The sequence below is a fragment of the Anomaloglossus baeobatrachus genome, chromosome 7, assembly GCF_048569485.1.
Source record: "Anomaloglossus baeobatrachus isolate aAnoBae1 chromosome 7, aAnoBae1.hap1, whole genome shotgun sequence".
Taxonomy (NCBI): Eukaryota; Metazoa; Chordata; class Amphibia; order Anura; family Aromobatidae; genus Anomaloglossus; species Anomaloglossus baeobatrachus.
The window spans coordinates 35886730-35954575 of record NC_134359.1 but is presented as its reverse complement, the minus strand read 5'-3'; the positions used below and the strand labels follow the sequence as shown (position 1 = coordinate 35954575).

The 67846-nt window shown below is 51.5% G+C and overlaps 1 protein-coding gene across 1 annotated transcript; it reads left to right on the top strand.

The window, feature by feature from the left end:
• The first annotated feature begins 7461 nt into the window (after window positions 1-7461).
• Window positions 7462-42448, top strand: ARL5A (ARF like GTPase 5A). The gene is made up of 6 exons (XM_075317209.1): window positions 7462-7690; window positions 13472-13532; window positions 17111-17258; window positions 37834-37917; window positions 40504-40655; window positions 41680-42448. Exons 3-6 carry the CDS (start codon window positions 17115-17117, stop codon window positions 41726-41728), a joined length of 429 nt encoding a protein of 142 aa, XP_075173324.1. The 5' UTR covers window positions 7462-7690; window positions 13472-13532; window positions 17111-17114; the 3' UTR covers window positions 41729-42448.
• Window positions 42449-67846: the final 25398 nt, after the last annotated feature.

Genomic DNA, 67846 nt, shown 5'->3' with positions numbered 1-67846 from the left:
CACACACACGGCCCCACACACACACGGCCCCACACACACACGGCCCCACACACACACGGCCCCACACACACACGGCCCCACACACACACACACACACACACACGGCCCCACACACACACACACACGGCCCCACACACACACGGCCCCACACACACACACACACACGGCCCCACACACACACGGCCCCACACACACACACACACACGGCCCCACACACACACACACACGGCCCCACACACACACACACACGGCCCCACACACACACACACACGGCCCAACACACACACACACACACGGCCCAACACACACACACACACGGCCCCACACACACACACACGGCCCCACACACACACACACGGCCCCACACACACACACACACGGCCCCACACACACACACACACGGCCCCACACACACACACACGGCCCCACACACACACACACGGCCCCACACACACACACACAGGGCCCCCCTTTGCCCCCACCAAACGTGCAGCGTCACCCCCTGCCCAGTGCGCCCCCTAGAGAGAGGCTGCACGTCGGGGGGGGGGCTCGCAGGGAGAGAGAGGCTGCACGTCGGGGGGGGGGGGCTCGCAGGGAGAGAGAGACTGCACGTCGGGGGGGGGGCTCGCAGGGAGAGAGAGGCTGCACGTCGGGGGGGGTGGCTCGCAGGGAGAGAGAGGCTGCACGTCGGGGGGGTGGCTCGCAGGGAGAGAGAGGCTGCACGTCGGGGGGGTGGCTCGCAGGGAGAGAGAGGCTGCACGTCGGGGGGGTGGCTCGCAGGGAGAGAGAGGCTGCACGTCGGGGGGGTGGCTCGCAGGGAGAGAGAGGCTGCACGTCGGGGGGGTGGCTCGCAGGGAGAGAGAGGCTGCACGTCGGGGGGGTGGCTCGCAGGGAGAGAGAGGCTGCACGTCGGGGGGGGGCTCGCAGGGAGAGAGGCCCCGCGAGAGCCCCCACAACACGCACCACTGCCCCGCGAGAGCCCCCACAACACGCACCACTGCCCCGCGAGAGCCCCCACAACACGCACCACTGCCCCGCGAGAGCCCCCACAACACGCACCACTGCCCCGCGAGAGCCCCCACAACACGCACCACTGCCCCGCGAGAGCCCCCACAACACGCACCACTGCCCCGCGAGAGCCCCCACAACACGCACCACTGCCCCGCGAGAGCGCACAACAACAAGCACCACTGCCCCGCGAGAGCCCACAACAACACGCACCACTGCCCAGCGAGAACCCCCAAAACGTGCAGCGTCGCCCTCCGCGAGCCCCCCCCCTTAAACATGCAGCGTCACCCCCTGGCCACAGCGATTCCCCCAAACATGCAGCGTCACCCCCTAGCCACTGCGAGCCCCCCAAACATGCAGCGTCACCCCCTGGCCACCGCGAGCCCACCAAACGTGCAGCGTCACCCCCTGGCCACTGCGAGCCCACCAAACGTGCAGCGTCACCCCCTGGCCACTGCGAGCCCCCCAAACATGCAGCGTCACCCCCTGGCCACTGCGAGCCCCCCAAACATGCAGCGTCACCCCCTGGCCACTGCGAGCCCCCCAAGCGTGCAGCGTCGCCCCCTGCCCAGTGCCAGCCCCCCCAAACGTGCAGCGTCGCACCCTGCCCAGTGCCAGCCCCCCCCAAACGTGAAGCGTCGCCCCCTGCCCAGTGCCATTAACCCCCCCCCCCCCAAACGTGAAGCGTCGCCCCCTGGCCACTGCAAGCCCCCCAAACATGCAGCGTCACCCCCTGGCCACTGCGAGCCCCCCCCAAACGTGCAGCGTCGCACCGCGGCCAGTGCGAGCCCCCCCAAACGTGCAGCGTCGCCCCCCGGCCAGTGCGTGCCCCCCCAAACGTGCAGCGTCGCCCCCCGGCCAGTGCGAGCCCCCCCAAACGTGCAGCATCATCCCCCTGCCCAGTGCGATCCCCCCCAAAACGTGCAGCGTCGCCCCCTGCCCAGTGCGATCCCCCCCAAACGTGCAGCATCGCCCCCTGCCCAGTACGAGCCCCCCCCAAACGTGCAGCGTCACCCCCTGCCCAGTGCGAGCCCCCAAACATTCAGCGTCGTCCCGTGCTCAGTGCGAACCCCCCCAAAACCTGCAGCTTCGTCCCCTGCGATCCCCCCCAAACGTGCAGCATCGCCCCCGGCCAGTGCGAGCCCCCCCAAACGTGCAGCGTCACCAACCCGGCCAGTGCCATCCCCCCAAACGTGCAGCGGCGCCCCCCGGCCAGTGCGAGCCCCCCCAAACGTGCAGCGTCGCACCGCGGCCAGTGCGAGCCCCCCCCAAACGTGCAGCGTCGCCCCCCGGCCAGTGCGAGCCCCCCGAAACGTGCAGCATCACCAACCCGGCCAGTGCCATCCCCCCAAACGTGCAGCATCATCCCCCCGGCCAGTGCGAGCCTCCCCAAATGTACAGCGTCATCCCCCCGGCCAGTGCGAGCCCCCCCAAACGTACAGCATCATCCCCCCGGCCAGTGCGAGCCCCCCCAAACGTGCAGCGTCGCCCCCCGGCCAGTGCGAGCCACCCCAAACGTGCAGCGTCGCCCCCCCCTGGCTAGTGCGAGCACCCCCAAACGTACAGCGTCATCCCCCCGGGCAATGCGAGCCACCCCAAACTTGCAGCGTATCCCCCCGGCCAGTGCGAGCCCCCCCAAACATGCAGCCTCACCCCCTGGCCAGTGCGAGCCCCCCAAACATGCAGCCTCCCCCCCTGGCCAGTGCGAGCCCCCCAAACATGCAGCCTCACCCCCCGGCCAGTGCGAGCCCCCCCCAAACGTGCAGCATCATCCCCCCGGCCAGTGCGAGCCTCCCCAAATGTACAGTGTCTTCCCCCCGGCTAGTGCGAGCCCCCCCAAACGTACAGCGTCATCCCCCCGGCCAGTGCGAGCCCCCCCAAACGTGCAGCGTCGCCCCCCGGCCAGTGCGAGCCACCCCAAACGTGCAGCGTCGCCCCCCGGCCAGTGCGAGCCACCCCAAACGTGCAGCGTCGCCCCCCGGCCAGTGCCATCCCCCCCCAAACGTGCAGCGTCGCCCCCCGGCTAGTGCGAACCCCTCCAAACGTACAGCGTCATCCACCCGGCCAGTGCGAGCCCCCCCAAACATACAGCATCATCCCCCCGGCCAGTGTGAGCCCCCCCCAAACGTGCAGCGTCGCCCCCCGGCCAGTGCGAGCCCCCCCAAACGTACAGCATCATCCCCCCGGCCAGTGCGAGCTCCCCAAACGTGCAGCGTCGCACCGTGGCCAGTGCGAGTCCCCCCAAACGTGCAGCGTCACCCCCCGGCCAGTGCGAGCCCCACCAAACGTGCAGCGTCACCAACCCGGCCAGTGCCATCCCCCCAAACGTGCAGCATCGCCCCCCGGCCAGTGCGAGCCCCCCCAAACGTACAGAGTCATCCACCCGGCCAGTGCGAGCCCCCCCAAACGTACAGCATCATCCCCCCGGCCAGTGTGAGCCCCCCCAAACGTGCAGCGTCGCCCCCCGGCCAGTGCGAGCCCCCCCAAACGTACAGCATCATCCCCCCGGCCAGTGCGAGCCCCCCCAAACGTGCAGCATCGCCCCCCGGCCAGTGCGAGCCCCCCCCAAACGTGCAGCGTCGCCCCCCGGCCAGTGCGAGCCCCCACAAACGTGCAGCATCACCAACCCGGCCGGTGCCATCCCCCAAACGTGCAGCGTCGCCCCCCGGCCAGTGCGAGCCCCCCCAAACGTGCAGCGTCGCCCCCCGGCCAGTGCGAGCCCCCCTAAACGTACAGCATCATCCCCCCGGCCAGTGTGAGCCCCCCCAAACGTGCAGCGTCGCACCGCGGCCAGTGCGAGCCCCCCAAACGTGCAGCGTCGCACCGCGGCCAGTGCGAGCCCCCCAAACGTGCAGCGTCGCACCGCGGCCAGTGCGAGCCCCCCCAAACGTGCAGCGTCACCAACCCGGCCAGTGCCATCCCCCCAAACGTGCAGCGTCGCCCCCCCGGCCAGTGCGATCCCCCCCAAACGTGCAGCGTCGCACCGCGGCCAGTGCGATCCCCCCCAAACGTGCAGCGTCGCACCGCGGCCAGTGCGAGCCCCCCCAAACGTGCAGCATCGCCCCCCGGCCAGTGCGAGCCCCCCCAAACGTGCAGCGTCGCCCCCCGGCCAGTGCGAGCCCCCCCAAACATGCAGCCTCACCCCCTGGCCAGTGCGAGCCCCCCAAACATGCAGCCTCCCCCCCTGGCCAGTGCGAGCCCCCCAAACATGCAGCCTCACCCCCCGGCCAGTGCGAGCCCCCCCCAAACGTGCAGCATCATCCCCCCGGCCAGTGCGAGCCTCCCCAAATGTACAGTGTCTTCCCCCCGGCTAGTGCGAGCCCCCCCAAACGTACAGCGTCATCCCCCCGGCCAGTGCGAGCCACCCCAAACGTGCAGCGTCGCCCCCCGGCCAGTGCCATCCCCCCCAAACGTGCAGCGTCGCCCCCCGGCCAGTGCCATCCCCCCCAAACGTGCAGCGTCGCCCCCCGGCTAGTGCGAACCCCTCCAAACGTACAGCGTCATCCACCCGGCCAGTGCGAGCCCCCCCAAACGTACAGCATCATCCCCCCGGCCAGTGTGAGCCCCCCCCAAACGTGCAGCGTCGCCCCCCGGCCAGTGCGAGCCCCCCCAAACGTACAGCATCATCCCCCCGGCCAGTGCGAGCTCCCCAAACGTGCAGCGTCGCCCCCAGGCTAGTGCGAACCCCTCCAAACGTACAGCGTCATCCACCCGGCCAGTGCGAGCCCCCCCAAACGTACAGCATCATCCCCCCGGCCAGTGTGAGCCCCCCTTAAACGTGCAGCGTCGCCCCCCGGCCAGTGTGAGCCCCCCCCAAAACGTGCAGCATCATCCCCCCGGCCAGTGCGAGCTCCCCAAACGTGCAGCGTCGCACCGCGGCCAGTGCGAGTCCCCCCAAACGTGCAGCGTCACCCCCCGGCCAGTGCGAGCCCCACCAAACGTGCAGCGTCACCAACCCGGCCAGTGCCATCCCCCCAAACGTGCAGCGTCGCCCCCCGGCCAGTGCGAGCCCCCCCAAACGTGCAGCGTCGCCCCCCGGCCAGTGCGAGCCCCCCCAAACGTGCAGCGTCGCCCCCCGGCCAGTGCGAGCCCCCCGGCCAGTGCGAGCCCCCCCAAATGTGCAGCGTCACCAACCCGGCCAGTGCCATCCCCCCAAACGTGCAGCGTCGCCCCCCGGCCAGTGCGAGCCCCCCCCAAACGTACAGCGTCGCCCACCGGCCAGTGCGAGCCACCCCAAACGTGCAGCGTTGCCCCCCCGGCCAGTGCCATCCCCCCCAAACGTGCAGCGTCGCACCCCGGCCAGTGCGAGCCCCCCCAAACGTGCAGCGTCGCACCGCGGCCAGTGCGAGCCCCCCCCAAACGTGCAGCGTCGCACCGCGGCCAGTGCGAGCCCCCCCAAACGTGCAGCATCGCCCCCGGCCAGTGCGAGCCCCCCCAAACGTGCAGCATCGCCCCCCGGCCAGAGCGAGCCCCCCCAAACGTGCAGCGTCACCAACCCGGCCAGTGCCATCCCCCCAAACGTGCAGCGTCGCCCCCCGGCCAGTGCGAGCCCCCCCAAACGTGCAGCGTCGCACCGCGGCCAGTACGAGCCCCCCCAAACGTGCAGCATCGCCCTCCGGCCAGTGCGAGCCCCCCCCAAACGTGCAGCGTCGCCCCCCGGCCAGTGCGAGCCCCCCCAAACGTGCAGCATCACCAACCCGGCCAGTGCCATCCCCCCAAACGTGCAGCGTCGCCCCCCGGCCAGTGCGAGCCCCCCCAAACGTGCAGCGTCGCCCCCCGGCCAGTGCGAGCCCCCCTAAACGTACAGCATCATCCCCCCGGCCAGTGTGAGCCCCCCCAAACGTTGCAGCGTCGCACCGCGGCCAGTGCGAGCCCCCCAAACGTGCAGCGTCGCACCGCGGCCAGTGCGAGCCCCCCAAACGTGCAGCGTCGCACCGCGGCCAGTGCGAGCCCCCCCAAACGTGCAGCGTCACCAACCCGGCCAGTGCCATCCCCCCCCAAACGTGCAGCGTCGCCCCCCGGCTAGTGCGAACCCCTCCAAACGTACAGCGTCATCCACCCGGCCAGTGCGAGCCCCCCCAAACGTACAGCATCATCCCCCCGGCCAGTGTGAGCCCCCCCCAAACGTGCAGCGTCGCCCCCCGGCCAGTGCGAGCCCCCCCAAACGTACAGCATCATCCCCCCGGCCAGTGCGAGCTCCCCAAACGTGCAGCGTCGCCCCCAGGCTAGTGCGAACCCCTCCAAACGTACAGCGTCATCCACCCGGCCAGTGCGAGCCCCCCCAAACGTACAGCATCATCCCCCCGGCCAGTGTGAGCCCCCCTTAAACGTGCAGCGTCGCCCCCCGGCCAGTGTGAGCCCCCCCCAAACGTGCAGCATCATCCCCCCGGCCAGTGCGAGCTCCCCAAACGTGCAGCGTCGCACCGCGGCCAGTGCGAGTCCCCCCAAACGTGCAGCGTCACCCCCCGGCCAGTGCGAGCCCCACCAAACGTGCAGCGTCACCAACCCGGCCAGTGCCATCCCCCCAAACGTGCAGCGTCGCCCCCCGGCCAGTGCGAGCCCCCCCAAACGTGCAGCGTCGCCCCCCGGCCAGTGCGAGCCCCCCCAAACGTGCAGCGTCGCCCCCCGGCCAGTGCGAGCCCCCCGGCCAGTGCGAGCCCCCCCAAATGTGCAGCGTCACCAACCCGGCCAGTGCCATCCCCCCAAACGTGCAGCGTCGCCCCCCGGCCAGTGCGAGCCCCCCCCAAACGTACAGCGTCGCCCACCGGCCAGTGCGAGCCACCCCAAACGTGCAGCGTTGCCCCCCCGGCCAGTGCCATCCCCCCCAAACGTGCAGCGTCGCACCCCGGCCAGTGCGAGCCCCCCCAAACGTGCAGCGTCGCACCGCGGCCAGTGCGAGCCCCCCCCCCAAACGTGCAGCGTCGCACCGCGGCCAGTGCGAGCCCCCCCCAAACGTGCAGCATCGCCCCCGGCCAGTGCGAGCCCCCCCCAAACGTGCAGCATCGCCCCCGGCCAGAGCGAGCCCCCCCAAACGTGCAGCGTCACCAACCCGGCCAGTGCCATCCCCCCAAACGTGCAGCGTCGCCCCCCGGCCAGTGCGAGCCCCCCCAAACGTGCAGCGTCGCCCCCCGGCCAGTGCAAGCCCCCCCAAACGTACAGTATCATCCCCTGCTCCGTGTAACCCCCCATAAGACACTTACCTTATTGAAGCCTGAGACATACACGAGCTGCAGCCCCCAACACAGACAGGAGACACTGCTCTGTGCCCCCAACATCCAGGCTGAGACCCCAGAGCTATAACTAATGAGGAAACGCTGACTCTTCTCCACCTCAGGGTCAGGATCCGTCCGCTCTGCACAGAGGAGCACGAGCACTGCCGCTTCCCGCCCACAGATCTGCACGGCACTGAGGAGGCCCCGCCCTTTCCGGTGACATCATGATTTCATGAAATCACTCCTCCCCCTCAAAAAATCAACTCCGATCTAGCCTCTACCATTCGGGGTGTTGGTGATTGCTGCTCCTGTAGATATGGCGGCTGCGGGAAGCGTCTAGTGACGGAGACATGTCCGGGGGAGAGCGGCCCGTGCTGTAGAGCGGCCTCTAGTCGCCTGGTGCTGCCGACAGGAAGCGTCCTAGGATGGAATCCTCTTCACCAAGATATGGAGGCTGTTCAGCCACCAGGGTAAGAGCAGCAAGTACAGCGGTGAAGAACTACAACTCCCATCATGCCCCGTAAACGGAAATCGAGTCTCATGTTTGACCCCTTCCCTCCCTCTAAAATATATATTTTTTCTTTTTTCCAAGACTAATAATGATGATTATTATTAATATTCCATGGATTTGCAGCCTTATTTCCTTTCTGTCCTGCGAAGATATCAATAGCTCAATGTTATAGAAAATTAAAAAAAAAAAAAATCAACATATAGTGAAATTTTGGAAAAAAGAACCCCAACCTTCCGCCATTGTTAGTTTTTACTACACAATAAAAAATAAACAATCTTTTATTTTGACCCTTCGCGTCAGGATAATTATACCAATACCCAATTATTTAAAGGGGTTGTCCAGCTTTGGGACTGTTTCATTACTTAAATGCATTTATTTTTGACTTATAATCATTTTTGCATTTGGGTTTCATTCAGAAATTTGCACGGTTTGGCTTTCCATAGCCGCTGTGTTGTACGGTTCGTTGTTGGCTGCAGAATGAGTTAACTGAGAATCTATCAGTGAGCTCGTTCTAAGGCGGGCTTTGCACGTTGCGACATCGCAAGCCGATGCTGCGATGTCGCACGCGATAGTCCCCCGCCCCCGTTGCAGGTACGATATCTTGTGATAGCTGGCGTAGCGAAAATTATCGCTACGGCAGCTTCACATGCACTCACCCGCCCTGCGACCGTCGCTCTGGCCGGTGACCCGCCTTCTTCCTAAGGGGGCGGGTCGTGCGGCGTCATAGCGACGTCACACAGCAGGTGGCCAATAGTGGCGGAGGGGCGGAGATCAGCAGGATGTAAACATCCCGCCCACCTCCTTCCTTCCATAGAGCCGCCGGCGGCAGGTAAGGTGATGTTCCTCGTTCCTGCGGCTTTACACACAGCGCTGTGTGCTGCCGCAGGAACGAGGAACAACATCGTACCTGTTGCGGCAGCACAATTATGGAAAAGTCGGAGCCTGCAGCGATGATACGATAACGATGCTTTTGCGCTCGTTCATCGTATCATCTAGAATTTACATACAACGATGTCGAAAGTGACGCCAGATGTGCGTCACTTTCGATTTGACCCCACCGACATCGCACGTGCGATGTTGCAACGTGCAAAACCGCCCTTACTAGAAGGATTGTAACTCATAATGTCCTGGTGTGGTACTGCAGAAATAAACAAGAAGCAGAGGTACAGTTTACTGCTCACCTCAGGCACTTGTGTTGCAGGTTACGTACGTCAGGATTCCACAAAGAAGTTCTGCTGCGCTTCTGCTGTCAGATCCTCAGGATGTATGCATTGAGCATGCATTGTGTGCTGGAAGGAAGCGTGCCAGAGGGGAGTGTGCTGGGAGGAAGAATTCATGGCATGCCAAGAGTGCGCTGGGAGGAAGCGTACCAGAGGGAACATTTCTTACAGGTTGCGTGCCTTGAGGAAGCGTGCCTTGAGGAAGCGTGCCTTGAGGAAGCGTGCCTTGAGGAAGCGTGCCTTGAGGAAGCGTGGCTGGTGTGCCTTGAGGAAGCGTGGCTGGCGTGCCTTGAGGAAGCGTGACTGGCATGCCTTGAGGAAGCGTGGCTGGCGTGCCTCGCGGAAGCGTGCCTCGAGGAAGCGTGCCTTGAGGAAGCGTGCCTTGAGGAGGCGTACCTTGAGGAGGCGTGCCTCGAGGAAGCGTGCCTTGAGGAGGCGTGCCTTGAGGAGGCGTGCCTTGAGGAGGCGTGCCTCGAGGAGGCGTGCCTCGAGGAGGCGTGCCTCGAGGAGGCGTGCCTCGAGGAGGCGTGCCTCGAGGAGGCGTGCCTCGAGGAAGCGTGCCTTGAGGAGGCGTGCCTCGAGGAAGCGTGCCTTGAGGAAGCATGGCTGGCGTGCCTCGAGGAGGCGTGCCTCGAGGAGGCGTGCCTCGAGGAAGCGTGCCTCGAGGAAGCGTGCCTTGAGGGAGTGTGGCTGGCGCGCCTTGAGGGAGTGTGGCTGGCGCGCCTTGGGGGAGTGTGGCTGGCGCGCCTTGGGGGAGTGTGGCTGTCGCGCCTGGGGGGAGTGTGGCTGTCGCGCCTGGGGGGAGTGTGGCTGTCGCGCCTGGGGGGAGTGTGGCTGTCGCGCCTGGGGGGAGTGTGGCTGTCGCGCCTGGGGGGAGTGTGGCTGTCGCGCCTGGGGGGAGTGTGGCTGTCGCGCCTGGGGGGAGTGTGGCTGTCGCGCCTCGAGGAAGCGCGCCTTGAGGAGGCGTGGCTGGCGCGCCTTGAGGAGGCGTGGCTGGCGCGCCTTGAGGAGGCGTGGCTGGCGCGCCTTGAGGAGGCGTGGCTGGCGCGCCTTGAGGAGGCGTGGCTGGCGCGCCTTGAGGAGGCGTGGCTGGCGCGCCTTGAGGAGGCGTACATGACGTGCCTGGGAGGAAGCATGCCAGATGGGATTGCGCCAGGAGGAAGCATACCAGATGGGATTGCGCCGAGAGGAAGCATGCCAGATGGGATTGTGCCGGGAGGAAGCGTGCATGGCGTGTGCCAGGAGGAAGCATGCCAGATGGGATTGTGCCGGGAGGAAGCGTGCATGGCGTGTGCCAGGAGGAAGCATGCCAGATGGGATTGCGCCGGGAGGAAGCATGCCAGATGGGATTGCGCCGGGAGGAAGCGTGCATGGCGTGTGCCAGGAGGAAGCATGCCAGATGGGATTGTGCCGGGAGGAACCGTGCATGGTGTGTGCCAGGAGGAAGCATGCCAGATGGGATTGCGCCGGGAGGAAGCATGCCAGATGGGATTGTGCCGGGAGGAAGCGTGCATGGCGTGTGCTAGGAGGGTGCTTATTAGGTGGAAGCATTGAAGCTCATAATGGATCCTTGTGGCTCTAGTGAACGCTGAACTGAATGACATGTGGAAACTCCATTCACCAGAGGAGCAAGCTCCAAGATAAGAGCCTGATGAAGACCTCAAGCCGAGGAAGATACGCGGGGCTCATGTGTCCATTTTTTAATTTTTTATCTCTCATTTTATTAAGATGCCATTTAGTGCAGCGAGTGATCACTTTCTGAGCCTCTTCCTCCTATTTTCTCAGCTGGTTTACGATCACATCAAAGTTAAATGTGCCGGAAAAGGAAAATACAAAAGTTGAACGGTGCAACGCTTTGTTTTTGTTTAAAAAAAAAAAAAAAAAAAAAAGTTGCAGAAATTTTTTTTTTGGCACCAAATACATGCATTTAAGTAAAGAAAAAACCTTGTTCCGGAGGTTGATCACCCCTTTAGGTTCTCACAATGAGTTTCTGGTGCATTTTTTTACACTGTGTATTTTCGCTGTGCAAAAAAAGGCAGCGTCTTCCAGTTCCAGCGGAGGACGGGATTTATACAAATCTGATGTCCTCTGGGACTTTTCTAAAGCAGCATAAAGTAAGCTGCGGAGCGTTTTTTGGAATCTGCAACACTGCGTTACGCTTTTCCGGGTACAAGTGAATTGACCGAGGTCGCGCATGTCTAATCTGAATTTTTAAGGAATTGTAAAGCGCTGCGGAATATGTTGGCGCTATAGAAATAAAGATTATTATTATTATCCATATCGCGTATTTGCGGTCACATGACTGCTCAGACCGCGGGCATCGAACAATCCTGGAGGTTTTATGGAGTCTGATAAATTGCAATTCTGGTGTTTTCTTTGTTTTTTTTTTAAAGCCTTATTTTATTTCATTGGTTGAGTTTTTGAGCGTGCATTACAGGAAGTTGATACATTGAAGTTGTTTTAATGCTACTATGGCAACCCCAGAGCAAGCAGAAAACTTGGCTGCTACAGTTCAGGAGTAAAGTTGAATATTAGGGGAGAGCAATTAATTTCTATTTATTATCTGTCCGGCTTTAACACACAAACCTTTGTGGACAGATCTGCATGGATAGCAGTATGTGCCTTCACCTTTGACATCAAAGGGCTGGGAAACAGAAATGATTAACCCACGATCACCTGGGATTTCCATTAACCGTACGCCTCCGTAATCCTTCCATTAGCATATATACACCCAGTTCTTTTCAGTTTGCATAGTTGAATTAATTCATGGACTCGTCGGCCTGGTTTTTCAGCTGCGTGTGATTGCGGTTTTATGAAACGGTAATAATTCTGCATCGTAACATCCTTTAATGACCTCGCTTTGTATGAACACGGCTTAAATGTCACTGTTAAAAGCCAATTTACAGCTGCAACAAATGACGGGGCCAAATGTTTTGATCATTGTTCCGTTTTTGGATCAGGAGTTTTTGTTTTTTTTTAAATACGGTATACTTTTCCTTTCTTTTTGTGCCCCTCCATACAATAATGCTGCACTACTGTATATGTGAGGGTGGCCTAATAGTGATAGCCTGGGTCTTAAGTAAGGTTTGTTAATTTTTTGGGTTTGGAGGGTAAGACTTCCAGAAATGCAGCAGATTAGTGAAAGAGCGGTATCCTGCACGTGCCCCGTAGCCGGCAGCGAGCCGGGTGTGTAGCTCCGTCCATGGTATTAATGATTCATTGTTTGCTCCGGGACGTGTATTGTGTTTACTCTGTAATTGATCTCCATAGTGAAAACCTATCTGAGGGAGACTCTGCCCCTGGACGCCGCGTCTAATCTCACATAAGCTTCAATCTGCGCTCCGAGTAATTACATTTAAAGACTTTTCATGCGCCGTTTTGCAACAACCAATGTTTATAACTCTAACAAGGTTCTTTGGTATCTACTAATTATTAGTTATGCAGTGAGTAGGGGAAGACCGTCAGATAAGTGTGGGGTTCACCCCCGGCGAGATGACCACTGATCGCCAGAACTGGGGTCCTCTACCTTCTCCTCTTCCGGCCACAAATTTTTTGGCAGAACGTTTTAGGCTGTCTTCACACTTGCGTTGTTTTGCATCCGTCGCCTTGAGGAATTACGGTAACCGACAAAATATCCATCGGAATCAGTCAAGAGGCATCATGTATGTCTATGCCCCCCTCTTCCCCCCACCCTCTTCAAACCCGTCCCCCCCACCCTCTTCCCCCCCCCCCCACCACCACCCTCTTCCCTTCCCCCCCCTCCCCCCACCCTCTTCCCCCCCCCCTGCACCACCCTCTCCCCCCCCCCCTCTTCCCCTGCCCCCCCCCTCCCCCCCCCCGCGCACCACAACCCTCTTCCCCCCCCCCCCCCCCGGCCTACCCTCTTCCCCCCCCCCCCCGCACCACCCTCTTTCCCCCCCCCCCCCGCACCACCCTCTCCCCCCTTCCCCCCCCGCACCACCCTCTATCCCCTCCATCCCTGCAACTCCACCAGTGGATGGGGGATTACCTGAATAGGGGTTGTCCGGTGAAAATAAGTTATCTATCCACAGGATTGGCGATAACTGATTGATTGGTCTGGGTCCAAACGATGGGCAGGAAGGATCCCTGCTCTATTCCTTATCTTAGCTCTATAGAGAATGAATGGAGCGGCGGTGCGTTTGTTGCCTTGGAGACCGACCACTGCTGACAGATCGCACAACATGTGCAGTGCTCATCAACTCTTTTCTATTGAGCTTGTAAGCGCAGGATCACTAGGGTGTGATGTTACCTCCTAATCCCAGCCAGCTGCAGCACAGCGCTTACAAGCTACAAACCAGAGGTGGTCGTTCTACTTAGCAACGAGCCGTAAACAAAAGAGAAGTATTTTAATATCTCAAGAGCTGAAAATATTAATACATAGCAAACTACAAAAGTGCTTGTGTTTAAAAATACTATCTGATAATGTCCGTCTATGAAGATGGGAATAACCCTTTAAATGCCCATATAATAATTTAGTATATTTTATTTCTGTATTTCAGAGCATAAGGTTATAATCGTGGGCCTGGATAATGCGGGGAAGACGACCATACTGTATCAGTTGTGAGTATCATTTCTTTGTTTCCTGGTATTATCGATGTTGCTTTTTATTTTACAATCCATTTTGGAGGTAGTAGATTCAGAATCTACTTTTAGAGTGTGTTCACACCCAGGTCGGATACGATACAGCTTTTCTCTCCGGATTTTCCAGTACTTTGGGTGACATTTTAGCACACCGCATTCACCCACTGCAGAGGGAACCTACAGGGTAAATTGAACAGTGGCCAAACATCTGTCTGTCAAGGCTTTTTTTTTTTTTTAAAATATAAAAAATAATAAATATATATATATATATATATATATATATAATCTCTCCAGTAAAGACCACAACAAAAGTTTGGAGACACCTTCAAAGAGTTTTTTATTATATTCTATTCAAATGATTTTTATTAGGTTTTGTAGTTAACAAATCTTGAAAGAGTTTTCTTTATTTTCATGACTCTGAAAATTGTAGATTCACATTGAGCGCATCAAAACTATGAATTAACAAATGTGGAATTAAATACTTAACAAGAAAGTGTGAAACAACTGAAAATATGTCTTATATTCTAGGTTCTTCAAAGTAGCCACCTTTTGCTTTGATTACTGCTTTGCACACTCTTGGCATTCTCTTGATGAGCTTCAAGAGGTAGTCACCGGAAATGGTCTTCCAACAGTCTTGAAGGAGTTCCCAGAGATGCTTAGCACTTGTTGGCCCTTTTGCCTTCACTCTGTGGTCCAGCTCACCCCAAACCATCTCAATTGGGTTCAGGTCTGGTGACTGTGGAGGCCAGGTCATCTGGCGTAGCACCCCATCACTCTCCTTCTTAGTCAAATAGCCCTTACACAGCCTGGAGGTGTGTTTGGGGTCATTGTCCTATTAAGAAATAAATGATGGTCCAACTAAACGCAAATCGGATTGAATAGCACGCCGCTGCAAGATGCTGTGGTAGCCATGCTGGTTCTGTATGCCTTCAGTTTTGAATAAATCCCCAACACTGTCACCAGCAAAGCACCCCCACACCATCATGGGATTTCTTACCTTATAAATGGGGTTGGGACCATCAGTTGTGTTGTGCAGAAGTCTGGTGGATACACAGCTGATAGTCCTACTGAATAGACTGTTAGAATTTGTATTATGGCAAGAAAAGAGCAGCTAAGTAAAGAAAAATGAGTGGCCATCATTACTTTAAGAAATGAAGGTCGGTCAGTCCAAAAAATTGGGAAAACTTTGAAAGTGTCCCCAAGTGCAGTGGCAAAAACCATCAAACGCTACAAAGAAATTGGCTCACATGAGGACCACCCCAGGAAAGGAAGACAAAGAGTCCCCTCTGCTGCGGAGGATAAGTTTATCCGAGTCACCAGCCTCAGAAATCGCAGGTTAACAGCAGCTCAGATTAGAGACCAGGTCAATGCCACACAGAGTTCTAGCAGCAGACACATCTCTAGAACAACTGTTAAGAGGAGACTTTGTGCAGCAGGCCTTCATGGTAAAATAGCTGCTAGGAAACCACTGCTAAGGACAGGCAACAAGCAGAAGAGACTTGTTTGGGCTAAAGAACACAAGGAATGGACATTAGGCCAGTGGAAATCTGTGCTTTGGTCTGATGAATCCAAATTTGAGATCTTTGGATCCAACCACCGTGTCTTTGTAGAAACGGTGAACGGATGGACTCTACATGGCTGGTTCCCACCGTGAAGCATGCAGGAGGAGGTGTTATGGTGTGGGGGTGCTTTGCTGCTGACACTGTTGGGGATTTATTCAAAATTGAAGGCATACAGAACCAGCATGGCTACCACAGCATCTTGCAGCGGCGTGCTATTCCACCCGGTTTGCGTTTAGTTGGACCATCATTTATATTTCAACAGGACAATGACTCCAAACACACCTCCAGGCTGTGTAAGGGCTATTTGACTAAGAAGGAGAGTGATGGGGTGCTACACCAGATGACCTGGCCTCCACAGTCACCAGACCTGAACCCAATTGAGATGGTTTGGGTTGAGCTGGACCGCAGAGTGAAGGCAAAAGGGCCAACAAGTGCTAAGCATCTCTGGGAACTCCTTCAAGACTGTTGGAAAACCATTTCCGGTGACTACCTCTTGAAGCTCATCAGAGAATGCCAAGAGTGTGCAAAGCAGTAATCAAAGCAAAAGGTGGCTACTTTGAAGAACCTAGAATATAAGACATATTTTCAGTTGTTTCACACTTTTTTTAAGTATTTCATTCCACATGTGTTAATGCATAGTCACAATTGTGAAGATGAATGATATTTATTGTTTATTTTAAACTTTAGTAGAAAATAAAGAACTGAAAATTGGGGCGGGCAATATTATTCGACCCCTTTTAAGTTAATACTTTGTAGCGCCAACCTTTGCTGCGATTACAGCACAAGTCGCTTGGGGTATGTGTTTATCAGTTTTCACATCGAGAGAAGGAGTATCATACCATATGTATAATTACTTTTAGTTTTTATCATTAAAAAAAAAAATTGGAACGTTCCAATAAAACACATTTTGGTTTGTGCAGTTTTTATGATACAATTACAGTGTTTCGATAGCTTTTTATTACATTTTTGGGGGGATACGGCAACCAATGAAAACCCACCAATTCTGCACTTTTGATATTTTTTTTATATGGTGTTCTGCAGTGATATTAAATATGCTTGTTTTATTCTTCTCCGATTGGGGAAAAAAGGGTTGAGGGGGGTGTTACAAATTTTTTTCCAAATGTTCTTTATACTGTACTTTATATATAAATTACATTCTCAAAGATTGACATGGGCATATAAATGGTTAAGCAGCAGAGCTCCTGAGCCTAATCCGTACACCCGCACCTATGTCCCATGACAGGGAAGGAGTTTTAATACTGATTTACTTTTATGAATATAAAGTTTTATGAATATAATAATTAATAATAATAATATTTATTCATTTATATAGCGCTATTAATTCCACAGCACTTTACATACATTGGCTACACTGTCCCCATTGGAGCTCACAATCTAGAGTCCCTATCTGTATGTCTTTGAAGTGTGGGAGGAAACCGGAGAACCAAGAGGAAACCCACGCAAACACGGGGAGAACATACAAACTCCTTGCAGATGTTGTCCTTGGTGGGATTTGAACCAAGGACCCCAGCGCTGCAAGACTGCAGTGCTAACCACTGAGCCACCACAAGACTGCAGTGCTAACCACTGAGCCACCACAAGACTGCAGTGCTAACCGCTGAGCCACCCCAAGACTGCAGTGCTAACCACTGAGCCACCCCAAGACTGCAGTACTAACCACTGAGCCACCCCAAGACTGCAGTGCTAACCACTGAGCCACCCCAAGACTGCAGTGCTAACCACTGAGCCACCCCAAGACTGCAGTGCTAACCACTGAGCCACCCCAAGACTGCAGTGCTAACCACTGAGCCACCGTGCCGCCTATATATATATATATATATATATATATATATATATATATATATAAGTTTTATAAGTGTTTTCGTCGTGCCTCAGGGTTGGGCTTGCCTTGGACCATGATTTTCTTCGGGTGTCGTGCGATGTACCGTACATTGATTCTCGCTCCTCATCGATCGGTGTCTTGTTCTTTTCCAGTTCCATGAATGAAGTCGTTCACACGTCTCCGACAATCGGCAGCAACGTGGAGGAGATAGTGGTGAATAACACAAGGTTTCTTATGTGGGACATCGGCGGTCAAGAATCTCTGCGCTCCTCGTGGAACACGTATTATACCAACACAGAGGTGAGGTTGTGTCCTCCGCATGGAACAATGACAAAAGAATTTGTTTCCTCTGCATAACGTTCCTAAAATGTCGGTGAATTCTTATATAAAACAATTCAATCGTTCCCATTTAGTGGGGCCGATATCCACCCATAAACTAATATTGTTGGGCCATATTCTGGTCCACTTAAATAGTTTAAGGCTCCATTCGTACAGGTCAGTGCAAATTGTATGGAGCGAAAACGATCGATAATGCACAATATATGGGGGACATGATGATCGTATTATAATATATCATGTCCCCCATATGTTGTCGTCACAGCATCGCCTGTATACATGTCAGGGCCGGCGTCAGCATCCGGCAAACCCGGGCAAATGCCGGGGCCCTGGAGAGCCGGGGGGGCCCACTCAGCCTCGTCAGTCCTGCTGTCCCTTGGCCGGGGCCCACTTGCCTTTACAGTTCTGCTGCCCCGGGCCGAGTTCCGGGGACCGCAGTCCTCGGCAGCAATCTGCAGCGCCGTCCCTTTAAGGCGCGCAGACATCCTGGTTTGAACTTCATCTGTGGGCGGAGCTACCGCCTGCTCTGTCCCACAGATGAAGGAGGCAAGCTTCTGTCCGGCTCTGTGTGGGCCCCCTCTCCACTGTGACCTAAGCGGCTAAGTGCCCTCCCCGCCTCCCGATTATGGGCCCCGGTGAGCTGCTTCTACCCCCTGGATGTATGCCCTGCCAATCCCCCCACCCCTCCCCGGAGCCGCGTGAGCTGGCCCCGCAGGGCCGCATGTGCTGGCTCCGCAGGGCCGAGAGTGTGGGCCCTGCAGAGCCGCGAGTGTGGGCCCCGCAGAGCCACGGGTGTGTGGGTGCGGGCCCCACAGAGCCGCGGGTGCGGGCCCCGCAGAGCAGCAGAGTTGTGTGTTTGTCTGTATGTAGCAGAGTTGTGTGTGTTTGGCTGTCTGTAGCAGAGTTGTGTGTTTGTCTGTATCTAGCAGAGTTGTGTGTGTTTGGCTGTCTGTATGTAGCAGAGTTGTGTGTGTTTGTCTGTATGTAGCAGAGTTGTGTGTGTGTGTTTGTCTGTATGCAGCAGAGTTGTGTGTGTTTGTCTGTATGCAGCAGAGTTGTGTGTGTTTGTCTGTATGCAGCAGAGTTGTGTGTGTTTGTCTGTAGCAGAGTTGTGTGTGTTTGTCTGTATGCAGCAGAGTTGTGTGTGTCTGTCTGTAAGTGTATATGACTGTATAGATTTGTCTGTTTATATGTATTTTTGTGAGTTTGTCTTTAAATATGTATATGTACGTGTTCGTATCGGTGTCTGCGTGTGGATGGGGCCCACTGGGACTCTTCCGCCCGGGGCCCACAAAAACCTGGAGCCGTCCCTGATACATGTAGCCGTGTGCTGCCATCAACGATCATTTAATATCCGGCCTAAACAATTAAATAAGCCGATGTACAAGAGTTGTGCTACTTTAGTGGAACGTTTACACGGGACGATGATCGGGACCGAACGCAGTTAAGTTTCCCGATTTTTTTTTTTTTTTTTTTTTTTTTTTTTTTTTTTTTTTTCTTTGTCGCTCCATTGGGAGACCCAGACAATTGGGTCTATAGCTTCTGCCTCCGGAGGCCACACAAAGTATTACACTTTAAAAAGTGTAACCCCTCCCCTCTGCCTATACACCCTCCCGTGCATCACGGGCCCATCAGTTTTATGCTTTGTGTTGAAGGAGGCACACATTCACGCAAGCTCCACATTTTAGTCAGCAGCAGCTGCTGATTGTATCGGATGGAAGAAAAGAGGGCCCCCACGGGGCCCCCGGCATGCTCCCTTCTCACCCCACTAAGTCGGCGGTGCTGTCAAGGTTGAGGTATTCATTGCGGGTACAAAGGCTGGAGCCACATGCCGTTTTCCTTCCCCATCCCTTAGAGGCTCTGGGAGAAGTGGGATCCTAACCGGTCACCTTTCACTGGGACCGGGCTCCCTCCGCAGCCCCTGGGGGAATCTGACGGACAGGAGACTGGGTATCATCAGGGACAGGCCCTGCATCTAAAAGGTACTCTGTGTCCCCTTGGGGACGGTGCATGGAGCGCCTGTGTTACAACGCTGCAGCGGCTGCTGTTTTTCTGTGATAACCGGGACTACCGCGCCGACCGCGCCTGATCGCCGGCCGCGTTATTAAATTTAGTCCCCGGCTTCTGCGGCCTAGTACCATAACTCCCGCCCCCGGGCCTGCCAGTCAGGGGTAAGGGCGGGACGGTCGACTGGACGTCGGCAGTGAGGGCTGGAGCATACTTAGGTGTTCTCCTCCCCCCTCACTGAGCACTGTGGGGCACCAGATTCCCGCACTTTTAGTCACGCCCACGGCTCCCTCCTCCCCTGAGAACTCTGGCAGCCATATTTACAATCACTTCTGCCGGTGGAGGATTTCAGAACGAGCTCTGTAGCTCTGGGAGGCCCAGGCTGGGAATCTGGTGGACACACAACCGCTTTGGGCGGTCGGTATGCCACACCGGTTACCCGGTGCTGGCCCCCCTTGGGTGCCGAAGTGTGTATATGTATGTATATATATATATATATATATATATATATATATATATATATATATATATATATATATATATATATATATATATATATATATATATATATATATATATATATATATATATATATATATATATATATATATATATATATATATATATATATATATATATATATATATATATATATATATATATATATATATATATATATATATATATTGTATACATTTTCTCTGTTCGGCCGCATTATTTTGCTTTTGGCTATATACCCTCACTGATCACTCTCAGAGGAGACAACAGCATGTCGTCCGCAAAGAGCAAGGGTGCCAAGGCACAGGCTTATTTTGCAACCTGTACCTCTTGTGCGGCTATATTACCTGCAGGTTCCACCTACCCTCACTACCTACCCTCACTATGTGCAATGCTCGGCCCCTGTGGCACTCACTCAGCCGGAGCCTCGGGCACTGGTGGGACCCTCGGCTCAGGTAGAATCGCCGGCTTCCACTGTCCAGGTGGCAGGGACAGAGTTTGCAGTTTTGGCTGAGAAACTCTCTGAGTCGCTTTCACAATCCATGGCTCAGTCTATGGACAAATGGTCTGCTAAGATACTAGAAGCCTTGCAGTCCAGATCGGTAACACAGGCCCAGGGCACTGTGAGTTCATCGCCCCCAGGCCCCTCTCGGTCGGTGCAGCGAAGTGCTCCTGGGGTGACACCTAGGTCCCACGGTGAGGACTCCGACACGGACCGCAGTCCCAGACCGGCTAAGCGGGCTCGCTGGGAACCTTCCCCGGCTTCATCACGCTGTTCGGGGTCTCAGCATGAGGACTCTCTGGAGGATGAAGCGGAGGTCGCAGCTCAGGGCTCTGATCCTGACGTTGCTCTCAATCTTGATACACCTGAAGGGGACGCCATAGTAAATGACCTTATAGCGTCCATCAACCAGGTGCTAGATCTTTCTCCCCCAACTCCACCTATAGAGGAGTCGACTTCGCAGCAGGAGAAGCACCAGTTTAGGTTTCCCAAACGTACACGGAGTGCGTTTTTCGATCACTCTAACTTCAGAGATGCTGTCCAGAAGCACAGAGCATTTCCGGACAAGCGCTTTACTAAGCGCCTTAATGACACACGTTACCCCTTCCCCCCTGACGTAGTTAAGGGTTGGGCTCAGTGTCCCAAGGTGGATCCTCCAGTCTCTAGACTGGCGGCTAGATCCGTAGTATCAGTGGCAGATGGCTCATCGCTCAAGGATGCCACTGACAGGCAAATAGAGCTCCTGATGAAATCCATCTATGAAGCCATAGGCGCGTCTTTTACTCCGGCCTTTGCAGCTGTGTGGGCACTCCAAGCTATCTCAGCTTGTCTGTCTGAGATTAATGCGGTCACACGTACCTCTGCTCCGCAAGTTGTGTCTTTGACTTCTCAGGCGTCGGCCTTTTCGTCCTACGCCATAAACGCCGTCCTGGACTCTGCGAGCCGTACAGCGGTAGCGTCCGCCAATTCGGTGGCAGTCCGCAGGGCCATGTGGCTACGCGAATGGAAGGCAGACTCTGCTTCCAAGAAGTTCTTAACCGGTTTGCCATTTTCTGGCGACCGTTTGTTTGGCGAGCAATTGGACGAAATTATTAAACAATCCAAGGGAAAGGACTCGTCCTTACCCCAGTCCAAACCAAACAGACCTCAGCAACGAAAAATACAACCGAGGTTTCGGTCCTTTCGGCCCTCAGCCAGGTCCCATTCCTCCACGTCCAACAGGTCACAGAAGGGCCAGAGGAACTCTTCTGCATGGCGGTCTAAGTCACGTCCTACAAAGACCGCCGGAGGAACCGCCTCCAAGGCGGCCTCCTCATGACTTTCGGCCTCCCCAAACCGCATCCTCGGTCGGTGGCAGGCTCTCCCGCTTTTGCGACGCCTGGTGGCCACATGTCCAAGACCGATGGGTGAGAGACATTCTGTCGCACGGTTACAGGATAGAGCTCAGTTCTCGTCCTCCGACTCGTTTCTTCAGAACATCTCCGCCCCCCGAGCGAGCCGATGCACTTTTTCAGGCGGTGAACACTCTGAAGGCAGAAGGAGTTGTGATTCCCGTTCCCCTTCAAGAACGTGGTCACGGTTTTTACTCCAACTTGTTCGTGGTGCCAAAAAAGGACGGATCATTCCGTCCCATTCTGGACCTCAAACTGCTCAACAGACACGTGAGAACCAGACGGTTCCGGATGGAATCTCTCCGCTCTGTCATCGCCTCGATGTCCCAAGGAGACTTCCTAGCATCAATCGACATCAGGGATGCTTATCTCCATGTGCCGATTGCACCAGAGCATCAACGCTTCCTGCGTTTCGCCATCGGGGACGAACACCTTCAGTTCGTGGCACTGCCTTTCGGCCTGGCGACAGCCCCATGGGTCTTCACCAAGGTCATGGCAGCAGTGGTGGCGGTCCTACACTCTCAGGGCCACTCGGTGATCCCTTACTTAGACGATCTTCTAGTCAAGGCACCCTCCCGGGTGGCATGTCAACACAGCCTGACCATTGCTCTGGAGACTCTCCAGAGGTTCGGGTGGATCATCAATTTCCCAAAGTCAAAATTGACACCGACCCAATCACTGACTTACCTCGGGATGGAGTTTCATACTCTCTCAGCGATAGTGAAGCTTCCGCTGGACAAACAGCGTTCGCTGCAGACAGGGGTGCACTCTCTCCTTCGGGCCCAGTCACACCCCTTGAGGCGCCTCATGCACTTCCTAGGGAAGATGGTGGCAGCAATGGAGGCAGTTCCCTTTGCGCAGTTTCATCTGCGTCCACTTCAATGGGACATTCTCCGCAAATGGGACAGGAGGTCGACGTCCCTAGACAGGAACGTCTCTCTTTCACTGGCAGCCAAAACCTCTCTTCAGTGGTGGCTTCTTCCCACTTCTTTGTCGAAGGGAAAATCCTTTCTGCCCCCATCCTGGGCTGTGGTCACGACGGATGCGAGTCTGTCAGGGTGGGGAGCGGTCTTCCTCCTCCACAGGGCTCAGGGAACCTGGACTCCGACAGAGTCCTCCCTTCAGATCAACGTTTTAGAGATAAGGGCAGTGTATCTAGCCCTAAAGGCTTTCCAGCGGTGGCTGGAGGGCAGGCAGATCCGAATACAGTCGGACAACGCCACGGCGGTCGCGGACATCAACCCCCAGGGCGGCACACGCAGGCTCAAGCCTTCCTAGAAGTTCGGCGGATTCTGCTGTGGGCGGAAGCCACAGCCTCCACCATCTCCGCAGTTCACATCCCGGGCGTAGAAAGCTGGGAAGCAGACTTTCTCAGTCGCCAGGGCATGGACACAGGGGAATGGTCTCTTCACCCGGACGTGTTTCAAGAGATCTGTTGCCGCTGGGGAACGCCGAACGTCGATCTCATGGCGTCACAGCACAACAACAAAGTCCCGGCATTCATGACACGGTCTCAGGATCACAGAGCTCTGGCGGCAGACGCGTTAGTTCAGAACTGGTCGCAGTTTCGACTGCCTTATGTATTTCCTCCTCTGGCACGGTTGCCCAGAGTGTTACGCAAGATCAGGTCCGACTGTCGCCGCGCCATCCTCGTCTCTCCAGATTGGCCGAGGAGGTCGTGGTACCCGGATCTGTGGCACCTCACGGTGGGTCAACCGTGGGCACTCCCAGACCGATCAGACTTGCTGTCTCAAGGGCCATTTTTCCATTGGAATTCTGCGGCCCTCAACCTGTCTGGGTGGCCATTGAGTCCTGGCTCCTAGCGTCCTCAGGGTTATCTCAAGATGTCATTGCCACCATGAGACAGGCCAGGAGACCAACGTCCGCCAAGATCTATCACAGGGCTTGGAAGATCTTCTTAGCCTGGTGCGCTGATCAGGGTTTTACCCCCTGGCCGTTTGCCTTACCCACTTTTCTCTCTTTCCTTCAATCCGGAAGGGACAAGGGTTGTCTCTCGGCTCTCTCAAGGGACAAGTATTGGCGCTTTCCGTGTTTTTTCAAAAAGCGTCTAGCCAGGCTTCCACAGGTCCGCACGTTCCTTCAGGGAGTTTGCCACATAGTCCCACCTTACAAGCGTCCGATGGAACCCTGGGATCTTAACAGGGTGCTAACGGCTCTTCAGCTACCTCCGTTCGAGCCGGTGCGGGATGTCTCTCTATCACGCCTTTCGCAGAAGGTGGCCTTCCTAGTGGCAGTCACATCACTTCGGAGAGTGTCTGAGCTAGCAGCGCTGTCATGCAAAGCCCCCTTCCTGGTGTTTCACCAGGATCAGGTGGTTCTGCGTCCGGGCCCGGATTTTCTCCCTAAGGTATCCCCGTTTCATCTCAATCAGGATATCTCCTTACCTTCTTGTGTCCTCATCCAGGTCACCAATGTGAAAAAGATTTGCATTTGTTAGATCTGGTGAGAGCACTCCAGCTCTACATTTCTCGCACGGCGCCCCTGCGCCGTTCTGATGCGCTCTTTGTCCTTGTCGCTGGCCAGCGTAAGGGGTCGCAGGCTTCCAAGTCAACCTTGGCTCGGTGGATCAAGGAACCGATTCTTGAAGCCTACCGTTCTTCTGGGCTTCCGATTCCTTCAGGGCTGAAAGCCCATTCTACCAGAATGCATCCTGGGCATTGCGGCACCAGGCTACGGCTCAGCAGGTGTGTCAGGCAGCTACCTGGTCGAGTCTGCACACTTTCACGAAACACTATCAGGTGCATGCCTATGCTTCGGAAGATGCCAGCCTAGGTAGGCGAGTCCTTCAGGTGGCGGTTGCCCACCTGTAAGAGGGGGCTGTTTTCGGCTCTTTTTATCGTGGTATTCTTTTACCCACCCAGGGACTGCTTTTGGACGTCCCAATTGTCTGGGTCTCCCAATGGAGCGACAAAGAAGAAGGGAATTTTGTTTACTTACCGTAAATTCCTTTTCTTCTAGCTCCTATTGGGAGACCCAGCACCCGCCCCTGTTCCCTTCGGGCTGGTTGTTCTTTCGTGTACACATGTTGTTCATGTTGAATTGTTCTTTGGTTCATGGTTTCAGTTCTCCGAACATCCTTCGGATTGAATTTACCTTAGACCAATTTATAAGTTTCCTCCTTCCTGCTTTGGCACCAAAACTGATGGGCCCGTGATGCACGGGAGGGTGTATAGGCAGAGGGGAGGGGTTACACTTTTAAGTGTAATACTTTGTGTGGCCTCCGGAGGCAGAAGCTATACACCCAATTGTCTGGTTCTCCCAATAGGAGCTAGAAGAAAAGGAATTTACGGTAAGTAAACAAAATTCCCTTCTTTTTTTACTAGAAAGTGAAGATAAATAGTTAAATGGGTTTACCTCATCTTGTAACGCAATGGCATAGTGATAGGTTACAGCCTCACTTTATGTTCCACGCTGATCCATAAAAATGAAGGTCTGCAATATGGCTACTTTTCAGGTGGTCGGAACGCCACAGAATATAAAGTCATCTTTTCTTAAGATCTGCCCCTTTAACCCCATAGCGACGGCCTAACGTCTCAAGACGTCGGAAAAACAGGGTACTTATTCTGTTCCGACGTCTTGAGACGTCAGGCCGGAAAAAGGTTGTAGCGCCCCCCAGTGACAGAAAATCTCGGGGGTTTCAGCTACCGGGGGTAGCTGAGACCCCCAAGATTATGAATCGGGGTGTTTTTTTTGTTCCCCGATAATGTGATCGCCGGTATACACCGTATACCGGCGACAACATTAAAAAAAAAAAAATGGCAAATACTACTAATTTCTTTCTCATCTGACATGATCAAACATGTCAGATGATAAAGAAATATAAGCCCCTAGTGCCCCCAAAGCCCCCGGTACCGGAGAAAATCAACCCCCACCCCCCCACCCCCCCCCGGACATCCAAAATGGCGCCGACGCGCGGCGAAAACTCCCGCCGCCGCCGGCTCTGCATTCATTTCCCTCCGATCTGAAATGATCAAACATTTCAGATCGGAGGGAAATGTCCTCCCCCTGATCCCTCCTCCGGTCCACCGGAGCTGTCTGGTCACCGGAGCCCCCTCCGGTTCTCCAGACCTTGCAAGATGGCGCCGGCGCGCGCTGAAAGCTGCTGCTGCCGCCGCCGCATTCATTTCCCTCCGATCTGAAATGATCAAACATTTCAGATCGGAGGGAAATGTCCTCCCCCTGATCCCTCCTCCGGTCCACCGGAGCTCTCTGGTTCCCCGGAGCCCCCTCCGGTTCTCCAGAGCCCTCCCTCCGGTCCACCGGGGTCCGATCCACTATATCCCGGTATCTCCCACCCGATCTGGGATCCCCCGTTCCCCCACCGCCCCCGCACAGTACCTCAATAAAGAATCGCTGGGTCCCCCGGTCCCCCGCGGCCCCCCTTCCTCCCTTCTCCGGGAAAATGGCGGGCGCATGCGCAGTGTGCTTGGCATAATCTGCCTCCTGCACCCAGCAACAAAAAAAAAAATTCTGATTGGCTGTTTAGATTTGAATACTGTGATAGATCCTATCACAGTAGTCAAAATGCCAATATTTGATAAATATGGCAGCATTTAGGTCTGCCTTTCTCCTCTCTCCCTTGTAGTTGATCTGGGAGAGAAGAGAGAGAGACTACGTGCTGCCATATAGAGAGAAAAAGTTATAAATTCACAAAGATCATCATATTCCCAATTTTTCTGATCACCCCCTGTGATCATCCCCTCCTCCATCATTCCGTCATCCCTCGCTGCGTCATTCCCCTAAATATTTTTTTTTATAATCTTTATAAAAAAATTTAGGGTTTATATAAAAAAAAAAAAAAAAAAATACTAGTGTTAGGTTTAGGTTTATTTTTTGTTAGCCAGGGATAAAAACAAAAACCATGGCCCGCAGGATGTTTACGGCAGAGCAAGCGTACTCACTGCTTGCCTCCGGCAGTTCTGGGTCAGAGACCGAATCGGCCTCAGAAAGAGAGTTTTCGGATAGCGGTGACGGTTCGGCTTCCTCCACGGGGTCCCACACCCCGCCAGTCGCCACTGCTGAAGCGGCAGGACCTAGTTCTGCAGTCCCCCATGCTCTCTGGTACCCCGACCCGTCCTTTACCCCACAAATTCCCCCTTTCATAGGAGACCCTGGCATAAAAATAAATGTCACCAATTTTGCACCACTGGATTTTTTCCAAATTTTTGTTAACCAACAAGTACTTGAGCATATCACCCACCACACCAACTTGTACGCCCGTCAATATATTGCCCAAAAGCCAACATCTGTCCATTCCCGTTCCTGGATCCCCACAAGCGTCCCGGAAATCAAAAAATTTTTAGGCATTACCCTCAACATGGGAATAGTGAAAAAACCCAGTTTACGCTCCTATTGGGCAACTAAATCTGTTCACACCACCCCTGTATTTGCAGCCGTAATGCTCAGAACCCGATATGAGACCCTATTGAGATTCCTCCATTTTAGTGATAATTCCCAAGTCCCCCCAAGAACTGACCCCAATTATGACCGCCTTAATAAATTGAAACCCCTAATATCCCTCCTGAAAGAGTCCTTCCTAACTTCCTACAGCCCAGAGGAGAACGTTTCGGTTGACGAGTCCCTAATGAGTTACAAGGGCCGTCTCTCATTCCGTCAGTTTATCCCATCCAAAAGAGCCAAGTATGGCATAAAATTATATAAAGTGTGCGAAAGCACCAGCGGGTACACGTGTAACTTTATCATTTATGAGGGTAGGGACCGCCAAATAAGCCCACCCAACTGTCCCCGGACAATTAGCATCCCAGGAAAAATTGTCTGTGAGCTAATGACGCCATTTCTTGGTAAAGGTTACCACGTGTACACCGACAACTACTACACTAGTATCCCCCTATACCAATCCCTCCATGCTGCAAATACAGGGGCCTGTGGGACAATAAGGAAAAACCGTGTTGGTTTGCCGGCACAGTTAGTGTCCAGACGTGTAGAGAAGGGGGCGTCATTCGCACTGGCAAGTGACAAACTGCTTGCCGTAAAGTGGAATGACCGCAAGGACGTCTACATGCTCACCACCCTGCATGAGGACACCACTGTGTCGGTCAGAGAGAGGGGAGCCACCAGGGACAAACAGAAACCCTTCTGTGTGACCCAATACAACAGGTTTATGGGTGGCGTGGACCTGTCTGACCAGGTGCTCCAACCATACCTGGTAAAGCGGAAAACGAGGGCCTGGTACAAAAAGGTAGCAATCTACCTGATACAGATTGCTACCTACAACAGTTTTGTACTGTATAAAAAATCACAAGGGCCCCTCACATTTCTGCAGTACCAGGAAAAAATTGAGTCCCTCATGTTTGACTCAGCGGCACCAGAGGCAGCCTTCGAGTCAGAGAATGCCCGGAGACTAACAGAACGGCATTTTATGCGTCTCATGCCTCCTACTCCCACCCAAAACCGTCCTAAAAAAAGGTGCCGGGTCTGCAGCAAACAGGGCAGTAGGAGCGAATCAAGATATTACTGTCCCATGTGCCCTTCCCAGCCAGGACTTTGTGTTACCCCCTGCTTCGAGATCTACCACACATCCCACAATTATTAGACATCATACACTATTCCCAAATTGTGTGGTAGGGTTTTTCTTTCACGTTTATATTTTCTGTTTAGTGGCCCCTGTGTTACTTGTCAAATAAAATTTACTATTTTCACCAGTAAAACACATTTTACCCCATTTCACAAATAATTCCAGGACTTGATCACTCACATACCGAAGTGTTATGCACACAAATTCTCGTCATATGCCCACGTCTGCGTACTCCAGAATGTGGACCCCGCAAATGTTCTTGAAACATCTGATCATCTGACAAATAATTCCAAGATTTGATCACTCACAAAGTGTTAGCACCAATCATCTTAGTCTGACTGCTATTACAACTACGTCTTGGTGATACGGGCATGATAATTTTATTGGAGGATCTGAAGCTGTTCTGTAATTTTACACCATGGGCTTTACTGCATGGTTCTTGCCGAACCTCCTGCACTGGACAATACTTTTATAACCCTGTGGGGGACTGGTTGTTTTGTGCATATAGCGGTTCCGACCTTGGCAGGTAGGAGCCTGTTATGATGTACCATGTCGGCTGGCACAATTGTCCCTCATATAGGGATTGATGATGCTAAACAGACATTGTACGACCAGTCTCTGAAAAATTAACGTGTCCTTCTAGCCCTCCTGGTGTTCCTTCATCTCTGGAACAAGCACAAGTCTGCCATATAATTGGCGGTATTTTCCTCCACATTTTGCCCTTCACTCCAAGATAAAATGTACAAAAAATCCATTTATGTGGGTTTTCAGTTGTTCTGATAATACATAGGCTCTGCAAATCAAATAATCCAAAATTTGAAAAGTGCACCTTCCCTTCCAAGTCCTGCCGTTTGCCCAAACAGACGTTTTTGACTACATGTTGGGTATCGCTGGACTCGTAAGAAAGTGGGTAACAAAATGAGGGGTCCACGTTTTGGTGTTACATCTTGTAAAAGTGGAAAATTTGGTGCTAAAGCATCACTTTTGTGAAAAAGAAGAACATTTTCAATATGACAACCTATTGTTATAAAATTCTGTGAAGTACCTGTGGGTTCAAAATGCACACTATACCCCTAGATAACATCCTTGAGGGGTATAGATTCCAGAATGGGGTCAGTTGTTGGGGAGCTCTACTGTTTAGCCACTTTAGGGGGTCTCCAAACACAACATGGCGTGCGCTAATGATTCCTGCCAATTTTGCAGTCAAATGGCGCTCCTTTCATTCCGCACCCTGCCGTGTACCCAGACAGTTGATTTCCGCCACATATGATGTATCGGCGAACTCAGGAGAAATTGCACAATACATTTCTTTTTCGCTCCTAATTGGGAGACCCAGACAGTGGGTGTATAGCTACTGCCTCTGGAGGCCGCACAAAGAACTACACTTAAAAGTGTAAGGCCCCTCCCCTTCTGGCTATACACCCTCCCGTAGGAGTACGGATTCCTCAGTTTTAGCTTTGTGCGAAGGAGGTCAGACACGCACGCATAGCTCCATTGTTTTTAGTCAGCAGCAGCTGCTGACTATGTCGGATGGAAGAAAAGAGGGCCCATACAGGGCTCCCAGCATGCTCCCTTCTCACCCCACTGTATGTCGGAGGTGTTTGTAAGGTTGAGGTACCCATTGCGGGTACGGCGGCTGGAGCCCACATGCTGATTCCTTCCCCATCCCTTTTTACAGGGCTCTGGGTGAAGTGGGATTTACTGGTCTCCAGGCACTGAGACCGTGCTCCATCTACAGCCCCTGGAGAAGATGCTGGATGGAGCGGAGTACATCAGGGACATGGCCCTGCTTCCTCAAGGTACTCTGTGTCCCCGTGCATTTGGCGCTCACACCGCAGCATGCTGGGTGTTGTAGTGCGCCGGGGACATTAGCGCGGCGGCGCTTGTGCCATAGCCTCATTCAGCTTCGCTGAAGCAGGCACACTTTTGGGAAAAGGTCGCGCCGGCCGCTGGGACTGCGGCGCGGCTGGCACTTGTGGTGCGCCGGGGACTTCAGCGCGGGCCGCGCTTTTACGGCGGCCGCGCTGATAACTCGAGTCCCCGGCTTTTGCGGCCTATTTCCGTTCGTTCCCGCCCCCGGACCTGCCAGTCAGGAGAGGGGCGGGACGCTGGTCAGTGCATCAGCGCTGAGGGCTGGAGTCGTTTTTACATACTCCAGCCCTCACAATAGGCACAGAGGGGACACTGTTTCCCGCACTTTTGTTTGGGAACTCCCACGGACCGCCCCTCTCCACAGACGCCGGCAGCCATTCCTGCTGACACGCTGAGCTGCAGAGGGGAGCCGGGGAGACCCAGACAAGGAATTCTGCGCCTCTTACCCGCTATTCAGCGGGCGGTAAGCAGCCCTCAGGGCTCACCCCCTCTTGTGCCAGTAGTAATCTTAGTATTTTGTTCCTGCAAATACTTTGTACTGCATAGCGCTGGTCGCCCTTTGGCTATAGACTCTCTCACATTGCAGAGAGCCAACAGCATGTCGTCCGCAAAACGCAAGGGTGCCAAGGCACAGACATTATATGCTTCCTGTACCGCATGTGGGACTTTTCTACCGGCAGGCTCCACTGACCCCCATTGTGTGCAGTGCTCGGCCCCTGCGGCGCTTGCACAGTCGGGACCTCTGCTGGACGTGACCCAGGGTGTACCACCTGTGAATGCTGTCCAGGTGACAGGAACTGAGTTTACAGCTTTTGCTGACAGAATGTCTCTCACTATGTCACAAATTCTTGACGCATTGCGAGCTAGGCCTGTACTTCAGGCCACGGACACTGTGCAATCATTGCCCCCTGGTCCCCCTCAGCTGAATTACCTCCAAGCTCCGGGACGGGCACATACACCTCAGGGTGAAGACTCTGACTCGGACGATGGCCCCAGGCAACCTAAGCGGGCTCGCTATGAGGGGCCTTCACATTCATCTCAATGGTCAGGATCCCAGCGAGATGAATCTATGGGTGATGAAGCGGACGTCACTGATCAGGATTCTGATCCTGGGACCGCTCTCAATCTAGATACACCAGATGGTGACGCCATAGTTAATGATCTTATAGCGTCCATCAATAAGATGTTAAATATTTCCCCACCAGCTCCTCCTGTAGAGGAGTCAGCTTCGCAGCACGAGAAAATCCATTTCAGATATCCTAAGCGTACATTAAGCACTTTTCTGGACCACGCTGACTTTAGAGACGCAATCCAGAAACCCCACGCTTATCCGGAAAGGCGTTTTTCTAAACGGCTTAAAGATACACGCTATCCTTTTCCCCCTGAGGTGGTCAAGGGTTGGACCCAGTGTCCAAAAGTGGATCCTCCAATTTCCAGGCTTGCAGCTAGATCCTTGGTTGCAGTTGAAGATGGAGCGGCACTTAAAGATGCCACTGACAGGCAGATGGAGCTCTGGCTGAAATCCATCTATGAAGCGATTGGAGCGTCGTTAGCGCCATCTTTTGCTGCCGTATGGGCACTCCAAGCTATCTCAGCCGGGCTTGTACAAGTCGACTCAGTCACACGTGCATTTGCCCCGCAGGTAGCACCATTGACCTCGCAAATGTCGGCATTCGCGTCGTACGCGATTAATGCTGTTCTTGACGCTACAAGCCGCACGGCAGTGGCGTCAGCCAACTCCGTTGTTTTGCGTAGGGCCCTGTGGTTGAGACATTGGAAGGCAGATTCTCATTCCAAGAAGTGCTTAACCAATTTGCCTTTTTCTCGTGACCGATTGTTTGGAGAGCGTTTGGATGAAATCATCAAACACTCCAAGGGTAAGGACTCATCCTTACCGCAACACAGACAGAACAAACCCCAACAGAGGAAGGGTCAGTCTGGTTATCGGTCCTTTCGAGGACCGGGCAGGTCCCAATTCGCCTCGTCAAAAAAGACTCAAAAAGACCAGAGACGCTCAGGTTCTTGGACGTCTCAGTCACGCCCAAAAAGGACAGCCGGAGGAACCGTTGCCAAGACGGCGTCCTCCTGACTTGCGGTCTCCGATTCCCACACCCTCGGTCGGTGGGAGGCTTTCCCACTTTGGCGACATTTGGCTGTCACGCGTCAAAGACCGTTGGGTGAGGGATATTCTGTCTCACGGGTACAGGATAGAGTTCAGTTCTCGTCCGCCAACTCGTTTCTTCAGAACTTCTCCACCTCCAGACCGAGCCGATGCTCTGTTGCAGGCGGTGGCCGCTCTAAAGGCGGAAGGAGTGGTGACCTCCGTCCCTCTTCAGGAACAAGGTCACGGTTTTTACTCCAATCTGTTTGTGGTCCCAAAAAAGGACGGATCGTATCGACCCGTCCTGGATCTAAAGTTGCTCAACAGACACGTAAAAGTCAGGAGGTTCCGGATGGAATCCCTACGCTCCGTCATAGCCTCAATGTCTCAAGGAGATTTTCTAGCATCAATAGATATCAAAGATGCGTATCTCCACGTGCCGATTGCGCCAGAGCATCAGCGTTTCCTACGCTTCGTCATACACGACGAACACCTGCAGTTCGTAGCGTTGCCTTTCGGTCTGGCAACAGCCCCCCGGGTCTTCACCAAGGTCATGGCAGCAGTAGTAGCTGTTCTGCACTCGCAAGGTCACTCGGTCATCCCGTATCTAGACGACCTGCTTATAAAGGCACCCTCTCAAGAGGCATGCCAACACAGTCTGAAGGTGGCACTAGACACTCTCCAGAGTTTCGGGTGGATTATCAACTTTCCAAAGTCTCATCTAACCCCGACCCAATCTCTGACTTATCTTGGCATGGAGTTTCATACTCTCTCAGCGATAGTGAAGCTTCCACTGGACAAGCAGTGTTCGCTACGGACAGGAGTGCAATCTCTCCTTCAGAGCCAGTCGCACTCACTGAGGCGCCTCATGCATTTCCTAGGAAAGATGGTAGCAGCAATGGAGGCGGTCCCGTTCGCGCAGTTTCATCTGCGCCCTCTACAATGGGACATTCTACGCCAATGGGATGGGAAATCGACGTCCCTCGACAGGACTGTCTCCCTCTCTCAGACTGCCAAGGACTCTCTGCGTTGGTGGCTTCTCCCCACCTCATTGTCACAGGGAAAGTCGTTCCTTCCCCCGTCCTGGGCAGTGGTCACGACGGATGCGAGCCTATCAGGGTGGGGAGCGGTGTTTCTCCACCACAGGGCTCAGGGGACGTGGACTCAGGAAGAGTCCACCCTGCAGATCAATGTTCTGGAAATCAGAGCAATCTATCTTGCTCTGCGAGCCTTCCAACAATGGCTGGAAGGCAAGCAGATTCGGATTCAGTCGGACAATTCCACGGCGGTGGCGTACATCAACCACCAAGGGGGAACACGCAGTCGCCAAGCCTTTCAGGAAATCCGGCGGATTTTGACGTGGGTGGAAAGCAATGCGTCCACCATATCCGCAGTTCACATCCCAGGCGTGGAAAACTGGGAAGCAGACTTTCTCAGTCGCCAGGGCATGGACGCAGGAGAATGGTCCCTTCACCCGGACGTGTTTCAGCAGATCTGTTGCCGCTGGGGGACGCCGGACGTCGATCTGATGGCGTCACGGCACAACAACAAGGTCCCAGTTTTCATGGCACGGTCTCACGATCACCGAGCGCTGGCGGCAGACGCCTTGGTTCAGGATTGGTCGCAATTCCGACTCCCCTATGTGTTCCCACCTCTAGCATTGTTACCCAGAGTTCTCCGGAAAATCAGGTCCGACTGCCATCGAGCCATTCTCGTCGCTCCAGACTGGCCAAGAAGGTCGTGGTACCCGGATCTGTGGCATCTCACGGTAGGCCAACCGTGGGCACTACCAGACCGTCCAGATTTGCTGTCTCAAGGGCCGTTTTTCCATCTGAATTCTGCGGCCCTGAACCTGACTGTGTGGCCATTGAGTCCTGGATCCTAGCGGCCTCAGGTTTATCTCATGAAGTTGTTGCCACAATGAGACAGGCTAGAAAACCATCCTCAGCTAAGATCTATCACAGGACGTGGAAGATATTCTTAGCTTGGTGCTTGGCTCAAGGGTTTTCTCCCTGGCCATTTGCATTGCCAATTTTTCTTTCCTTCCTGCAGTCTGGGTTGGAAAAAGGTTTGTCGCTTAGCTCTCTTAAGGGTCAAGTCTCCGCGCTATCCGTATTCTTTCAGAAGCGCTTGGCACGGCTTTCTAAAGTACGCACGTTTCTCCAAGGAGTTTGTCATATCGTTCCTCCTTACAGACGGCCATTGGAACCCTGGGATCTAAACAAGGTTCTCATTGCTCTCCAGAAGCCGCCTTTCGAGCCTTTGAAAGAGGTTTCCCTTTCTCGGCTTTCACAAAAAGTAGTTTTTCTTGTGGCGGTCACGTCTCTTCGAAGAGTGTCCGAGCTAGCGGCGTTATCTTGCAAATCTCCCTTCCTGGTGTTTCACCAAGACAAGGTAGTACTGCGTCCAATTCCAGAGTTTTCTCCCAAGGTGGTTTCTTCCTTTCATCTCAATCAGGATATCACTTTGCCATCTTTGTGTCCGCATCCAGTTCACCAATTTGAAAAAGGTTTACATCTGTTGGACCTGGTGAGAGCACTCAGGATTTACATTTCTCGCACGGCGTCTCTACGCCGTTCTGATGCGCTCTTTGTCCTAGTCGCTGGTCAGCATAAGGGATCGCAAGCTTCCAAATCCACCCTGGCGCGGTGGATCAAGGAACCAATTCTTCACACATACCGTTCTGCTGGGCTTCCGATTCCATCTGGACTGAAGGCCCATTCTACCAGAGCCGTTGGTGCGTCCTGGGCATTGCGGCATCAGGCTACGGCTCAGCAGGTGTGCCAGGCGGCTACCTGGTCGAGTCTGCACACGTTTACCAAACACTATCAAGTGCATACCTACGCTTCGGCAGATGCCAGCCTAGGTAGACAGGTCCTTCAGGCGGCGGTGGCCCACCTGTAGGAAAGGGCTGTCTGACAGCCCGTTCATGTGGTATCTTTTTACCCACCCAGGGACTGCTTTTGGACGTCCCACTGTCTGGGTCTCCCAATTAGGAGCGAAAAAGAAGAAGGGAATTTTGTTTACTTACCGTAAATTCCTTTTCTTCTAGCTCCAATTGGGAGACCCAGCACCCGCCCTATTTGTTCTTAGGGTTTCGTTTTTCGGGTGCACATGTTGTTCATGTTGTTTCTTAAGTTCTCCGATCTTGTTATCGGATTGAATTTGTTTTTGAAACTGTTATTGGCTTTCCTCCTCCTTGCTTTGGTACTAAAACTGAGGAATCCGTACTCCTACGGGAGGGTGTATAGCCAGAAGGGGAGGGGCCTTACACTTTTAAGTGTAGTTCTTTGTGCGGCCTCCAGAGGCAGTAGCTATACACCCACTGTCTGGGTCTCCCAATTGGAGCTAGAAGAAAAGGAATTTACGGTAAGTAAACAAAATTCCCTTCTTTATGGTGTTTTTTTTCCTTTTACCCTTGTGAAAAAAAAAGCTACATGGTTGAAGTAACAATTTTGTGTTAAATTTTAATTTTTTTATTTTCATGGCTCAACGCTATAAAGTTCTGTGAAGCCCCTGGGGGTTCAGGGTACTCACCAAACATCTAAATAAATTCCTTGAGGGGTCTAGTTTCCAAAATGGGGTCAGTTGTGGGGGGTTTCTGCTGTTTAGGTACCTTAGGGGCCCTACAAATGCAACATGGTGCCCACAATCTATTTCAGCCAAATTTGCTTTCCAAACTTCAAATATTGCTCCTTGTGTTCCCAGCCCTCCCATTTGCCCAAACAGAGGTTTCTGACCACATATGGGGTATCACCGCGCTCATAAGAAAGTGGGTAATAAACGTTGGGGTCCAATTTTTGGAATTACCTCTTGAAAAAGTAAGAAAATTAATGCTAAAGCAACATTTTTGAGAAAAAAATGAAAATTTTCAATATGACAACGTAATGTTATCAAAATCTGTGAAGTACCTGTGGGTCCAAAATGCTCACTATACCCCTAGATAGAAGCCTTGAGGGGTCTAGTTTCCAGAATGGCGTCACTTGTGAGGGGTTTCTTCTGTTTAGGTACCTTAGCGGACCTGTAAATGCAACATGGTGCCCGCAATCTATTTCAGCCAAATTTGCTTTCCAAACTTCAAATATTGCTCCTTGTGCTCCCAGCCCTCCCATTTGCCCAAACAGAGGTTTCTGACCACATATGGGGTATCACCGCGCTCATAAGAAAGTGGGTAACAAGTTTTGGGGTCCATTTTGTTGTGTTATTTCTTCTAAAATTGATTACATTTGGGGTAAAGCAACATTTTTAGGTAAAATTTTATTTTTTGCTTTTTTCATTCCACATTGCTTTAGTTCCTGTGAAGCACCTAAAGGGTTAATAAACTTCTTGAATGTGGTTTTGAGTACTTTGAGGGGTGCAGTTTTTAGAATGGTGTCACTTTTGGGTATTTTCTGTCATCTAGGCCTCTCAAAATCACTTCAAATGTGATGTGGTCCCTAAAAAAATGGTTTTGTAAATTTTGATGTAAAAATGAGAAATTGCTGATAAACTTTGAACCCTTCTAACTTCCTAACAAAAAATATTTTTTTTTCCAAAATTGTGCTGATGTAAAGTAGACAAGTGGGAAATGTTATTTATTAACTATTTTGTGTCACAGAACTCTCTGGTTTAACGGAAAAAAAATTCAAAAGTTGAAAATTTCAAAATTTTCAAAAATTTTGCCAAAAATCATATTTTTTCACAAATAAACGCAAAAAATGTTGTCCAAAATTTGGTACTAAAATGAAGTCCAATATGTCACGAAAAAACAATCTCAAAATCAGTGGGATCCGTTGAAGCGTTCCAGAGCTATAACCTGCTAAAGTGACACTGGTCAGAATTGCAAAATTTGGTCTGGTCATTAAGGTGAAAATTAGCTCCGTCACTAAGGGGTTAAGGTGAACATATTACAGTAAAATGTTAATAATCTGGCTTTATCCGAACCGAGGTGTGATGATTAAAAAAAAAACCAAACAACACCTCTTACCCACATGTATATAAATATATACATAGCATGAAGGCAGACTGCTTTTTTTTTTTCTCTCTTGCTTCTGCTATCATTAAAGTGAACCTGTCAGGTCCAATATGTACCCAGAACCACGAGCAGCTCTGGGTGCAAATCCCTGCCTCGCCGTCCCTGTATACACTAGCATAGACAAAGAGATCGCTAGAAAATGTATTTCTAAAGATCTTATATCGTATGCTAATGAGCGGGGGGGACTAGTCCCCCTGGGCGTTAGTTCCCTTTGTATAGTCGCCCCCATTAGCATGTTAGTACATCCCTGTGGGCGCGCTATCATGGTAATGAATGTGCAGCGTCATAGAATGATCTCACTCGCCTCTCCACCGCCATTACCGCTCGACGCTCGCCGGAGTGGCGCTTTCAGCATCTGTCATATTTTGCACGTTTCTTGTCTCTCCGCACTGACGTGTCCTCTCTTCTCCTGCAGTTTGTAATTCTCCGCACTGACGTGTCCTCTCTTCTCCTGCAGTTTGTAATTCTCCGCACTGACGTGTCCTCTCTTCTCTTCTCCTGCAGTTTGTAATTCTCCGCACTGACGTGTCCTCTCTTCTCTTCTCCTGCAGTTTGTAATTCTCCGCACTGACGTGTCCTCTCTTCTCTTCTCCTGCAGTTTGTAATAGTGGTGGTGGACAGCACGGACAGAGAGCGGATCTCAGTGACCAGAGAGGAGCTGTATAAAATGTTATCTCACGAGGTGAGTTTCGACTTGGGGGGTGAGTTTACTCAATTATTACATTTGTAGGTTCAATGGCAAATAAACACCCTTGTGTATACACGCCGGCAGCAAGAATTTGTGCAGCACTTTTCCCACAATGGACTCGGACCAAATGCAATAAACTAGGAAGACGACAAGAGCAGTCGCTGTGCAATCAGGAGGCGGCTGTATTGGTCACTAATCCGGACGTTACTCTAGTGTCTGTTTTTAACCCCTTAACGACCGCGGGGAGTAAAATTACGTCCTAGCGGTCATAACGTTACTGCCCGCGGTCTGCCGGCGGCAGCATGCTGCGATCGGCGCACATCTCAGCTGATTTTCACAGCTGAGATGTGTGCCTGCTAGGCACGAGCAGAATCGTTATCTGCTCGTGCCATTTAACCCTTTAAATGGCGCTGTCAATATGTGACAGCGCCATTATAAGCGCGATTGCGGTAAACTTTTACTTACCGCCCGATACCGGAAGTCACGTGCCGCGATCACGTGACTTCCGGTAGTTGTCATGGTAGCACAGGGTCATGTGATAACTCCTGTACTACACATGAATTGATTTCACTTTCGCTGTGCCCGCGGCACAGTGAAAAAGAAAGTGAGCGTATCTGCTGTTTACAGCTATGTAGCTGTGATCAGCAGATAGGGCAGAGCGATCGGACTGCTGATCGCAATAGCCCCCTAGGGGGACTAGTAAAATAAAAAAAAGTTTTAAAAAATTAAAAAAAAAACCTAAAAGTTCAAATCACCTCCCATTTGCCCCATTGAAAATTAAAGGGTTAAAAAAATATACGCACATTTGGTATCGCCGCGTTCAGAAACGCCCGATCTATCAAAATATAAAATCAATTAATCTGATCAGTATACGGCGTAGCGGCAAAAAAAATTCCAAACGCCAAAACGATGTTTTTTTGTCGCCACAACTTTTGCGCAAAATGCAATAACAGGCGATCAAAACTGTAACGTTACAAACGTCAGCTCGAGACGCAAAAAATAAGCAGTCACTGAGCCATAGATCCCGAAAAATGAGAACGCTACGGGTCACGGAATATGGCGTAAAACGTACGCCACTTTTTTCGGACAAATTTCGTATTTTTTTTTAACCCCTTATATAAAAGTGAACCTATACATGTTTGGTGTCTACGAACTCGCACTGACCTGAGGCATCACACCCACACATCAGTTTTACCACATAGTGAACACAGTGAATAAAATATCTCAAAAACAATAGCGCTATCGCACTTTTTTTGCAATTTTTCTGCATTTGGAATTTTTTTGCCGTTTTCCAGTACACTATATGGTAAAACTGATGGTTTCATTTAAAAGTACAGCTCGTTCCGCAAAAAATGAGCCCTCACATGACCATATTAACTGAAAAATAAAAAAGTTACGTCTCAGAAAAAGAATGGCGAAAAATCGGCCGGTCGTGAAGGGGTTAAAGGGACAGTGCGAGGAGGAATGAATGGTTCAGAGCGCTGTGCAGCCTTTATGTAATGTGCCGCTGTCTCCAGAGGGGACTTCAAGTGGACAAACACTGATGGCGATAAGGGGTGTCTTCGTACTGTCTAGTCTATTGGTCCAGGGATATGAGTATAGTGGGGGAGTGCGCGCTCGCTAGGATAGAACGTCATTGTAGTTTCCCATTTGACGTCTGTTAGGAATGCACTCAGGAATATTCGGAAACTTTCCGCTATGTAACAAAAAGGAGACAGTTGCACTCTGTAGTGCTAAGATATGTGGGATAATGAATATGGGAATATAGACATGCATTACTGCTATGAAAAACATGTAAAACTTGGGATACTTGGCACAAAAAAATGGCCAGTTTTATGTGAGCCCAACAGCCAATGGCAATTCAACCGCTTTTTTTTGTCTTTTAACAAAATGGACAAGTGTTGAAAGGAACAGAGATGATCACAGTTTGGTTTGGGGTTTTTTTGTTTGTTTTTTTACTTCTTTTGTTAATTTAAAGAGAATAAAAATGAGTTTTTAAAGTGCAAAAAATGGTACAATGTTTATTAGAAAAGGTGAACATCCTTTTTGTTAAAATTACATTAAAAACCAGGACCATACCCCACTGGATGTGATCAGCACACAAAGATTAAGGTCAATGTCACCCATAACATATTGGTACAACAATGCAATAGAACAATTAAGCAAAATGTCCATACATTCATTATAAAGCCTCCATAATGGAGTGTATCTACATGTCTTATATGATCAGAGTCCTTATGATTGTCAAAATCATACCCAGCAAATAGTGATGAGAGTAGGCAGGCAAATTTGCCGTTGTGAAATGTAAAAGGTCAGTCTTTGGAAGATGGAACCTCGGGATGGCCCAACGTACGTTTCGATGGATCAATATTTTCCTATCTGCATCAGGGGAGAGGTGCTGTCCCCCTAATGAAATTATGACATGTACCATTTTTTGCACTTTAAAAACTTGTTTTTCTTCTCTTTAAACTATGCCCTTGAGTTTGTTCTATAGGTGGGAATTTGGCAAAATCCAACCCTACAGTATTTATTGTACGGTGTTACAGAGTCGCCTTCTCCTATTTCTTTTGTTAATTGAAGGACCTGAAGAAAGCCGGACTGCTGGTCTTTGCAAATAAACAAGATGTGAAGGAGTGCATGACGGTCGCCGAAATCTCCCAGTTTTTGAAGTTGACGTCGGTAAAGGATCATCAGTGGCACATACAGGCCTGCTGTGCGCTCACTGGAGAGGGGTGAGGAGACGGCCATTGCTTCCCCTGACATGGAACACACACAGTCTCTCCCAGGAATCGGCCATCTACTTTCTATACATATAGGCTTGATATCTGTGCCTATCCAGAGAGGTGACGGCTCCCTGCCTGTATCGGCACTTTAATTTATTTATTTGCCGCCGCTGCTCTAGAACTTCTCAAAGGAAGACGGCAGCTGACTAGTTAGTGAATTTATTACGCCATCACTGGGTACTTTACATGGGTCCCTTTTAAGGTTACTGTCCACACCAATATTCCAGAAGAGCCATAACATGCTAATAAATTGGGATCAGTGGGTTTTTGGTTTCCATAAGATGAAAGTCTTGGTCCTAACCTTGAGTGAAGAAGCGGCACCGTCCTCTGGGAGCTTAAAAATGAAAACGTCCAATTGATTTCTCTCTTTTTTTTTTTTTTTTTGGGAAAGCATGTTACAACCAGTCTATGCTATTCCACACTTGGTGGGGTGTCCCACCATGTTCCCCAAATCCCTGCATGGCTAGGAATAAATACTAATAAATAGGCACATTTTCCTTATGACATCTCAGAAGGCTTTTGGAGCTGTTTCCGTATCGATAGTCATCCAGCTTCCTACCTAGAAGAGTATGTGCATATGATCAAGACCCGCTGCGTCCTGGACATGGCGAGCCCTGATCTGCGGGGCCGCAAGTCTCCTCCGCAGGAAACCACTGCTGCTTTTGCCCACAATCCGGGCTCGGGCAGTTCCTAGCGGAGAACACTTGTGTCTCCACAGCAAAGAATTGACATGATGTGCCTTGGGAAGAAGCACCGCAGGTCAGTTAACGCTGCAGGCAGTACACTCACAATGGGTACGGGATTTCTATAAATCCCATCCACTGTGCTTGTACTGTACATCGAAGCGCTTTGGATGCAGCTGAAACATGCGTCCAAAACGCTGGAAACTCTGATCATGGGCATGCTGCCTAAATGGAAATGTAGCTTTTGCGTTTTCTGCAGTTCACTTCTCCTCCTTTTCTTATTGTTTTAGCCTTTGCCAAGGACTGGAGTGGATGATGTCGAGACTAAAATCCAGATGACCCCAGTGACTCACGTGCGGAGACATTAGACTTCGGACATACTGTATTTATGAATCCCTGAACTGCTGCAAACCAAGTATTTATAAGCGTCGTATTCCACCGGTTTCATCGACAGGACAACGGCAGAGACCTCTCCGATCCAGCGGCTCCTGTGTCCTACGAAAGCTGTGATTGACCTGACCATTCTTTTTAGTCTTTGCCCCCTCCCCACTGTTCCCCGTACATGGAAACTCAGAGAAGGCGGTTTTTAAACTTTTTTTTTTTTTTTTTTTATCGTAGCTTTGGTTCTAGTCCGGTTGAATGTGAGAATAAGCTGACAACAGCGAGCCTCCGAATCAAGCATAGACTGAGCAGTATTGTGACCATCGACTCGGTACATATCCCTGTATTTCTTGTGTGCACGCATGCTCCTGAGTTCTAGTATCGTACAGACACACTGCCTTCTTGACCACAGTGAATATCGCACAGTTCCGTCAAATTCTCTAATATGTAAGACTATTATTTGGCACTTTTTTTTCTTCTGTGTTTTGTTTTTTTTTTTGTTTTTGGTCCTTTTTTGGATTTTTTTTTTTTTTTTTTATTGTACATTCCTTGGCACACGCCGATTTGCATGTTATGTTCCCTCCACGTACCATCATTCTTTGTTTAACCTTCCCGCTCTTCTCCAGAAATCTTGCTGAAATAAATTTTGACCTGGTGATAATAATAAAGTAAAGATGGAGGGGAAAATCCTCTGGGGTCGTTCCTGTTTAATTATTTACCCTCTATTCTGGGCTCATAAAAACATGGCTCCTACAACCTCGTCACCCCTGTGTAGAGGTTGTGTGTGATTATTTGGGGGGTTTTTTGTTTGTTTTTTTTATTTGCATTTCAACTTACCTGATCCATTATTTATTTATTTTTTTACCTGTATTTGTTTTTAAATTTATTTTTAAATTGCTCATTTTTTTTAAAATATTTGTTTTTTTTCCTTTTTATGTTCACCTTTAAATAACAAAAAAGTCCCACTTTTTTTGTGCAAATATACTCCAAAATTTCCCTGGAGTGATTTGTATTTAGACCTGAATTTTTTTTTTCTCTCATAGATTTTTGCATCCTTTTCGTGGAACATGCGCCTTTTCGCAGTAAACAGTTGTAAAATAACGGATTGCGGTTAAAAATACAATTTTTTTATTTTTTTTTTTCATTTTTCTTGGGGGGGGGGGGACGTAAAAGTCATAAACTTTGTGCTGCACTTCAAAGAATTTATTGCACAAAAAACAAAAAAAAGTTAACGAATCCAACAAATCTAAAAAAACAGAAATGATAAATGGGAGCCATCCTGTATGTAGGGGTGGTGCTGGTTTTGGAAGAAGGCGGTCATGTTTTTCTAACTTTGACAACCTCCTTTTTGCAAATGGCCATTAGAAGTCCACAATGCCATGGGCTGGAGTAGGAGTCCTGCACTTGGGTGTCTCTGGCCGTCATCAAATTGGAAGTTTTTCTAAAGAAGAGCCGAGCTCCTGCTCTAACAGCCGGGATCGGAGGAACTCCCAATCGTTTGACCCTTTGATCAACGCATTGAAGAGTTATCACTGAATCATCAAAGGGGCTTCATGGTGGCAGGAGAGAAGCTCAGTGCACCCACCTTATAGGACGCAGAAAGGGCCCCGGGACGAGTTCTATACTTTTCATGTGATACTGATCATAATGTTAGTGTTGTAGACGCAAGAGGAATCTTACCGTTGGGATGAAAGGGGTCTAGGCGGATTGGGGAGGACTCACTCTCTCCTTCCGGCCTGTCAAGCAGCCTCAAGCGGACACCTCTCGAGTAGAGGTCCCTCAGCCTCGCCAGTAGAGCAGAAGCTCCCGGCACCAGCTGCTTACCTCAGCAGAGGGCTCTCAGCATCCTGCATTTAATCCGCGTCCGTGGGCACTTCCAGTCTCGCGCACGGTGTGTGTTCCACGCTGGGACGCACTGCCATGTGTGCACACACTGGATTCAGTCACACTTCTGTTTCTGGGTCAGAGCGACACTCTGGAAGGCGGCATGGGTTCCAGCATGGAACACAGGAGGCAGGACCAGGAGGCAACCCGGATTAGGTAATATTAACTTGTAGTGAGGGGAAGGGATGCCGTCAGTATCCTTTGCTATAGGTTGTGTCAGCCTAGTCATGGATGAGGGTGCCCGCTCAGACACTTCCCCTGAGGTGCCCCAGGTCCAAGTGAGTACCAGTGAGTTGGATAAGCCCGGAGCGAGATTCGGCATACTAAACAGTCTCAGCCCTTATTTGTTCTATAATGGAGATTCCTCGGGGGGCTCTGGTACCATCTCTAAGAAAGAGTCTGCTAAAAAGTCGTCCAAGAAGTCTAAAAGTTGTGCAGTGGGAAGTTGGCTGACACCTGTGTGAGGCCTGTATTGCCAAACTTGTATCAGAGGATCATTACCTTAAGACAACTTCAATCCCTAGGTTGGATAATAAATACCCACAAGTCAAGCCTCCAGGCAGACACCAAGAAGGTCTCTAGGAATTTTGCTCGACTTCAGAATAAGAACCTCCTTTTCTTTGTCGCTCCATTGGGAGACCCAGACAATTGGGTGTATAGCTTCTGCCTCCGGAGGCAACACAAAGTATTACACTTTAAAAAGTGTAACCCCTCCCCTCTGCCTATACACCCTCCCGTGGATCACGGGCTCCTCAGTTTTATGCTTTGTGTGGAAGGAGGCACACATCCACTCATGCATTCTCATATTAGTTATGTCGGTTGGAAGAAAAGAGGGCCCCCACGGGGCCCCCGGCATGTTCCCTTCTCACCCCACTACGTCGGCGGTGTTGTTAAGGTTGAGGTACCCATTGCGGGTACAAAGGCCGGAGCCTCACGCCGTCTCCTTCACCATCCCTTAGCGGCTCTGGGAGAAGTGGGATCCTGAGCGGTCATCCATTTACTGGGACCGTGCTCCCTCCGCAGCCCCTGTGGGAATCTGCCGGACCGGAGTCTATTCAACCTCAGGGACCGGGCCCTGCAACTCTAAGGTACTCTGTGTCCCCATAGGGGACTGTGCAGGGAGCGCACCTTCTTCCCGGACGCTGCGGCAGCTGCTGAATTGAGAAGGCCGGCGGACTTCCGCGTGTCCAGAAGCCCAGAGCGGTTCCGGACAAGCGCTTTACTAAGCGCCTCACTGACACGCGTTACCCCTTCCCCTCTGAAGTCGTTAAGGGTTGGGCTCAATGTCCCAAGGTGGATCCTCCAGTCTCTAGATTGGCGGCTAGATCTGTGGTATCGGTTGCAGATGGCTCATCGCTAAAGGATGCCACTGACAGGCAGATAGAGCTCCTGGTGAAGTCCATCTATGAGGCCACGGGCGTGTCTTTTGCCCCGGCCTTTGCAGCTGTGTGGGCACTCCAAGCTATCTCAGCTTGTCTGGCTGAGATTAATGCTGTCACACGTAATTCTGCTCCGCAAGTTGCGTCTTTGACTTCTCAAGCGTCAGCTTTTTCTTCCTACGCCATGAACGCAGTCCTAGACTCTGCTAGCCGTACAGCTGTGGCATCCGCTAACTCTGTGGCAGTCCGCAGGGCCATGTGGCTGCGCGAATGGAAGGCAGACACGGCCTCCAAGAGGTTCTTAACCGGTTTGCCGTTTTCTGGCGACCGCTTGTTTGGCGAACGATTGGATGAGATTATTAAGGAATCCAAGGGAAAGGACTCCTCCTTACCCCAGTCCAAACCTAAGAGACCTCAGCAACGGAAAATACAATCGAGGTTTCGGTCCTTTCGTCCCTCCGCCAAGCCCCAATCCTCTTCATCCAGCAGGCCGGAGAAAGGCCAGAGGAACTCCTATGCGTGGCGGTCCAAGTCACGCCCCCAAAAGGCCGCAGGAGGCACTGCCTCCAAGGCGGCCTCCTCATGACTCTCGGCATCCCCTAGCCGCATCCTCGGTCGGTGGCAGGCTCTCCCGCTTTGGAGACGCCTGGTGGCCACATGTTCAAGACCGATGGGTGAGAGACATTCTGTCTCACGGTTACAGGATAGAGTTCAGCTCTCGTCCTGCGGCTCGTTTCTTCAGAACCTCTCCGCCCCCCGCTCAGGCGACGCACTTTTTCAGGCAGTGGAGGCTCTGAAGACAGAAGGAGTTGTGATCCCCGTTCCCCTTCAGGAACGTGGTCGCGGCTTTTACTCCAACTTGTTCGTGGTGCCAAAAAAGGACGGATCATTCCGTCCCATTCTGGACCTCAAACTACTCAACAGACATGTGAGAACCAGACGGTTTCGGATGGAATCTCTCTGCTCGGTCATCGCCTCGATGTCACAAGGAGACTTCCTAGCATCGATCGACATCAAGGATGCTTATCTCCAGGTGCCAATCGCACCCGAACATCAACGCTTCTTGCGTTTCGCCATCGGGGACGAACACCTTCAGTTCGTGGCATTGCCTTTCGGCCTGGCGACAGCCCCACGGGTTTTCACCAAAGTCATGGCATCCGTTGTGGCGGTCCTACACTCTCAGGGCCACTCGGTGATTCCCTACTTAGACAATCTCCTAGTCAGGGCCCCTTCTCGGGTGTCGTGTCAACACAACCTTACCGTCGCTCTGGCGACTCTCCAGGAGTTCGGGTGGATCATCAACTTCCCGAAATCCAAGTTGACACCGACCCAATCACTGACTTACCTCGGGATGGAGTTTCATACACAGTCAGCGGTAGTCAAGCTACCGCGGGACAAACAGCTTTCTCTGCAGGCAGGGGTGCAATCACTTCTTCGGGGTCAGTCACACCCCTTAAGGCGCCTCATGCACTTCCTGGGGAAGATGGTGGCAGCGATGGAGGCAGTGCCGTTCGCGCAATTCCATCTGCGGCCACTCCAATGGGACATTCTCTGCAAATGGGACAGGAGGTCGGCTTCCCTCGACAGGAACGTCTCTCTTTCCCTTGCAACCAAGACGTCACTTCAGTGGTGGCTCCTTCCCAATTCTCTATCGCAGGGAAAATCCTTCCTACCCCCAACCTGGGCTGTGGTCACCACGGACGCGAGCCTGTCAGGGTGGGGAGCGGTTTTTCTCCACTACAGGGCTCAGGGAACCTGGACTCCGATAGAGTCTTCCCTTCAGATCAATGTTCTGGAGATAAGGGCAGTGTACCTAGCCCTATTGGCTTTCCATCGGTGGCTGGAGGGCAGGCAGATCCGTATCCAGTCGGACAACGCCACTGCCGTCGCATACATCAACCACCAAGGCGGCACTCGCAGTCGTCAAGCCTTCCAGGAAGTCCGGCGGATTCTGCATTGGGTGGAAGCTACAGCCTCCACCATCTCCGCAGTTCACATCCCGGGCGTAGAAAACTGGGAAGCAGATTTTCTCAGTCGTCAGGGCATGGATGCGGGGGAATGGTCTCTGCACCCAGAAGTGTTTCGAGAGATCTGTCGCCGCTGGGGAACGCCGGACGTCGATCTCATGGCGTCACGGCACAACAACAAAGTCCCGGCATTCATGGCACGGTCTCAGGATCACAGAGCTCTGGTGGCGGACGCGTTAGTTCAGGATTGGTCGCAGTTTCGACTGCCTTATGTGTTTCCTCCTCTGGCGATCCTGCCCAGAGTGTTACGCAAGATCAGGTCCGACTGCCGTCGCGCCATTCTCGTCACTCCAGACTGGCCGAGGCGGTCGTGGTACCCGGATCTGTGGCATCTCACGGTGGGTCAACCGTGGGCGCTTCCAGACCGCCCAGACTTGCTGTCACAAGGCCCGTTTTTCCATCTGAATTCTGTGGCCCTCAACCTGACTGTGTGGCCATTGAGTCCTGGCTCCTAGCGTCTTCAGGGTTATCTCAGGATGTCATTGCCACCATGAGACAGGCCAGGAAGCTAACGTCCGCCAAGATCTATTACAGGTCTTGGCAAATCTTCTTATCCTGGTGCTCTGATAACGGTTTTCCTCCATGGCCGTTTGCCTTACCCACTTTTCTTTCATTCCTTCAATCCGGAATGGACAAGGGTTTGTCACTCGGCTCTCTCAAGGGCCAAGTATCGACGCTCTCCGTATTTTTTCAAAAGCGCCTAGCCAGGCTTCCGCAGGTCCGCACGTTCCTGCAGGGAGTTTGCCACATAGTCCCACCTTACAAGCGTCCGCTGGAACCCTGGGATCTTAGCACCCTGTTAACGGCTCTTCAGAAACCACCTTTCGAGCCGCCGCGGGATGTCTCTCTATCACGTCTTTCGCAGAAGGTGGCCTTTCTAGTGGCAGTTACATCACTCCGGAGAGTGTCTGAGCTTGCAGCGCTGTCATGCAAAGCCCCCTTCCTGGTGTTTCACCAGGATAAGGTGGTTCTGCGTCCGGTCCCGGATTTTCTCCCTAAGGTGGTATCTTCTTTTCATCTCAATCAGGATATCTCCTTGCCTTCATTTTGCCCTAATCCAATTCACCAATGTGAAAAGGATTTGCACTCTTTGGATCTGGTGAGAGCACTCCGACTCTACGTGTCTCGCACGGCGCCCCTGCGTCGTTCAGATGCGCTCTTTGTCCTTGTCGCTGGCCAGCGTAAGGGTTCGCAGGCTTCCAAGTCAACCTTGGCTCGGTGGATCAAGGAACCGATTCTCGAAGCCTACCGTTCTTCTGGGCTTCCGCTTCCTTCGGGGCTGAAAGCCCATTCTACCAGAGCCGTGGGTGCGTCCTGGGCATTGCGGCACCGGGCTACGGCTCAGCAGGTGTGTCAGGCAGCTACGTGGTCTAGTCTGCACACTTTCACGAAACACTATCAAGTGCATACCTCTGCTTCGGCAGACACCAGTCTAGGTAGGCGAGTCCTTCAGGCGGCGGTTGCCCACCTGTAAGAGGGGGCCGTTTCGGCTCTTTTTATTGAGGTATTCTTTTACCCACCCAGGGACTGCTTTTGGATGTCCCAATTGTCTGGGTCTCCCAATGGAGCGACAAAGAAGAAGGGAATTTTGTTTACTTACCGTAAATTCCTTTTCTTCTAGCTCCTATTGGGAGACCCAGCACCTGCCCCTGTTCCCTTCGGGCTGGTTGTTCTTTTGTGTACACATGTTGTTCATGTTGAATTGTTCTTTTGGTTCATGGTTTTCAGTTCTCCGAACATCCTTCGGAAAGTTTTCTCCTTCCTGCTTTTGCACCAAAACTGAGGAGCCCGTGATCCACGGGAGGGTGTATAGGCAGAGGGGAGGGGTTACACTTTTTAAAGTGTAATACTTTGTGGCCTCCGGAGGCAGTAGCTATACACCCAATTGTCTGGGTCTCCCAATAGGAGCTAGAAGAAAAGGAATTTACGGTAAGTAAACAAAATTCCCTTCTTTACCATCACAGACGGCAGAGGTGATCAGGAGCAGAATCCAGGTCTTCAGACAGAAGCGGAAGAGCACAATCAGGGAAGCCATGAGCCATGTTACGCCAGTAACAATGACCATTTACAGGAACGTCTGGAGAAGGTTCTGCACATTCCTGAGTGAGGAACCGGTGGACAGTGCACATCCAGATATTCCCAAAATTTTGGATTTCCTTTAGATGGGCTTCAACATGGGACTGAAACCAGGTACACTGAAGGGTACAGATGTCAGCACTTAGCATCTTCTTTGATGCCCCACTAGCCTTCCATTGTGGATCTCAAGGTTTGGGAGGGGAATCCAGAGGTTGAGAGCCACTGTAAAGCCAGCTTTACATGTTGCAATTTCGCATACGATATCGTATGCGATGTGACCCTCTCCCATCGTATGTGCGGCACATTCAATTTGTTGAATGTGCCGCACAAACGATTAACCCCCGTCACATGTACTTACCCGTCCATACAACCTCGATGTGGGCGGCGAAAGTCCACTTCCTGGAGTGGGAGGGACGTTCGGCGTCACATCGACGTCATGCGGCAGCCGGCCAATAGAAGCGGAGGGGCAGAGATGAGCGGGACGTAAACATCCCGCCCACCTCTTTCCTTCCACATTGGGACGCAGGTAAGATCTGTTCAATGTTCCCGAGGTGTCACACACTGCGATGTGTGCTGCCTCGGGAACATTGAACTACCCGACGTGCAATTTGTCAGGATTCAACGATGTGCGTGCGATGAACGTTCAATCGCAATCGCACGTACCTGTCACACACTGCAATGTACCTTACGATGCCGGATGTGCATCACTTACGACGTGACCCCGCCGACACATTGTAAGATATATTGTAGCGTGTAAAGCGGGCTTAAGACCTTCAGTACCTCCTTGGGACCTGGGTTTGGTTCTGAACAGACTCTACGAACCCCCATTTGAACCAATTGATCAGATCTCCATCGAAAAGTTGACTGTCAAGACTGTGTTCTTGGTTGCAGTGACAGCAGCCAAAAAAATCGTGACGATCCAAGCCTTACCCATTAGAGATCCCTATCTTCAGATTCTAGATGATCGGATAATACTGAAATTGGATCCAGCTTTTCGCCCCAAGGTAGTCTCATCCTTGAATCTGGAGCAGGAAATCATCTTGCCCTCCTTCTGCTAGGAATACAAAAACCAGAAGGACGGTGCTGTCTTATCTGGAGGCCACCCGGAACTGGAGGTTGGACTCTAGCCTATTTGTACAATTCAGGGTGAGAAATAGAGGTATGAAGGCCGCAAAGGTAACCCTATCAAGGTGGGTCAGATCTGCTATAGATTTCACTTATAAATCGGTAGGTAAAGATCCCCCGCTAAACATTATGGCCCATTTTACTAGGACATAATCCACCTCGTCGGTGGAAAAAGCAGGCGCCTCAATTGAGCAGATTTGTAGAACGGCCACCTGGTCAGATCCCTATACATTCTGCAGGCATTATAAATTAGATTTCCTATCCAACCAACAGACGTCGTTCGGTAGAAAGGTGCTTCAACCTGTGGTCTCCCCCTGATAAGTTTTCTTTGGTGTTCTCCTATTGTGCTGTCATGTGGTGACCTGGAAAATAGGAATTCCAACCTACTGGTAATGATGTTTCCAGGAGCCCATCATGACAGCACCCGTATATCCCTCCCTAAGATTCTTTATGCTTAATGTGAACTAAACATTCTATGAAGGAAACAATAATAAAATTACATTGTACCCATCCTGGTGTGGAACTTGGAAAAGTCACTGAGGAGGTTGGGGTGAGAGGGGCTTTTAACCTCTTGTGTTTAACTGTCCCTGTAGAGGTCAAAGGAAGCAACTCCTGTGGTGCTGTCATGATGGGCTCCTGAAAACATCATCACCGGTAGGTAATTATTTTATTTATTTCTTTTATTTTTTTTATATATGTATATATATATATGTGTATATATATATATATATATATATATATATATATATATATATATATATATATATATATATATACTAGAAGGTTGCCCGATTCTAAAGCATCGGGTATTCTAGAATTTATTGTGTAGTTAATGTATAATTTTTGTTATATATATTAGATGTTGTTGCGTGTAGTTGCTAAGTGTTTGTGTAGGGGCTGTACATGTTCTGGGTGTTGTCTGGGTGTGGCGGGGGGTGAGAGCGATGTTGTATGTGTGTTGCGTGTGTTGCGTTGTTTGTGGAGCGCTGTGTGTCTGTAGCGTTGTGTGTGTGTTGCACGGTTTGTGTGTGTGTGGTGTGTTTTGGGGGGAGGTATGTTTTGTGCAATGTGTGTGTTGTGCGGTATGTGCGTATATTTATGTATGCCGCGGTGTTTGTGTGTTGAGTGTTGTGTGTGTGCAGCGTTGTCTGTGTGTGTGGGTGTCTGTGTAGGGCGGTGTTTGTGGATCTGTGGTTCCCAGTGTGTGTGTGTGTGTGTGTGTGTGTGTGGTGTGGTGTGTTGTGCAGTGTGTGTGTGTGTGGTGTGGTGTGTTGTGCAGTGTGTGTGTGTGTGTGTGTGTGTTGGGGGGAGGTGTGCACCTCCCATCGTGCCCCATCCCCCATGCTGCGCACCTCCCATCGTGCTCCATCCCCCATGCTGCGCACCCCCCATCGTGCTCCATCCCCCATGCTGCACACTCCCCATCGTGCTCCATACCCTATGCTGCGCATTCCCCATCGTGCTCCATCTCCCATGCTGCGCATTCCCCATCGTGCTCCATCCCCTATGCTGCGCATTCCCCATCGTGCTGCATCCCCCATGCTGCGCACTCCCAAACGTGCTCCATCTGCAATGCTGCGCACTCCCAAACGTGCTCCATCCGCCATGCTGCGCACTCCCAAACGTGCTCCATCCGCCATGCTGCGCACTCCCAAACATGCTCTATCCGCCATGCTGCGCACTCCCAAACGTGCTCCATTCGCCATGCTGCGCACTCCCAAACGTGCTCTATCCGCCATGCTGCGCACTCCCAAACATGCTCCATCCGCCATGCTGCGCACTCCCAAACGTGCTCCATCCGCCATGCTGCGTACTCCCAAACGTGGTCCATCAGCTATGCTGCGCACTCCGAAACGTGCTCCATCCGCCATGCTGCGCACTCCGAAACGTGGTCCATCCGCCATGCTGCGCACTCCCAAACGTGGTCCATCCGCCATGCTGCACACTCCCAAACGTACTCCATCCGCCATGCTGCGCACTCCCAAACGTGGTTCATCCGCCATGCTGCGCACTCCCAAACATGCTCCATCCGCCATGCTGCGCACTCCCAAACGTGCTCCATCCGCCATGCTGCGTACTCCCAAACGTGCTCCATCCGCGATGCTGCGCACTCCCAAACGTGGTCCATCCGCCAGGCTGCGCACTCCCAAACGTACTCCATCCGCCATGCTGCGCACTCCCAAACGTGGTTCATCCGCCATGCTGCGCACTCCCAAACATGCTCCATCCGCCATGCTGCGCACTCCCAAACGTGCTCCATCCGCCATGCTGCGTACTCCCAAACGTGCTCCATCCGCGATGCTGCGCACTCCCAAACGTGGTCCATCCGCCAGGCTGCGCACTCCCAAACGTACTCCATCCGCCATGCTGCGCACTCCCAAACGTGGTTCATCCGCCATGCTGCGCACTCCCAAATGTGCTCCATCCCCCATGCTGCGCACTCCGAAACGTGCGCCATCCGCCATGCTGCGCACTCCCCATCGTGCTCCATCCCCCATGCTGCGCACTCCCAAACGTGCTCCATCCGCCACGCTGCGCACTTCCCATCGTGCTCCATCTCCCATGCTGCGCACTCCCAAACGTGCTCCATCCGCCATGCTGCGCACTCCCAAACGTGCTCCATCCGCCATATTCCGCACTCCCCATCGTGCTCCATCCCCCATGCAGCGCACTCCCCATCGTGCTCTATCTCCTATGCTGCGCACCCCCCATCGTGCTCCATCTCCCATGCTGCGCACTCCCAAACGTGCTCCATCCGCCATGCTGCGCACTCCCAAACGTGGTCCATCCGCCATGCTGCGCACTCCCAAACGTGCTCCATCCGCCATACTCCGCACTCCCCATCGTGCTGCATCCCCCATGCTGCGCACTCCCAAACGTGCTCCATCCGCCATGCTGCGCACTCCCAAACGTGCTCCATCCGCCATGCTGCGCACTCCCAAACGTGCTCCATCCGCCATGCTGCGCACTCCCAAACGTGCTCCATCCGCCATGCTGCGCACTCCCCATCGTGCTCCATCTCCCATGCTGCGCACTCCCAAACGTGCTCCATCCGCCATGCTGCGCACTCCCAAACGTGCTCCATCCGCCATGCTGCGCACTCCCAAACGTGCTCCATCTCCCATGCTGCGCACTCCCAAACGTGCTCCATCCGCCATGCTGCGCACTCCCAAACGTGCTCCATCCGCCATGCTGCGCACTCCCAAACGTGCTCCATCCGCCATACTCCGCACTCCCCATCGTACTCCATCCCCCATGCAGCGCACTCCCCATCGTGCTCCATCCCCTATGCTGCGCACCCCCCATCGTGCTCCATCTCCCATTCTGCGCACTCCCAAACGTGGTCCATCCGCCATGCTGCGCACTCCCAAACGTGGTCCATCCGCCATGCTGCGCACTCCCAAACATGCTCCATCCGCCATACTCCGCACTCCCCATCGTGCTGCATCCCCCATGCTGCGCACTCCCAAACGTGCTCCATCCGCCATGCTGCGCACTCCCAAACGTGCTCCATCCGCCATGCTGCGCACTCCCAAACGTGCTCCATCCAAACGTGCTCCATCCGCCATGCTGCGCTCTCCCAAAGTGCTCCATCCGCCATGCTGCGCACTCCCAAACGTGCTCCATCCGCCATGCTGCGCACTCCCAAACGTGCTCCATCCGCCATGCTGCGCCAGCATCAGCCTCTCTACCCGCAGCATCAGCCTCTCTGCTCGCAGCATCAGCCTCTCTCCTCCCAGCATCAGCCTCTCTCCCCGCAGCATCAGCCTCTCTTTCCCCAGCATCAGCCTCTCTGTCCCCAGCATCAGCCTCTCTGTCCCCAGCATCAGCCTCTCTGTCCCCAGCATCAGCCTCTCTCATCCCAGCATCAGCCTCTCTGTCCCCAGCATCAGCCTCTCTGTCCCCAGCATCAGCCTCTCTGTCCCCAGCATCAGCCTCTCTGTCCCCAGCATCAGCCTCTCTCATCCCAGCATCAGCCTCTCTGTCCCCAGCATCAGCCTCTCCATCCCAGCCTTCCCCAGGATCAGCCTCTCTCCTCCCAGCCTCCTCCAGCACGCCATGCTCCTCTGCCGACACTCACACACCCGATCGCATACACTCACACACACCCACACACACCCGATCGCATACACTCACGCACACACACATTGACGATATTGCACATACGCGCTCATACTCACAACATCCGGAGATACCACATGCTTCTGGCCATGTGATCCTCCGACAGGTCCTGGAAGGTCACAACAGCACAGTATCGAGGCCGAGAAGCAAGCGATATCGCCGGATGCTGTGAGTGTGTGGATGCGATGTGATGTATGTGTGAGGTGTATGTGAGAGTGAGTGTGAGCCGGTGTACACTGTTAACTATGATACACATCGGGTAACCAAGGGACCTTAGTTACCCGATGTGTATAATGGTTAACAGCGTTCACGGGCTCCGTGAAGATCCCAGCATCGCAAGGTTATGTCTGGCGCTGCTGGGATCGTGACGGAGCCGGTGTAGAAGCAAGCGATATCCCAGGATGTTGTGAGTGTGTGGATGTGATGTGTGAGGTGTGTGTGAGAGTGAGAGTGATCTGATGTGTGTGTGTGTACTCACCTGGGAGTCGGAGCTACGTGTCAGTTGGGCAAGAGCGAGCGTGCATTGCGTGAGGGGGGCGGGGCCTGCAGAGAGCCGGGGCGAGAGGCCAATCCGTGTGGGGGGGCGGGGCCATGGCGAGCCCAGCGGCCAATCAGCTTTGTGTCACCGTAAGGACACAATTTTGGAGCATGACAGACAGACAGACAGACAGACAGACAGACAGACAGAATAAGGCAATTATATATATAGATTATAATATAAATATACACACACCGTATTTTTCGTTTTATAAGACGCACCGGATTATAAGACTCACCCCAAATTTAGAGAGATGAAAAAAAAATGTGGTCCGTCTTATATTCCGTTGTTGTCTTACTTGAGGGGGGCGCAGCAGTGGTGGAGCGGGGTCACAGGAGGCAGAGGCGGTGCTGAGAGTGGAAGCTGCGGTGGTTGTGTGGTGGAGCAGGCTGGAGCCACAAGTGTCCCAGATGCTCTGTTGGCGGTCCAGGCTTAAAAAAAAAAAAAAAAAAAAAAAAAAAATGGCGCCCGGATCGGTGTGAGCACAGATGGAGCTCTCATCCAAGAGCTCCCTCTGCACACATGCGGACTCCAGTCACCATCATTTCAAGCCCGGACTGCGGACAAACCAGACACCCGCTGCACATCCACCGCAGCTTCCGCTGCCAGCACATCCACTGCAGTCTGCCAGCTGAATACCCTCACAGGCAGCCGTCCGCCGGCACAGAGGGGCAGCCGTCCGCCGGCACAGAGGGGCAGCCGTCCGCCGGCACAGAGGGGCAGTCGTCCGCCGGCACAGAGGGGCAGCCGTCCGCCGGCACAGAGAGCCACACAGACAGCCCCCCGACAATTCTCAGCCTCCCGGTAAGCTATATTCTGATTTTAAGACGCACCCCTTATTTTCCTCCCAAATTTTTGGGAGGAAAAGTGCGTCTTATAATCCAAAAAATATGGTATAATAACAAAGTCTTCCTTCTTTACATGAATGTCCTGTACCCTCAGGGCTCATTCAGACGAGTTGGTTTTTTTTTTTTTTTTGGTTTTTTTTTTACTACAGATTCAACTTGTATAGGTTGTGGGGTTGCTCACATGCCCAATTTTTGTTTCTTTTTTCTGCAGACCGACCGAACTGTGCAAAATCATAGAGGCCTGTCCAAGATTGCTTTGTATTGGTGTCGGGTCAAAATTGGTAATGCAAGGCTTTGGGTCTGTGAAAAGATCAGACATGTTATTTTAAAGATGTGTTTTCTCCGGTACATGTCACATGGATCACATCAGTGTGAAGGGCACAGGACGGCTTGATAGACCATCCACCATATACATCCTCTATAGTGTGGATCTAATTTCTAAAGTTTACAGTCAGCTAAATTGTGTATAAGCAGTTTAAGTGACATAATAAATGAAAGCCATTACACATATAAAACCCCGGCACATAGGTGACTCCACAATATACGTTCCTCTGCTCTTTGGTTCTCTTGTATCAAACTTGACAATGTAAACTGTATTGGGATCTTGTTATGTCACTATTGAGGACAGTGTGTCATATGTAATGGCCTTCATTTTTTTTGTACAACCCTCCTAATATACAGTTAGGTCCAGAAATATTTGGACAGTGACACAATTTTGGCGAGTTGGGCTCTGCATGCCACCACATTGGATTTGAAATGAAACCTCTACAACAGAATTCAAGTGCAGATTGTAACGTTTAATTTGAAGGTTTGAACAAAAATATCTGATAGAAATTGTAGGAATTGTACACATTTCTTTACAAACACTCCACATTTTAGGAGGTCAAAAGTAATTGGACAAATAAACCAAACCCAAACAAAATATTTTTATTTTCAATATTTTGTTGCGAATCCTTTGGAGGCAATCACTGCCTTAAGTCTGGAACCCATGGACATCACCAAACGCTGGGTTTCCTCCTTCTTAATGCTTTGCCAGGCCTTTACAGCCGCAGCCTTCAGGTCTTGCTTGTTTGTGGGTCTTTCCGTCTTAAGTCTGGATTTGAGCAAGTTAAATGCATGCTCAATTGGGTTAAGATCTGGTGATTGACTTGGCCATTGCAGAATGTTCCACTTTTTTGCACTCATGAACTCCTGGGTAGCTTTGGCTGTATGCTTGGGATCATTGTCCATCTGTACTATGAAGCGCCGTCCGATCAACTTTGCGGCATTTGGCTGAATCTGGGCTGAAAGTATATCCCGGTACACTTCAGAATTCATCCGGCTACTCTTGTCTGCTGTTATGTCATCAATAAACACAAGTGACCCAGTGCCATTGAAAGCCATGCATGCCCATGCCATCACGTTGCCTCCACCATGTTTTACAGAGGAGGTGGTGTGCCTTGGATCATGTGCCGTTCCCTTTCTTCTCCAAACTTTTTTCTTCCCATCATTCTGGTACAGGTTGATCTTGGTCTCATCTGTCCATAGAATACTTTTCCAGAACTGAGCTGGCTTCATGAGGTGTTTTTCAGCAAATTTAACTCTGGCCTGTCTATTTTTGGAATTGATGAATGGTTTGCATCTAGATGTGAACCCTTTGTATTTACTTTCATGGAGTCTTCTCTTTACTGTTGACTTAGAGACAGATACACCTACTTCACTGAGAGTGTTCTGGACTTCAGTTGATGTTGTGAACGGGTTCTTCTTCACCAAAGAAAGTATGCGGCGATCATCCACCACTGTTGTCATCCGTGGACGCCCAGGCCTTTTTGAGTTCCCAAGCTCACCAGTCAATTCCTTTTTTCTCAGAATGTACCCGACTGTTGATTTTGCTACTCCAAGCATGTCTGCTATCTCTCTGATGGATTTTTTCTTTTTTTTCAGCCTCAGGATGTTCTGTTTCACCTCAATTGAGAGTTCCTTAAACCGCATGTTGTCTGGTCACAGCAACAGCTTCCAAATGCAAAACCACACACCTGTAATCAACCCCAGACCTTTTAACTACTTCATTGATTACAGGTTAACGAGGGAGACGCCTTCAGAGTTAATTGCAGCCCTTAGAGTCCCTTGTCCAATTACTTTTGGTCCCTTGAAAAAGAGGAGGCTATGCATTACAGAGCTATGATTCCTAAACCCTTTCTCCGATTTGGATGGGAAAACTCTCATATTGCAGCTGGGAGTGTGCACTTTCAGCCCATATTATATATATAATTGTATTTCTGAACATGTTTTTGTAAACCGCTAAAATAACAAAACTTGTGTCACTGTCCAAATATTTCTGGCCCTGACTGCACTTCACCCTTTTAGAATTGCTCATTATCCCCTCTTTTATCCTACAGCACCAAGTAAGGGGCACGACCGAAGCCGATCAACGTTACCCCTCCACATCTTTACATCACCAGGGTATTTTTAATAATACAGTATTTTCTTCCTATTTTTTGTTGTCCAAACCTGGGTGCGTCTTATAGACCAAAAAGTACGGTCAGATGGTCTAGAAGAAACGGGTCCATCCAGATGTTTTCTTGTATAGATGATGGATACAAGTGGGAACCCCATGAAAATCTTGTAATATATAACATGAAATGGCAATAGACTGCGTTGTTAACTTTTCGTAACCCAATCGGAGTCTGTGCAGCCAATACACAATCCATCCTTATGTAGGTGAAGCTAGCTGTGCAGTATATATGCTGGCCACAAGAGGGCGCTCTGTTACCTCCCAGGGATTTGATAACTTCAGTTCTCTACATAGACCAGAATAAGGCTACTTTCACACATCCGTTTTCTGCATTCAGGCACAATCCTTTTTTTTTCCTGATCCAACGGATCCGGCAAAAAATGTATAAACCGTATCCACCGGATCCATTTAACGGATCCGTTATGCCGGATGCGTAAAAAAACGGATCCGTTTTGCATCCGTTTTTGCATCAGTTTTGTCCGTTTTGTTTTTTTTGCTGGATCCGTTTTTTTCAAAACATTGGAGCATGCTCAGTTTACAAAAACGGATCCGGCAGCCGCATCCGTTTTTTGCCGCATTGCGCCGGATCCGGTGTCCATAGGCTTCCATTGTAAAACACGCTGTATCGCGCCGGATCCGGCGCGATGCGTTTTTTTTTTGCCGGCCAAAAAAACGTTACAAGATACGTTGCCTCCGGCCGCCACTTTTAATTAATTTTGCCGCATCCGGAAAAAAACGGATGCAACGCAAAGCCATCAGGCACAATCCGGTAACAATACAAATCTATGGGGATAAAACGGATGCGGTACCGGATCAGTTTTACCCGTTTTTGTCCGGATTGTGCCTGATCGAAAAAACCTGATGTGTGAAAGTAGCCTAAGACTTCTCATGCTGTTTGCTGAACTTTTGCTTTGATTTTAAACTGCAAAAATGAATTCCAGTTCTGTGATCTTTGTTGAAAGTAGCGCCAACTAAGAAATGATCTATTAATGATTACATGTGTAATCGATATTATTGCACCTCAGAGGGTGTATACTTCTGACATTACTGTAGATGACTATTGTATGAAGAAGTTATCCCTTCTTCATTCACAGGATGGCGCTATACTCAACTGTCCCCGTTACAATGAATAGAGCTGCTGTGCCAATGCTTGACCACCGCTCCATTAAAACAGAAAGGTCCGTTTCTGGGTCTCGGTGGTTGGGCTCACACTGATCTATAAGTTATCACATATCTATAGGTATCCATAGGATATGAAATATCTTTTAGATTGCTGGGTATTCAACTACTAGGACCCCACTAATCGCCCGACGTGGCGCCTTTTGTCCCCCGTTTCAATGCAGCGGTGGTCGAGTCTGCGCACAGATGCTCCATTTCTCAGGGAAAGGTGATAACTTTGCACCAAAATACATTGTGACCTTGATATAAAATCATATTACAATGTATCAGTCCTCTAACTGGTTTACATATAACAGAGCCTGTGGCCACTTTAGGCTATGTGCCCACGGGACAACGTACCCTCGGATATATCCGCAGGGTTCCCCACAGCTGTTGCCCGGAATCTGCAGCTATCCATTGCTGCGGGTTCCAATTATTTTTGTTGCGGTAAACCTGCGGAACATGTGCGGAAATATCTGCGGAATTCCTGCCCTTTGTTTCCATAGTAGAGGAGCAGGAATTCTCCAGGTATTTCCGCAGGAATAATTGACATGCAGTTACGTGCGGCTGCGGGAAATCCACAGCATATTCCGCACATACCACAGCATTGCTACAGCACTCCCCATATCCCATAGGATAACCTGGGAAGTGTCTGTACTTGTTCAAACCTGTGGATTTATCTGGAAAATCCAGATAAATGCGCAGGTTTTCCGCGGGTACGTTGTCCCGTAGGCACATAGCCTTAGATTGTTCGTACGGCGGATAGTTTAGAGCGGCAATATCTGCACCAGTTCGTGCAGCATTACTGCAGATTTCACCCTGTAGTAATTTGACGATGTCCACGGCATAAATTGACAGGCTATGGATTACCAATTAGCAGCTTCGGTCATTTTTTTTCCGCTGTAGATTCTCTCTGCGGCGTGTGAATTAGATTAGTAATATCTCTCCTATACAACTGCTGTGGTAATACGCGGCAGACATTGTGTAGAATCTCAGAAAATTAGAATATTATATAACACCAAATGAAAAAATCATTTTAAACTCAGAAATGTTGGCGCCTCCTGAAAAGTCTGTACAGTAAATGCCTCAGTACTTGGTCGCGGCTCCTTTTGCATGAATTACTGCATCAATGCGGCAATGTGGCATGGAGGCGATCAGCCTGTGGCACTGCTGAGGTGTTATGGAAGTCCAAGTTGCTTTGATAGCAGCGTTCAGCTCGTCTGCATTGTTGGCTCTGGTGTCTCTCAAAGATTCTCTATGGGGTTTAGGTCAGGCGAGTTTGCTGGCCAATCAAGCACAGTGATACTGTGGTTAGTAAACCACATATTGGTACTTTTGGCAGTGTGGACAGGGGCCAAGTCCTGATGGTAAATGAAATTTCCATCTCCAAAAAGCTTGTCTGCAGAGGGAAGCATGAAGTGCTATAACATTTCCTGGTAGATGGCTGCGCTGACTTTGGTCTTGATAAAACACAGTGGACCTACACCAGGAGATGACATGGCTCCCCAAACCATCACTGATGGTGGAGACTTCACACTAGACCTCAGCAGCTTGGATTGTGGCCTCTCCACTCTTCCTCCAGACTCTGGGACCGCGATTTCCAAATGCAATTTACTTTCATCTGTAAACAACACCTGGGACACTGAGAACAGTCCAGTTCTTTTTCTCCTTGGCCCAGTTAAGACGCTTCTAGCATTGAGTATTGGTCATGAGTGGCTTGACACAAGGAAGGTGACACTTGTAGCCAATGTCCTGGATACGTCTGTGTGTGGTGGCTCTTGAAGACTCCAGTAGCATCCACTCCTTGTGAATCTCCCTCAATCTTTTGAATGACCTTTTCTTAATCCTATCAAGGCTGCGGTTATCCCGGTTGCTTGTGCACCTTTTGTCTAGCACACTTTTTGGAAGTCCATAAAGTAGAAAACCACGGCATACACCTTTCAAAATCCAAAAAGTGCTTTTATTCCATCTAGCATGCATGTAAAATAGCGGGGAAGAGAGAGAGACGAGTGCAGGTCCCCCTAGGACGACAGCCGTTTTGCACCTTGTGTGCTTCTACGGGTCCAAATACCACACTTTTTTCCTTCCACTCAACTCTCCATTAGTATGTTTGGATACAGCACTCTGTGAACATCCAGCTTCTTTGGCAATGACCTTTTGTGGCTTACCCTCCTTGTGGAGTGTGTCAATGATTGTCTTGTGGACATCTGTCAAGTCAGCAGTCTTCCCCATGATTGTGTAGCCTACTGAACCAGACTAAGGGACCACTTTAAACGCTTAGGAAGCCTTTGCAGGTGTTTTGTGGTAATTACTGTGTTTGTAATGACTCTATATAATGTGTTTCACTTTAATCACTAGATTTTGTCTCTTTCTTGAAAATGTATGGAAAGTGCCATCCAAAATGTCTACTTTCTGTGGCACTTGGGAAGATTCGCACACCATAGCGAAGTTAGCAGTGTTCACATTGGCGTAGTGTGTGACGGCACAGTCATTCCAAATATTAAAAGGTAGCTGTGGCGTCATTAGTCTTGAAGATCCAGGGAATGTACGTGTCCTGGACATCGGGCCGGGTACCTCAGTTCTGTGGGCGAGTGCCACTTTGAACTGTCACTGTGACACTGATACAGCTGGGGGCTGTGGTAGATCAGGGAGGAATAGGCTCCACCACTTTCCATGGAGACGAGGACTCGGCGGCTCCACTTAGATGAGCATAGACATTTTTTGTACAGGTGGCATAAAGGTGGCATCACTACTTTTTAAAGTAACACTAAGGTGGCATTAAAATAATGTAAAGGAGGCACGGGGGACGTTAATTGTTTCATAGGAGGCACTCGGGGTGGAAAGTTGCGCCAGGCTCTTTAAACTCGTGCTACTCCCCTGTCTTTAATATGGAATCTGCCTGTCATTTTTTTGTGTTAATTTTAACTTTTAAATTATGTTTTTCAAGTGCTATAAAGAAGCCAACAGCTACAGCTATGCACAATCATATAGGGAACACTGTCAATCACTGAATAGGACCGCCCACTGGACTCCCAGTCATGGCATGAGCAGGGATCTGAATGAAGAACATAGCCATTTATACTGAATCATCTCCCACAAAGCTATTAATCTGCTGATATCCTGCTCCCTGAAGATTGTGTGATACAATGTAACATTTCTCTTTGTCTTATTAATTGCAGCATCCCATTCACTACAATGTATCATCTGCAAACTAAACCGTGCATTAGACTGATCCCCCCCCAAACTAAACCGTGCATGAGACTGATCCCCCCCCCACTAAACCGTGCCTGAGACTGATCCCCCAAACTAAACCGTGCATGAGACTGATCCCCCAAACTAAACCGTGCATGAGACTGACCCCAAACTAAGGCTAAGTTCACATTTCCGCTAAAATCTATCAGTCACAATCCGCTGCTCTTGTAAACAGCGGAATCCGTTTAGCGGATTCCGCTGTTCCCATAGACTTGTATGAGCAGCGGATTGTGACTGATGATGCTGCGTTGCACCCTCCGCCCGACTGATCAGTCGTGGAACGACTGACCGCCGGGCGGGAGGAACGCAGCATGTAACGTTTTTTGAGCAGCGAGATCCGTCGGATTTCGCTGCGCATGCTCTCTGGCTCCCTGCACACGTCACCAGCTTTGGTTGGTTACCCGATATTTACCCTGGTTACGGTGCAAGGAGCCAGCGCTAAGCGGTGTAGGCCCGTAACCAAGGTAAATATCGGGTAACCAAGGTAAACATCGGGTGCTTTGCTGTTACCCGATATTTAGGCTGGTTACGTGTGCAGGGAGGCCGACACTTCCCCGCTCGGCCCCGCCCCCTCCCGCACTCCGCACATGTATGTACACACACACACACACACACACCTGTCCCCAGCCATGCAGAGTGACAAGCACTGACACCCTCGTCTGGCCCCGCCCCCTGCTCGGCTCCGCCCCCTCCCGCACTTTGCATGTGCACACACACACATACATACATACATGCACATACACACACTCACTCACACATACACTCACCTGTCCCCAGCCATGCAGACCGCAGCACTTCTACTGACATCCTCAGCGCCTGGCCCCGCCCCCCGCTCGGCTCCGCCCTCTCCCGCACTTTGCATGTGCACACACATACATACATACATACATACATGCACATACACACACTCACTCACAGATACACTCACCTGTCCCCAGCCATGCAGACCGCAGCACTTCCACTGACATCCTCAGCGCCTGGCCCCGCCCCCCGCTCGGCTCCGCCCCCTCCTGCACTTTGCATGTATACATACATACATACATACATACATACATACATGCACATACACACACTCACTCACTCACAGATACACTCACCTGTCCCCAGCCATGCAGACCGCAGCACTTCCACTGACATCCTCAGCGCCTGGCCCCGCCCCCCGCTCGGCTCTGCCCCAGAACTCCGCCCCCCGCACACAACGGAATCCGACAAAGAATTCTGTTCTTTGTCATCCGTTGTACAGCGTTGAACAGCGCATCAGTCACATGCGTCAAGCGACGCATGTGACTGATACAAATCAACGGAAATGTGAACTTAGCCTAAACCGTGCATGAGACTGATCCCCAAACTAAACCGTGCATGAGACTGATCCCCAAACTAAACCGTGCATGAGACTGATCCCCAAACTAAACCGTGCATGAGACTGATCCCCCAAACTAAACCGTGCATGAGACTGATCCCCAAACTAAACTGTGCATGAGACTAATCCCCAAACTAAACCGTGCACGAGACTGATCCCCCAAACTAAACCGTGCACGAGACTGATCCCCCAAACTAAACCGTGCACGAGACTGATCCCCCAAACTAAACCGTGCACGAGACTGATCCCCCAAACTAAACCGTGCACGAGACTGATCCCCCAAACTAAACCGTGCACGAGACTGATCCCCCAAACTAAACCGTGCACGAGACTGATCCCCCAAACTAAACCGTGCACGAGACTGATCCCCCAAACTAAACCGTGCACGAGACTGATCCCCCAAACTAAACCGTGCACGAGATTGATCCCCCAAACTAAACCGTTCATGAGACTGATCCCCCAAACTAAACCGTGGATGACCCTGGTCCCTAAAAGCCATTACTTTCCCCCGATCCTCCTCCCTTTGCTTATTTTGCCTCTGGCTGAGAGCTGCTCTATATATAACAGCCACGTCCGGCGGTGATTGGCCCCAGCATTTGCTGATGTCATGTTTTCCATAGTCAGGCAGAGTGCAGCTGTCCCGCTCAGTCTCCAGCAGCGGTGAGGAGCGTCCTGCACCTACTATATGCGCAGGGTCTGTTCTCTGCACCTATATGCCCAGTACTCCGCCATTGACCGTGCTTCCCTGCATTGCACATATAATATGCATTGTAATTCATTCTTGGTGGGTTATACTGCAGCAAATCCATGTCACTTGTCAAGAGCCGGGGCCAAAGTGTACAATTTCACCCTGGAGTAACCCACTTTTGGCTTTTGCTTTTCCATCTGGGATTCCCTTAGGTCTGTCCAAATTCCAGCACAGTGTCATGTAACCTGCATTTGCAATTAATCTAAGACATCCCCCGTGCAGCCCTAATCTGCCTAATACCTTTCTATCAAGTTGCAATGGCAGTAGCGAGGCATAAAGGTACACAGCGCCTCAATGGGATCAGAGGTTTTATTTTAAGTTCACAGGTCGTGATACAAAGTGCTATGGAATATGTTGGTGCCATAGAAATAAAACTTATAAATTCCCGTGTATATTTACTCTGCTGCAGAAAAATCGACTGCAAATACTCAATGTGTGCATACAGCCTAAAGGGTGCTTTACACGTTGTGACATCACTAGCGATGTCGAGCGAGATAGCACCCGCCCCCGTCGCACGGCCGATATGTGGTGATCGCTGCTGTAGCGAACATTATCGCTACGGCAGCATCACACGCACATACCTGTTCAGCGACGTCGCTGTGACTGCCAAACAATCCCTCTCTCAAGGGGGAGGTCCGTTCGGCGTCATAGCGACGTCACTAAGCAACCGGCTAATAGAAGCGGAGGGGCGGAGATGAGCGGGACGTAACATCCCGCCCACCTCCTTCCGTCCTTATTGCCGGTGGACCCAGGTAAGGAGGTGTTCCTCGTTCCTGCGGTGTCAAACATAGCGATGTGTGCTGCCGCAGGAACGACGAACATCGTACCTGCAGCTGCAACGATATTCGAGAATGGACCCCCATGTCACCGATGAACGACTTTGAACGTTTTTGCAACGATTCAAAATCGCTCATAGGTGTCACACGCAACGACATCGCTAACGCGGCCGGATGTGCGTCACAAATTCTGGACCCCAACGACATCACTTTAGCGATGTCGTAGCGTGTAAAGCGGCCCTAAGGCCTCCTTCATACATCCGTATCTCCGGTAGGTATGACGTCCATTTTCACATGTACTGGTGACACGGACACACGCAGACCCATTAAAAGCAATGGGCTTGCTCACACGTCCATGTTTTGGACATGTCCGTTTTCTGCCGGCAGCGCGGGTGTCACACGGATCACACATTGATGTGATCCGTTTGACATGTACCGGAGGTAACACATGTCACTGAGAAACAAATAGATTTTTATACTTCCTGTCTCACTTGCTTCTGGGCCTGCTCATTATGCTCATGAATATTCACTGCACTGACTGTGGACCTGGAAGCAAGTGTGACAGCAGTGCCAGAGACAGGTAAGTATACAAGTTTGTGCTATCTGGATGTTACACGGATAGCACAATCAACAGCACACGGAATACACACACACACAGACATACGTACCAACACCACGGACAGTGCAAAGCGTTCCTTTTTTGCACAGATGTGTGAAGGGGTCTAAGACCTCATTCACATGTCAGTATTTTTGCATCAGCCAGGAGTGGAACCAACAGAGAAAAAGTACAATTAAAAGATTGACACTTGTTCTGTATTTTGGAGACACTTTGGGTATTGGCAAATACTGATGAAATACTGACGTGAATGAGGCCTAAAGGGCGCTTTACACTCTGCTACATCGCTAGTGATCACACCCGTCACGGGCTAATCGCTGCCCGTGGCGAACAATTTCGGAGGTACGCGTCACACGTACTTACCTTCCTAACAACGTCGCTGTGGCTGGCGAACATCCTCTTTTCTATGGGGGCGGTTTGTGCGGCGTCACAGCGATGTCACACAGCAGGCAACCAATAGAAGCGGAGGGGCGGAGAGCAGCCGCATGAACGTCACTCCCACCTCGTTGCCGGAGGACGCAGGCACGCTGTTGTTCGTCGTTCCCGGGGTGTCACACGTAGCGATATGGGCTGCCTCAGGAATGACTAACAACGACATTTTGAAAATGAACGACGAACGTGTCAACGATCAACGATGTGGTGAGTATTTTGGATCGTTAGCGGTCGCTCGTATGTGTCACATGCAACAACGTCGCTAACGAGGCCGGATGTGCGTCACGAATTGCGTGACCCCAACGACATCTCGTTAGCAATGTCGTTGCGTGTAAAGTGGCCTTAAGGGCTTTTTCAGACATCCGTGCTCATCGGTCCGTTCTCGGAACGCAATGCACAGACTGTTAGCAGTTCTTCCGACCAGAACTCAGGAGTCTTATAGGAATATATGATGCTGTCATTCTCCAGTCGGGAAAGCCACAGCCAGTCTCCAATCCAATCCAATCCAATCCAATCCAATATGCACGGACGTCTGAATGAGCCCTCGGATCAGGGCCGTAAGTATGTAGCATTACTGAGACAGGAGGTGCACGGTGCCTGATACCTCAATGGAATGAGAACTTCGTAGAGAATTCATAGACCATGATACACTCCTATTGCAGCAGTAGCGTTCTGGATGAGCTTTCACTAAATCTTGTCCACATGTTGCCAAGAAATCCTGTATGGTAAAAGGCCAGTTACTGCAGATTTGTCTATAGTTTATCAATTTATGTTCTAGATTTCATTTTTGGTGATAAAATAAAAAAATGCAGATTACAACGTCCCTGACTTACAATATACACAATTATTGGATTAATTTTCTCATGTATTGTGTACAATTTCTATCTTTTTAGTTCTCTTCTATCAGTTTTTTGTCCTATAACCACTTATGGACCTGAGGGCAAATGACTTAGGAAAGTCTGACTGACGGCTTCACTTTAATGACCCATCCCAAAAAACCCACACTTACCCCTCCTTAACCTAAAATAAGACACGACTGCGTGACATTGGATGTAAAAGGCCACAGCAGCCCCGTTTATTAACGCCAACAAGCAATAACATTTATCAATCAAACGTAGACATTTTTCATAAACATAACTACTAGCCAAAGGAAGGGGGTAAATGAAGAGTCCATTGTACATGATTGCAACACCAGCTCCACCACGTGCCATCAGCCGCACTACACCGGCTCGAGGACACCC

What these genes read in the sequence shown, in the direction of transcription:
- ARL5A (XM_075317209.1), top strand. Translation starts at nt 17,115, where the DNA reads ATGAATGAAGTCGTTCACACGTCTCCGACAATCGGCAGCAACGTGGAG. An exon ending in CGTATTATACCAACACAGAG is followed by an intron (nt 17,259 to 37,833) that starts GTGAGGTTGTGT and finishes CTTCTCCTGCAG; the next exon opens with TTTGTAATAGTGGTGGTGGA. An exon ending in ATAAAATGTTATCTCACGAG is followed by an intron (nt 37,918 to 40,503) that starts GTGAGTTTCGAC and finishes TGTTAATTGAAG; the next exon opens with GACCTGAAGAAAGCCGGACT.